Below are 72,089 nucleotides of genomic sequence, written 5' to 3'. Positions count from 1 at the left end.
CATACTTACCCAAAAATCCTAATAAATATAAAGTTCCACCAATCCATAGCCTCGGTGGTTTCATTCCGAATGCTGTTATATAAAATACTTGAGCAACTCCAAAAGCACCCATTCCAGCTTCAAATAAATCATAGTTCAGCAAAAAGTCTCCGAGTGACGAAAATAAAAGCCCATACATGATGCGTTTCCGATATTGTAGCCTACAAAAACGAATAGAACAATCGATTGAAGTTTAAAATGTAAAATATTACCGTGTGTTTAGACGCTGCACAATCTCAGCGATTACGCGTAATCTATAATTACGTATATTTTTTACGAAAAATTTCGCTCTAATCGCGATGGGTGTATAAATGCAATTTGTGTCGATTTAGTTTAAAATACCATAAAACAAATACATTATTATACAACACTTCCAAGCTATAGCTCAAAATACACAAACCGCTGCAAAAGGTAGCAGATTGCACCAAGATTATAATTACACAATTAAGATTACACTATAATCTTACGATTATAGGGTAGCCTAGCTATAACTGATTTTTGACAGTATCGTATAATATTTCTGTCAAAAAATTACATTTAATCGCTGATTTAACAGAGAGATTACGCATAATCGCTGAGATTACACAACGTCTAAGCCCGCGGTAAGAAATAATAATAGGAAGAATTGAAAATTACGCACATTGTGGCACTTTTTGAAGTTGTAAGCATAAGGAAGAACAATAAACTGAATATTGGCATGCATTTTAGCACAGTAGATGGGGTACTGCCTCGTTCAGTGTGTTGAATGAGCGAAAAATATAGTACTACCGTTGTTATGAACGGTATCAATTTTGAGATCGTTGAATTATCCTAAAAAACAGAAAAAAATAAAGTTCATACTTATATTTTATTAATATATTCTGCCTTGTATGGCATTATACACAAGTCTTCTCGTGCAATAGACAAGCCTCTACTCCTCGTGCGCAATAAAATATAGTTACTGGAAAAGGAGGGGGTTTTAAATGTAGCACAAGTTAATTGAAAAGCGTTCATGATACAAGTATCGAACAGCCAACGCTTTTTGTTTTAGCTTACGTTTATTTTAAAAGAAATTTAAGAATGCTTACTATTACCGTCTATGGTGAAAAATGAAATGAATTCTCAAAATCTACGTATTAAGCAATCAAATAATATAAAAAGGCTTCGCTATAAATTGCAAGAAATGTTCAATAATATATAATCTTAAAGATATAATGAAATAATATATAATCTTAAAGATATAATATATAATCTTAAAGAATAATGCTCCTGTACAGTCATTTCCCGAGTTACGCGAATTCGAGATAAGCGAATCTCAAGATTTTGACAGATCGTGTAATTTTGTATGTGAAATTGATTTTTTTTATTTGTCTTACCTCAAATTTATTTAACCACGATATATTTTAATGTTATTAACACAAACTTTGATAGAAATTTACTCTAATTGCCGATATAGTGATAATATCAATTTCCTATGTGCTTCGTAACGTGAAAAGAAAGAATCGATCACTGAATAATAAATATAAACGATATTATAAAGGGAAATTGAGTTATGTGAATTTCTCTGGCACGCATTATTCACATAACTCTCAAAAAGACTTAAGTCGTTTATCATATTCGAATATTTGAGTCGAAATCGACCCTTTAAAAATAAATATAAACGACATTATACAGGGAATTCGACTTATGCGAATATCTCTGGCACGCAATTTTCGCGTAACTCGCGAACTCGTTTACCATATTCGAATATTCTTCTAAACACTTATTGTGTTTTTTATTTTAATACGTACGAATTAAAAACAAAATAAAATAAAAAAAGTAAAATGTACTGATCTAGTATTGTTGATTATTTTGGTACATAACACAATATTCCTTTTATATGATTCATTATATAAATTAGATCGAAAAATTCAACGCATGAAATTAAATTAATTATTTTTCGATCTTCTAAACTTTTTTAGATTAACCCTATTCCTGGTAACCAGCTACCCGGGTAGCCAAACCGATTTTGATTGCTTAATTCTATAGTTCTAGGAATCCGATTGACTTCACATTTGTTTTGTGGGAGTAAATCAAGATTATCTATCTCTTGTTTTGTTTTAAAAATTTCTTGATTTCATTTTACCTATAGCATTATATTTTCAATACCGTTAATACGTTATTTGATATGCAACTATGCATAGCGTTTTAATTCAAGTTTAAAGTCCAGTAACTTTTTACTCATTTTCACTCAAATTCGGAAAAACTTATGTTAGACTCGTGATGCACAGCTGTAAGAACCATCAAAAGCTTTTTGTCATGGAAATTATGAGAAGTACTTAAACAATTATTATTGACGTTTTACAACTTGTTAGAAAAAATCATGTCAGCTTTAAACTCAATGAAAATAGATTTGAGTTGAGGCGACATATTAATAGCGGTGTAAACTAGAAGAGTTGATGGATTTTCATCACATTTTCATATTGGATTACGTTTTCTAAAGTTATAAGCACCCAAACTTTCTGTGTTCCCCTTGTAGCCGGTTACCTGGAATATGATATTTTTGTGGTTGCCATGGACAGGGTTAACACGTTCAGCGCCGCGTCTTCTAAATTTAGGTGATGCCAATAGTTACCGCTTGGCCATATCACCCAAAAATGGGAGATTTGCTATTCAAAAAGACAAGCAAATTTTGAGAGCGGCCCCGCGGTAACTATTACGATTTTTTAAACGGCGCTGAACGTGTTAAATAGATAATAATAGAGTTAATACGTAACTAAATACAGTAATGCTTTTCATGTCATTGCTGCCTTGCATTGGGGATGGATTAAACTTTGGAGTAAAATTTAAAGGGCATTGCTAGACGATAAGATTACAGCTAATACTTACTTTTTTGTCGATAGGACTTTGCGCCATAATTATTGTTATCGCACCGTAGCTGATTACTGCCCTGTATAGTTCCTTTTCATTCGTTTATGGATTATTTTCTTTACTAAAAAGCGATGAGGTCCTAAAATGAGAAAATGAAAAGAAATCAGTTCAAATAATACGATTCCATTTTACAACACTTATCCATTGTTCTGTGGCACTACAACTCCCTCAAAAGGGTTTTTGTGGCCTACCATATTTGGTTTCTTTGACTTTTCTCACGACTTAGCCGTAAAATTTTACGTTCTGGTGTACGGATGGGAAACACATGAAGGAAACAAAATTATTGATGCGTAAACGTGATATGCTACGCTTCATGTTGGGCTAATAAAATAAAGAGAGTACAAATAATTGACATCACTAACACCAATGCACGGTTTAATTGTTGCATTGCTTTACACATGTTATTACTTATAAGAGTATCAATCAATCGAGTATGCTAGCTTGCTGTTATGAAATTGTATTAACAAACTCTCAGTGTAGATCGTCAACACAATAGCCAATCTTTGCTTCAATTACCAATTGAAAGAAGTCGACCGATGACCAATTTCGTATACTCAACCGAATAACACTGCACTTAATTCAACACTTAGGATGAGTTTCTGCGATACGTCAACCTTCTGCTCGGTCAAAAATCGAATGCGAGTGGGTCTGATAACAGAGCGACATTATCACAATCTAGCAAACATTTTGAGGCCAGGATTTAGGGATCATATTCACTCAACGAGGATTAAATGTAATCAACATTTTTTACATGATTACTTTCAATCTCGAAACTTATTCACATTCACATTAAAACATCTTATAATCAATGATTTACGCAAATAATTAATTCACAAAAATACACAAGATAAACCTACACTTGAAAACATTTATTACACGGAGCTGTAACACCATAGCCTGCACCATTTTAATTGTATTAAGAATTGAATGAATTTTAAGAGAATTTTTCATACAAAGCGCATAAAGAATGGCAAACAAATCGATTCTATGTTTGTTTACATTTCTTTTGACAAAAATGCTTCGATTTTTTTGACATGTGTGTCATGATTCCCATGAGACAAATTTAGATTTTCCCGGAGCGCCCAGTCAGACAGCGCGCTCTTAAATTACCCATTCGAGCAATTTGCATCGTCAGCTTGTATTATTAGCTCGGTGCTTGTGGAGGCAGTGTTGTGGCGTTCTAGAATCCATGAAATAAAAAAGTGTTTTTCACGATTTTATGCTTTTAAAAGGGTTTTTTTTAACGTTAAACAACATTTACTCTACCCGCGGTGCATGCTTAGGTAAAGATTTTCCCTGAATTGACAGTTTAATTGCGCGGTAAATTAATCAGCATGCCTCAAAACCCATTGTAATCATAACACAACTGCACGAAAGGGTAAATTAAGGACTGCTAAATTTCCCTAAAATTTACATCATATTTATACTTCATATTGAAGAGTTGAAATATAGCCAGGGTTTAGGGGTCAGAAAAAAATTCGTAATTAAATTTTGTTGAAATAAGTGGAATTGGCTTATTTTTCATTCACCCTGTCCAAACAACTAATAATCATTCCATTTTATATGTTTTTTATTGCAATTCCTCTTATACGTGTGTTCGGAGGTACGCGGTTTTTGGAAATTTGACAGCTGAGTAGGTTATAGCACAAAATCTAAGCAGAAAGGTGAAAATTTGAAATAACCTTTTTAGTATTACAAAACCTTTCTTTAACTTATTTTAATGTAATCTTTCTATAAATCACTTGATTCACTGAATAAATTAAGTGCAGAGAAGGAAGCGCGGTTTACGTGGATTTTTTCCGGGTTAAAGCGATTTGTTATAGTAGCGCATTTTGGGGACTGCATGTATTTACCGCTTCAATATATGGTAAATTAAGGGAGCACTGAGCATGCACCACGGGTAGAGTAAATGTTATGAAGCAATTTAAAACAATTTCAAACGCATGAATAGCAAAAGAAACACTGTTTTTATACATTTTGGAACGCCATAACACTGCCTCCACAACACACGATCGAATAATACTGCCTGACTAAGCAAACTGCTCGAATGGGTAAATTAAGAGCGCGCTGTCTGACTGGGAAATTAACAACGCGCAGTCTGGCTGGGTTTGCCAGAAACTGCATTGCCTGTGCGTTTCGTTTGTTTGACATGACCGTAAATGCTGTTTACATAAAAACTTATACATGCGAATATCAGTATTGCACAATATTGGAAGAAGAAACAACGCCAAAACAATTGCAGGGACTGTTTGCGGCAAAAGAAAACTGTAATTCGTTGGCTTCATTATTGTTTAATAGCTAAACATTGATAAACCACTACGAATAGCATGTAACGATGGCGGTAATTTAAGTGAAACGGAGAAAGGTAAACTGATGAGCAAAGACCACTAGAAAAAAGATTGAAATGGCTCGTAAACCAGAAACACAAATACAAAATACTCCAGTAGATGTAATATCTGCTGTAAAGTTCTCACCAAAAATAAATAAGTTTCTGCTAGTTTCTTCGTGGGACACAACACTACGTCTTTATGACGTTGCTACTAATACCTTACGGCAAAAGTTCGTTCATTCTTCGCCGGTACTTGACTGTGCTTTTCTGGTAAGTACATCCCTGCTGATTTTGCGTACCAGCATTGCCCGTATTTACACCTCGATAATATTTCAGAATTCTACTAAAACAATCAGTGGCAACTTGGATAATGTTGTGAAATTGTATGACCTTAACGCGAACGTTGAAACTACACTGGGTAGTCACAATGCTGGAGTAAAATGCGTGGAATATTCGGCAAAACTTAATGCTATCCTTACCGGCAGCTGGGATCGAACGGTAAAGCTTTGGGATGTGCGTGAAAAAGAATGCATTGGCACGTACGAACAAAGTAATGGTAAGGTTTATTCGATGAGCAGCATCGATGAGAAGCTTGTGGTAGCTACTTCGGAGCGCAAGGTGCTGATATGGGATTTACGAAAGATGGATAACTATATTGAGCGACGCGAGTCATCACTGAAGTACCAGACTCGTGCAGTTCGGTGTTTCCCGAACAAGGAGGGTTATGTGATGAGCTCTATCGAAGGAAGAGTTGCAGTGGAATACTTTGATCCTAATCCTGAGGTGCAGAAGAAGAAGTTTGCTTTCAAGTGTCACCGTGCGAAGGAAAACGATGTAGAACTTATCTATCCGGTGAATGCCATCAGCTTCCACAGTATTTATAACACATTTGCCACTGGTGGGTCAGACGGTTATGTTAATATATGGGATGGATTCAACAAGAAACGATTGTGCCAGTTTCATCTATATGATAGTTCTATTTCAAGCTTGTGCTTTAGTGATGATGGCAGTACATTGGCAATTGCGTGTTCATATATGGATGAAGCAGAAAACCCTCCGCAGCCACCTCCACAACCGACTCTCTACGTTCGCTATGTGAATGAACAAGAAACTCGGCCCAAATAACTATAGTAAGAACGCAAAAGTTACGTTTCTTTATAATCATACTGTAATTATTTGTACGGATATTGGATCATCTTTATGAAAGTAGGGATAAATGTAATGTAATTGGCCGGCAATCGGTATATAATACGATACATGATAAAAAAATGCGATGTAGCGTTACGCCAGCGCAATGTGAAGGAGCAGAATCAACACTCATTAAAATTAGCTTGTTAGGTTCGATTTTATAAAAAGTAAATTGAGTCACTCCAATTTTCTCCTAATCAAAACAGCTTATTAATTTTTGCCAACTGCTAAAGTATAGTACATAGTAAGTTTTTTTAAAAATCTAAATTACTTATTTGTTATTTATTAATTAAAATTCAACAGACCGTGTGTGGCTCACTTGAAGCGAAGCAATATTACATACACAAAATTTATCAATTTTGTCACGTTCAGTTTTTAGTCAGTTTACTAGGTAGACGGTCGCACAGCACAAATAGAGTCTAAAAGCGTGGTGCGCGACATGTCAGGTTGATGACGATTATAAAAGACATTAAACTCACGACACTTACACGGCACGGCAATTTAAATGAATAAACGTATCAGAGGAGCCAAAGCGAGTGCGCCGTTCCTCAATAACGAGTAGCGATCTAGCCCGGAGCGATCTCGGCGGGATGTAAGTTGAGCTTAGATAGAAGCGCTGTGGCCGTTGCAGTTGCGTTGCTAAAGTAACTCGAGGTTGAGCAGCCTACAGCGTTCCTCGTAGTCCGCTGGCACTCTCCAGAACCTCAAAGCAAACAGTGTAAATTTGCGCTGGAACGACTCTAGACAGAGGGCGAGCAGCTGAAGGCCACCATACTACCGGAGCGTATTCCAGCACTGACCGCACTAAAGCGCAGTACATCGTCTTGATACAGACTAGATCAGTGATGTCGCGTGCCATTTGTTACTTCCTAAAATAAATTACTAATAGTACTCGTCAATTCGTAAAATAGATTAGATGTTTTGTACACGACATGTTTTAACTTTCTATTTGACTTAACTTCGAATTGAGTATGCCCGGGATTAATTGTTTCTAATAATATTTGTCAGTTTACACCGTTACGCACTAAATTATACGTACAGTCGATACCCGAGATACACGGAAAATTCGTTCTAGAGAAATCCGCGTATATCGAATATCCGCGTAGTTTCTTCTAAAACATCGTTTGTATGGATTAATGTTCAGGGATTGAATATTTATTTCTATGTTTGGAAGCCCATTCAAAATTGATATTTATGCTTTCATTATAAGAATGACAGTACAATGCTGCTGTAAACAATGTAAATAAATGATAAATAAATGTGACGAATTGTTTTAATTTGCAATTTATAACTTGCATTCTGCATACAAAACTCCGTGAAATGTCAAATTTTTAAAATCCGCTTATCTCCGAATCCGCGTATGTCGAGAACCACGTATCTCGGGTATTGACTGTTATTGGATCTAAACACCATATGAAGATCATAGAATTTTTGGTACTGCTATAATTTTGTATGCTGTTCGTTGTGTAATATATCATATATAATATAGCTTCGTTCGCATACTATTATGCATGCCGGGAACACACACGTAGATATTTTTCTTTATAAGATATCCAATTACTTCATATGCTATTGATCGTCCAGGCGATCATAAGAAATTCGGAAATTCTTCTCACTCGGAAACGTAGGAAAAATTGAGGCATTCCCTTGGGTAAGGGGACACTCAAAGCTTTTGTAATGAGAAGACGGTTTGGTTGAGTAGTATGTAGCTCAGAGGATCCAAACGGTTCTGTCGAGTATGTATACTCTGTTTTTAATTGTGGTTTAAACTCTATTTGTTAAACTATGTTTAGGAAAATCAGTACAATTGCTTATTATTTTCATTGCGATAATAATGTGTATTTGTATTTGTATTTTATTCCATTGTCTGCAAATCTTGCTACACAATTATTCTTAATAACTAACTTACTTCTAAATATATAAGGAAAAAAGAGGTCAAGGACAATCCAAAAGAGTAAAGGAGGAGGAGTGGAGATGAGGACGAAAAGCGGCAGAGGAAAGGGAAAAGTCAAATAGGTCTGAAGAGGAGTTAAAGGCACGAAGAGCGCGTAGTAGAGGGTCATTCGCGCCCGCAGCTGTGCGCCGTGTCCCGATGAAAAGGAGAGGACGAGGGCGATGTCAATACCCCGGGACATAAATGTAAACAGAGGAAAGAAGGATCCTCGGTGGAGTTGAAGAGAAGGAAAGCGACGGAACCCGCTCAACTCGAGTCGCAGCTGTGGTACCAGTCGGTGACCAGATCACCGAGGCTTACTGTAGTAAAGCGACCTTAGGCACTCGAGATCACGAAAATCCGAAGCCAAACGACATAACTTACCGAGAGTTCTACTAGCCCTCAAGACAACCAAAACACTTAGATCATTAACACACGGGGAACGGGGAAGAGCCACAGAAAATGTTATTAAACATGAAACCTGCGTACCTACGTTACGATTTGTTAAATAGGGGGGACTTTTTGTTACGTAACATGCCATAAGATTATAATTAGATTCCCGCTTCATAGTATATGTATGAAAAATTGACTTATTTTAGGGATTGGTATACAAATTCCATGTTATCTATCTACTTGTTGATTGTTTAAAGATCAAGTTTTTTTATATCTACTGATACCAACTCATTGATACTGATGTTTACTGTGATGGTGATTTTGAGTTCCAGTGTGTATTAGTGGATGCAGTTTATACCCATTGTAACATAAACCCTATATACCCATTGCACATCTTTAATTCGTCTCAGAATATAGTAAAAATTTTACAATCTACTGACATATATATCCAAATTAATGTTCAAAATTATAAAACATCAGTTCATTATTCAATATCATTTATCAATGATCAACTTTCAACAACTATAACATACTGCATCACGATCGGTACTTGTATGGCCGTGTTTGAAGTAAGCGTACCAGCTAAAATAGTTGAATTTAATGGTGCTGAATTTTACGATGCATATCTCAATTCAATGTAACCGGTTTTTTCCTAACCAAATGCAATTTTTGTTGACACTCTAAATTAATGATGTTCAATTGGGTGTTAAATGACAACAATGGGTTTGAGTTTTGAGTTTTCCGGCGTTTCGTAGTCTTGGCCTAGCAAGCCTCCTCTGCCCATGAGGACGACCTAAAACGGACGTTTTGGATAGTGTCGTCCGGTGTCATTCTCATGACGTGCCCAGCCCATCGGAGCTCAGGCTGGTCTAATCCGCTGTACGACGGTAGGTTCGCCGTACAACTCATAGAGCTCATCATTGTAGCGGCTCCATTGTCCTTCCACGCATACGGGGCCAAAAAACCTTCTGAGCATCATCCTCTCAAACGCGGCTAAGAGGGTTTTGTCAGTTTTGGATAAATTACATATCTCACAGGCGTATGTAATAACTAGAGCGATATAAGTTCTATATACTCCCAGCTTCGTTCAACTGAAAATTATTCACTAAATCAATTTTACCAACAAATGTATTTATACTTTCGCCATTTTTTTTTTAATCCTTTGAATCTGTGTTTTATAAATTATTTAATCAGCTGAAAAAGGTGAATGAATAATGAGAATTAACAGAAGACAACTAGGCAAAAGAAAGGTTGCTAGATAAATAAGAAAGGAATAGTACTGATAATTAATTTACGTACGAATTCTTTTACTTATTAGATTACATCAATTCGCCATAGTGCTATGTATCGTAAACTCTGAAACGAGCTTTTTAACCTTTTTAATTGGACGATTAGTGAATGAACCCTTCGTTTGGGATCTGTGGTGTTGAAGACTTGTATACGAAGCGTCTTCCGGAAATTAATATCTTTATCCAGAACCTATCCAACCTTGTTTAAGTTAACTTGATACATGCTAATGATACCAATTATATTGATGAAAGATACGGACAGCCTGAAAACAAACATGGCTAATGAAGTAGATAGATAGATTGAAAAATGTTCTAAAACTGCTTCAAATTATTAGCACCGATCAAGCAAGTTAGGTTGGCTTGAGTAGTAAATTTATTAGGCAGTTTGTTTCGTTTTGCATTTGCCGAAATACTTTGGAATTACTTAGAAAATTTCGTTTTTTTAAACAAAGCAGGAAGGGGGGGGGGGGGGTCAATGAAGTGGTACGTAATTAATGGAGGGGAGTTGCGTCCAGTGTTACGTTTTGTTACAATAGGGGGGGAGGGGGTCGAAAATTAACAATTTTTGCGTTACGTAATAATTGAATGAGCCCTAATGCTTACTTAGCTGCTTAATGCTTACAATGCTTTGCGTTCTTCAACGCCTCATATTGTTTATGTTTGCGTTTGCGTTCTTTCACAATTATAGATTTTCACAATTATGATGGATAGGATTTTTACAATTATGATGGAAAAAAGCTAAAATGCGACAAGTAACTATAAGCGACGTGCGCATGCGACGAGATTTTTATTCTTGATAAGCACAATCTATACATGATAAAATTGAAAACAATATTTATGAATAATCATTTAAATTGACTTAGCACAAAAAATACAGGTGGTAGAACACATTAAAATCATTTAGAAACTGGGCAAACTGCGAAGGTTTAAGCTACCTTGCCGAACACCGGCCCCAGATCAGACGAAATGAGAGTTAACATTAATCTTAACTTCACTTGCTGGCATTCATGGGGTTTAAAATATGACTTAAAATAAGGAAACGATAGGGCAAAGCAGGCGACAAAATCACAGAACTGTATTACAATATTCAGACTCGTAATATGGAATAAACTGGGTTGACGGCCGCCAAGGGCCCCGGGCCTTGGGGACGTCATAACAAAATTGAACAGTAAAATCATTGTTCAGGGCGCCTCAAGATTGATAATACAAAATAATACTCCTAACAAAAATATGTCTTTTCAAAGTAAAAAAAAGTTCTTAAAAAAATTCTCTATTCTCAAAAAAAAGTTTATTTTCTTCATCTCATATTGAAACATTCGTCGATTCGCTTTGTTGTTTTAAATTTTCTGAGCATTTTTTAAAAACGTTGTGATCATTGATGGCTGGAGGCAAGTCGCAATGGGGTATTTGCAAGGTTGTTTGAAATAAATTAGATAGTTTTTTAATTAGTTAGTTACCTTGTTTAGTACATAGCCTGAATTTGACTTAGATCTAGGAACTAGGATCTCATGCAGCAAGAATGATAATGAGCGCCAATGATGATAAGATTAGCGGTTCAACTAGCCAAAGACAGCCGCTCATTGAAAAATAAGACCAATCCTATAAAGATCACAATGGCACCAGGTGGTCTTGAAAGCAACGGGCTAAAAGCGCGCTTAGCAGAAACAATTGTGGTTGTCTGGTTTGTATTGGAGGAAATTCCCAATCGAAACCAATTAATGATACAGTGTTTGTAGCAATTTGCCTGATGAAGCAAATCAATTTTCAGTTTATTTGTCTTTTAATATCGTGTTGTCGAATTGTTCTCAGCAGTCGACAGGGTCGAACATTGATATGCGTGAAAGATGCATTGACGATATTTTCTCCGCAGTTAAGTTGTTTGTTACCAAATCTTGGCTCTGGTTTTTCGGTGTTATAACTCCAAGCCCTTAACTTATTTCCTTCTTCGATTTCTGATGGTTTAGATTTTCTCGTCTTATCTGCATACATATTACTTTTCATTTGATAAATCGCATCTGAGTCTTTTGTTTCTTCATCTTGTATCCATCCGGTTTTTATTCTCATGGATGGCAACAAATCTTTTAATGGTCTGCCTGTTAACTGCTCAAATGGAGGATTTCCTGTGACTGAATGAGGTGTGATATGATCGAAATCTTTAAGTGCTTCCCGCTAGTCCGACTTTGATGCTTTTGTATTTCATAGCTTCTTAATATCCCTCTATTATTCCTTTGTACAAGCCCAATCATTTGTGGCCTATAAATGTCTATAATGTATATAAATGTCTTCTATAATAATCCACCACTACTAAAATTGTGCCAACATCACCTGGCCCCTTGAGATATGCGTAATGCTTCTGAGCGCAGTTTAGGTGGGAGAATTATCCTATCAGCTCTTACTACAATTGCGTCTATCAAACCAAGTTCTTTAATAAACGCTTGAAAGTGAGCCTATTCCGGGGAGCACATCTGTTGTTGAATGGCGTTTACAACTTTGCTAAAAGTCTCGTTTTTGGTCGTTTGTAATCTAAACTCATCTAACGTGATCGCTGACGGCTCATCACCAATTGCGAACACGTAACGTTCAGAATCTCCATCAAACGGCTTATCGCCCGCTGATTGAGGGCATAGTCTGGATAAAATGTCTGAGATATTCGAAGAACCTGGGATGTATTTTACTCTGAAATTGTATGGCTGGGGCCTCAGTGCCCAACCTTACGCTCTGGATAACGCCCATTTACCCTCTCGATGCTTGCCCTCGAAGATATGTTCTAATGTTTTGTGATCTGTATATGTGATCCGTGATAGGTAGGTAGTAAATTGTATTCTGGATAAGTAAGGGTAAAAGCGTTCCACTGTCCATGATACTGCCAAAGCTTTACGTTGGGATTGAGGTTGTACCTTCTCTGGTTTCGTCAACTCTTTCGATGTAAAACTAATTATATGTTATTCTCCTTTTTATTCTCTTAGAGCTAAAACAGCTTCCAATCCAACTGAGGAAGCATCGACATACAACTCGGTATGTTCTTCCGGCTTGAAGAACCCCAACTTACAAACCGTATTGGAAAGTTTCAAACGAAGGTCGCCAAATGCATCTTTTTGTTCCTTTCCAAACACATCGACTTCTACCCTCATGAACTTGCAAAGCGAAAAACCGGCATACAAAGTTTACTAATCCTGTAAAACTTCGGACCTCCGCTTTAGTCTCTAGTTTTCTAAAATTCTTTATCGCCTTAACTAGTTTTTTCGGAAGGACCTATCCCTGCTGCACTATTATTGTTTCCAAGGATCTCAAGATCAGTAACTCCAATGACACGCTTGTCCTTATTCAAAGCAGCATTTTTTCTTTTAAGTCTTTTATACCTCATCAGCATTTTCATTGTCATGAATATATTTATTCCTCTAGGTTCTGGGTGCAGTTCCACTTGATGGAAAGTGCAAGTAATATCCAGCTTAGAGAATAAAACACATCCTGACAGTTTATTCAGCAACGTGTCAATAACGGCAATAGGAACTGTTCACGTTGAATTGCATGATTAGTATAATACATGTTTATACATATCCTTACATCATTTGTGCCCTTAGACCACCCACTATCATGAGTGGTCTAACGACCGGTTCAATGAAATCGGAATCAATTATTTGCCGAATTTTATTTTCCACTGTTTTTTCCAAGGTAAGAGGGATCCTAATATATGCTACTTTCCTTGGGGATATATCCTTGATAATGGATAATTGGATCATGACATTAGGAAATTTAGCAAATTGTGTCTTGTTTGCCTCTAAACGCTGCACATCTAAACACACTTTTAAAACTTTTAACTCCTCTGCCGTAGTTTTATCAAGAAGCGATTTTTTGCTCCGTTGATCTACAAGGAATTCTAAGTAACTACGTGAACTAAGTAACTTCTAAGTGTTTATAGAAGCTGACTGATACGTCGATCACTCGTTGGGGTTCATTGCTTGCATACGCTGTGATACGACGATGGCAATCAAAAGTTGTGTGATTCAACATAACTTTCACTTGCTTGAGTTTTTTCCCACACTTCATCAGTTACTGTGTTTACTGATGCACCTGAGTCTATAAAAAAGTTTACAGGAATTCTGCTCAAGCTGCATCTTATTATGCTATTGTTATCGTCAGCAATCTAAAGATAAGAACAAATTGTTTAACAAAACAATTAACAATTAAGTTTAACAAATTGTTTAAAATAACAACAAGTGTTTATTTGTGCATTACTTATGTCAAGAATATGGTTACAAAGGCAAGAGGAAAGGATTCTACGAGCCCTCATCGCCCTTAATCCTCAAAGATTCTTGTATCCTCAAATGGAAATATGATTATGAATCATATTTTTAATTATTCCTGTTTTAATTATATTTGCGTCTAAACTAAGAACTTTGATACCGATGAAGTTCTTCTTAAATTTAGGTTGCATAATCGAGTTGAATTTTATTCAAGCTACCGTAACTTTGCGTTGCCATGACGCGACAACGTGTTATCTCGGAATACTCCCCTTCCCGTATACAATGCTTTTAATTCGCTCATACCACCACCCCCTCATCCAAACTTTAAATTTTTAAAGTTCAAACTTTTTAAATTTTAGAGGCTCTATTTATCATTCCACCCAGGGGCCTCCAAGGGGATTGATCCGCCACTGCTACCCACTGCGTATAATCGATACACTCATCAATAAACTGAGTAGTAGTAGTAGTAGTAACTTATTTCCTATTTATTACATACAATTATAAACGAGACATATATTATTGGTTTTGGACTATTAGTCCTTTCCGCAATATCTTAGCGTTATTATTTTTTTTATTTCATGACGATGTTCATTTATTTGGGTTATGTACGGCAGGGAAAAAATTACAAAAAAAACCTGGTCACAGTGACTAAACTTAAGAGCAGAAGTCTATAAAAATTGGTCTAATGCTATTCTATTCTATTCTACTTAATCTAACTAACAATGTGGTATATTATTAATGCTTTAACCTGCTTACCAGTCTCCAATGGCTAGCCGCACACTTTTCCTTATATTTTTGTAATAGGTGTTCAGCATACAGTATGATTCTAATCATATTTGTCTTTATGTGTATGTCGCAAGTACTTTGTTTAATAATGTTATTTTTTTTAATTTTTAATGAATTTTGGACTACTTGTAGCATTTTTAGGAAAGTTTTAGCACTTTTTGTCCAATACGGGAGCGCATACAGTAATCGAATTGGTCGAATGATGGATTTGAAAAGTAGGAGCTTATTTAATTTTTCTTAATTTCGATTTTCGGTTTGTAAAGCAATGCAAGGATCTCGAGGCTTTATTGGCGTTCTGTATTCTGCAGTTAATATGTTTTTTTAGGGTTAATCGTTTATCTAGCAATACACCTAGATATTTAACTTCGTTTTGTCACTGAACTTGCTTCTTATTTATTTTTTATTTGTATCGCATTTTTCTTTTGCTTGTGCACCGTGAAAAGTATTTTGCTTCCGTTTTTTACGTTGATTTTGAGAGTTTTCCAGTGTTTACTATATTTCGAATATTTCGAATAGACTTATCGGTCTATAGTTTGTTGGGTCACTGGCGTATTTGTTAGGCTAAGGAATTGGGGTTATTTGGGCTTTTCACATAATTTAATTTCAACCACGCATTTAAGAAGAATGCTAAGTACATTATTAAGTTTTTTGGTAACTTTTTCAAGCTTCTGTTATTGATGTTATCAATCCCGACAGACTTTTTTGACTTAAGGTAGTTAAAAATTTGAGGTAAGTTAATTATTTGTTTTAGTTTGACAAGCTTTCCAACTGATCTAGATGACTGCGAATGAAAGTTGTAGAATCTATCGAATGTTTCCCTTACAATAGGTTCTTTAGGGCTTTTTGATGTTACCGTGGTTTTGTTTGCATTTTCAAAGTGATTTTTATTATTTTAAGATTTTCATTATCTTAACAAATCTACTCATACTATAAAAGTGCTTGGACCATGCTTTGTTCCGTGCTCAAGATATTTCGTTTTTAATTTCCAGGGCCAGATAGGTGTACGCAGATTTTAAGTTGTCACACCATCTGTTTCTTTACCATTTTCGTCTTAGTAGGTTTCTGTATTTGATCTTTGTTAGGGAAGCACTGGGGTAAACAGTTGGTATTGGTCATGTTTAGTAAATGGAATAAATTTACAAGTGAGCGTTATTTACAAGCATTGAAAAGTACGCAATCATACTGTCGATTTGTTCTATGTTAAGTAAGATAAACCTGAGTAAGATAAACTCAAGTCCAAATTTCCAAACTACTGGAAGGTGGTTTGAAGTAAATTCCTTCGTTATTTTGTATGGAGTTTTTATATCACGCAGACTGTTTGTAAGAACAATATCTATAATGGATGGACTGCGATTACTGTCACTGGGGTACTATGTAATATGTCACAAGGGTAATATGTTATGTGACATAACATTAGCCTATTACCATCCAGGTTCGCATTCGCATTTGACTACTTTCATGACTGCTTAAGGCTTAAATGCAATTTAAAAGACTCAGGTTTGGGATGAATTGCGCCCAGAGATTTATCAAAAGATTGTAATATTATAGATATACCGTGTCACAGTCGCCTTGTAATATATTTGCTGACGCGTTATATTAGAGATGCGTATTGATCACTTTGCGATGCGATAGTTCTTTCGGACGGACTACGGGACTTCCTTGTTGGTTATGACGACAGTTATCGCGTAAAGAAGTGACTTCGAGTCTGCGAGTCCGCTAGTGCCTGCGAGTGAATGGTCAGTCTTTATTTATATCATAATTTCGGGTATACATCGTGAGAACAATTTTGATGGAAATTTTCATTAACCTAGATACCGGACTAGTTGAAATTTGATGCTTTTGTTTGTCTGAATTATGATTGGTTGGTTTAATTATTTTCTTGAGTTCTAGTTCTTATTTATTGGGTGGCATAGTTCTGTTCCATATAAGCTATGTATGGATGGGTCGTTTCCTGTTGCTAACTTGAACCAAGTCAAGAGCAGGGGTGTAGGGTCTATTGCTATATTGCAAAAGTTGCAATTCAGGCGTGAAGCGCACCTGTCTTGCAATGAGGTCGCTGTGGGTTTTTTGACATAGCGTATGGATTGGCATTGCGTTCTTTGCGCGATCGATGCGATTATGGTGTATGTTTTTTATGTTTTACATATTGGATTTGAACCTGCAACTTGTGAGCGATTAATAATTGTTCTAATTGCGCCTGAGGCTTGTGCTATTTGCGTTACTTGTTTATTATTGCAGTTCTTGTTCTTGATTAAAATCTCAATAGAGGAGCATGGGGTGATTTTCAACATAAATAGATTTTGGAATGTGTTAAGACTGTATAGCAGATGTGCTACAAGATCATGTATAAAATGTACGATGTAGACGGGGTTATAATTTGTATTGACGACATCGCGATTTGGGGAGCAACGATTTTAGAGCATCATACACGACTAAACAAGGTACTCACTAAACTAAAAGAAAATAATTTATTGCTCAATAACGACAAATGGATATTCAACCTTCTGAAGCTCGAAATACTGGGATTTAAAATCAATGCGAAAGGCATAAGTCCTACAGAAGATAAAGCCTTGGTAATACAAGTCTTCAGGCTACCTGAGACGAAGGAGGAAGCTCGGAGCTTTTAAGAACTAGTCAACTTTGTTGGCCAGTTTATTCCCCATCTGTCATCAAAAAGAGCATGACATGATGCATTGCGATGCTTTATAAGACGAGAAGCGAAAACATTTGGGATAGATCAATAGAAAGCATTCAACGACCTTCGTAAAGAGTTAGCAAGCACCTTTCACCGGCTCGGGTTTTTTAGTCTGAAGGATGAGACAGAACTGTACGTGGACGCATCAACCGTTGGCCTTGGGGCGGTATTGACTCAAAAGAATAGTCAACTTCAAGCAAAAATCTTTGGGGGTATGTTTTGGTAAGTCCGATCTTTTTCGCTTACAAGGATCTACTGCCTTTTATTTCTGGTGCGGCTTTCGTCGTGCTCAGGTGAGACGTGGTCGTCCGTTTACACTTGCGGATCGTTTCCGGTACAAATCAAAAGCTTCAAAGGGTCTCACGAAAGCGGAAAGGGTTTATCTACAAACTCAGCGAGAATATTTGACAATCGTGTTGGCCGTAGAAAAATTCTGTTACTATCTTTTTAGTATAAGCTTAACACCACTGACTGACTACAAGATTTTGGAATACACATTTGTTGCAAACGTCAACGGCAGCAAGGAAAACTAGCTTGCTCAAGAGCGGAAGAAAGGGCATTGCGGCTACAACCATATGACTTTAAAATGGTACACTTCCGACAATATTTCGGACATTTTTTCAAGACTGTGTCTACCTTGCAATACATCATTTGACGAGGCTACTGAACATTTCACATGTGAGTTTCATATACACTAAACAACTAGCCATTACACAAGAGGAAATCAAACAGCAAACGGTTCGTGACAAGACATTGAAAGCGGTATTCTAAGACCTTTTTTTTTTGTTAACGGGGAGAGAACCTTCAAAAGGTACCCACCTAGAGGGGCATATTGCGGCTTGACACCGCCCCTCGAGATGGGTTATGTGGGATTCATCATGAAGCTTGACCCGTGAAGCGAGTCAAGCAGCCGATGCGACCGCACTAAACCACTCCTCGACCTGATCCGAACCCTGCCGATGCGCTGATGTGCGTAGTACTCCATGCGGGGTCGTGTGTGCGTAGCACCCTTGCTGTTGCGCACTGCTGCGTCGTCCTTCCTGGTTGTCCTCGCTGCTGCTGCCGCTTCGTGTCTTCCGTCTGCTGCTGCTGCTGCTGTTGTTCCGAATCCACCCGTCCGTGGCCGGCACTCTCGGGTGGGTCCTAGCTCCTGCTGCTGCTCTGGTTACTCGTCGCTACCGCTGCTGCTTCTGTTTTCCGTTGTCCTGGTGTTGTTGGTGGCGGGGAGCCGCTATTGCTGCCCCCGTTGATCCGCGTTCCTTCGTCGCTGCTGCCGTCGTCTTCTGGCCGTCGGGGGGCTCTCCTCATTCCACCTCACTTGGAGGCTTTTGAAGATTGTCCGTGCGGCCGTCCGGACTGCTTCCCATGTGCTGCGGCTGGCACACATTTCCGTGGCAAGGTTGTCCATCGTCAAGCGGGTGTGGCTCTGTTGCTGCATCTCGTGTTGTGCTCAGGCGAACCGTGGACAATGGAACATCACGTGGTCGACGTCTTCCACGTCATGCTCACACACCGGGCAGTTAGGCGAGCCCTCCAGGATACCTTTGTTGACGAAGTAGCTCCGCAGGAACCCGTGTCCCGTTAGGACTTGGGTAAGATAGAAATCTATTTCCCCGTGCTTGCGGCCAACCCATGAACTGATGTTCGGGATCAGCCTCCTTGTCTTCAAACCTGGCGAACTCTGCTGCTCTGCGCCGGCTGTCCACTGGCGTTGCCAGCGCTCCATGGTCTCTTCTCGCTGCCGCTTCCGTATGTCTGGTGCTGGACCTCCCCTCGCTGCCTTTTCGTCGTGGCAGCGGTTGTCCTCCTCTAGGAGGAGAACCAACGGGATGGTGCTTGCAACCACGCAGGCGGCGTCGTATGAAACCGTTTGGAATGCGCTGGCCACTCGAAGCACTCCGGTGCGATGCGAGGTATTCTAAGGCCTACTGTATGTAAGATTCTGTATCTGTTGAGCTACCAAGCATTCGCTAGCTAGTTTAAGCTAAAGAGCTAGGCGTAGTTAATGGTGTAGTTGTAAGAGGGGTTTGATCGAATTTAAAGAATTTTAGAAAGGAGGATGGGTGGTGGTCGAGGCCCCTCCAATGAGACAAAGAGCAAAACAAATTTTCGGTATAAACAAATTTTTTCACTAGAAGAAATTTTGTTCTAACAGCTTCTACGTATACATGACAATTACTTCACTAAATTCGTGATAGAGTGGGAGGGGGGGGGGGGGGGAGGGGGGGGGGTTAGCAAACAAAATTTTAAAGCATGCTATAACCCTCCCCTATAGCCAACAATTTCGCTCAGCGCATCCAAGGGCCACATCATACCGCCCAGGGCCCCCAAGCCAAGGGGAATGATCCGACCAAGACGATTCCAATTATCAAACCAAGACGAATTACAGGACAAAAATAATATAAAATTTTGTTATTTCCGATACACGACTTACCAAACTACCGAACTTTAAAGTATTTACATGTAATTTTGTTTAAAACAGTTTTTGCACGCATCTATAAAATGTTTATCAAACCTGGTCGAAATCGCCTTGAGTTGCCGGTTCACTCAGGCGAAAATGCTCTCGAATGTAAAGGGTTAAATGTCTGTGAAATGAGCAATTTCGGTTATTTTTAATTTTTTCATTTTGGCATAACAACGCACTAGGTCAAGTCTACCATTTCTGGCTTACTAGATCAGTTTGTACAAAGCAGTCAAACAGTCGAAGTCTTGCTATGGAGGAAAAGTACTTGTTCTGTTTGCATTTGTAACGAAGTGCCTGTAATCTACACACCCATCATTAGCGCAAACCCATCCCTAGTGAGGATGACGTTAAAGGAATACAACAAAACAGAGTGATAGAAAAGCCGCGAAGCGTGAAGGTTGGAGGTGGCAATCCGATTCCGCATGTGAAATAAAGAAGTGAAATAAAACCCAAACCCAAAAGTAAAGTAAAGTGCTACAGTCCAATTTTTTCCACACTTCCAAGCACTGATGAAATTTTGTAGCGGTACTAACGTGTGAGAGATACACTCGGGTACAGCTGGAATAAGGTGACTGTTTGGAGAAGGAAATGTCTTCAACCGAATGTGAATTGTATGCTAGAATTACCTTTACTACCTGTAAGATTGCCAGGCCGTTCTTGTTGAATAAAATAAAATAAAAAAAACGTGTGAGAGATTGTTTGTATTTTTTTCTTGAGATTGATTAATTTTTTTGAAGTTGCTAGGTCTAATTTCAATTCATATTAAAATAAAAACTAACGACTAAATATTTCTCGGTTTAATCATCCATTCATTTGTAACACAAAATGATTAATAGCCTTTTTTAGCTTACTTGATAATTAATGGTGAAAACCTTCCACATACCAGGGTTAAACGAAAAAAGCAACTTATTGGTTTATAAGCTAAACTACTTGCTGCTTATGTATCAAATTTGTGTCAACAAATATATGCTACGTCCTTCATTTTTTACAATGTACCATGTTGAGATTTTCTCCCGTTTATCTTAGGATAGCAATATCAATCATAGGATCCAGGTTTACTAAGTTGTGTCCAATGCCGCCGACCAAAAAAAAAAAACAAAAACAGTTCTGGAGGCTGTTCTGATTCAATACACTAGTGATTGCAAATTGTTTCTTAAAGCTTAAGTTGAGGAATGGTTATATTCACACCGTGCTTGGGGTTTCGTTTTCCCATGCCTTGTAGGTGATTTTTCCCTTGTTTTTTTGTGCATAGTTGGGAAGCATTCTGTAGGAAGTAAATCGACGGTGGTTTATGTTTCTTTATGTGAAAATGAATATATTTGTATGCAAATTTCATTTCTGAATAACCCTGAAATTGTTAGATATTGTAATATGATTTTTCTTCTCTACCTTTTACTCGTTTTCACTAGTAAAACCATCTTTAGTTGGTTGTTGTACAAAGTAACTTTTCGGTTGCCATAGGGCTTTTTAAATTTAGAAAAAAATGCATCATTGAATACAGGTTATACTGAATAAATATTTATACATTTACTATAAGGATAAGGCAAATTGCAAGGAGGAAATGCCTTGTACCATTTGTATTACACTCAACACAAGCGGTGTTGAAAATACGGCAAAGCCGTCATACTAGAAATTAATTAAATAAAAAAATAAATTAAGAAACAAATTACTATAAGTAGAATAATAACTAGAAGAACACTTTTTTGCATTAAAAGCTTCTGCTCAACAATGGCTTTGTACATTCAGAAACCGTATACACATCATTTGCTTAACTCGGTCAATTTTCAATATAGGAAAATGGATTATGCTATACATAGAACGGACAAGAAGAACGCCCAGAGACTGTATCGTTGGTTATATTATTGTTATTTTTTATTATACATAACGAACGGCAAGGTCTAAGTATTTTAGGTATTTTATTGATTTATAAATAAATTATTTATAAAAAAATGAAATAAAATTTAGTGTAATTATGAAGGAGGTTCTTACTTTTAATACCACGATATAGTTTACGCACAACCGAATTACTTCAGCAGCTGTTTGCAATTTTTCCAAACGTTTTGGGCTATAGCTGGCATTATAGATTGTTAGGTGAATATATATATTTTTGATTGTTTTTGTAACATTCGAACACTTCCCGAATGTAGAGACAGCTAAATATGGTCAATGTATTGTTGAACCTATCAGAAAATCACCCTGGACAGAACCCTGTTTGAAATCCATGTGATACAATATCTAATACCTAGGTTTCTATTCGGATGCTTTGAACAATTAAAGGGTGATAGAATGCACATACAGTGGATTGCCGATTATCCGGGTGCCATTTAACCGGGTGTCTTATTATTGGTGCAGCTTGAAAATGGCAGTTTCAAAGGAAATTTGATATATTTCGGGGCAACACCGTTGACGGAAAAATTTAAAGACACATTTGTATATGATAAAATGGGCTCAATTTAAAAAAAAAACAACTACAACTTCTTTGCTACAATAAAAAAAACACAGGAAAAACAAATGTTACTCTAAAAAAGGTCTTCCTATGACACATTATACGCTAATCTTATCATAAACAGGATACATGCATATTATCCGTGTTATCCGGCAATTGTCGAGTCACGATGAGCATGGATAATTGGCGCTCCACTTTAAATGGATTCATGTGGTATTTCTGTCAAACGGCACAATTTGAACAATCTTTCTGTCAAAAGAATGCGCTCCATATGTCAACAAGAATTTTAGTCTCTAGTAGTTTAGTTGGTGGATGCACCAACGCCATAACTCTATTACAATTCTTGCCTGATAAGCCTTCTGTGTTCATGTGGACGACCTGATAGGGATTTACGAGCAGAGTCGTCTTGTGTCATTCATTACGTGACCAGCTGACAGGAACCTGGTGAGTCTAATTCTTTGTATGATAGTGAGTTTATCCTACAGTTCGCAAAGTTTGTCATTGTAGCGGCTTCTTCATTATCCTCCCACAGGTCCAGTCCTCTCAAGGAGTGCACGTCTCAGAGGTGTATTTGAGTACTGGGTCTACAAAAGTTCTTTTTAGTCCCAACTTCGTTTGTCGCAAGAGGTGTTTTGAGTAGAGAAGTTTCCTCAGACTGTAGAAGGACCGGTTGACAGTTAACACTCTAGCGTGTGTCTCATCATTAATGTTCTTGTGGGTGCTGAACCTTGACTCAAGATAAATTAAATTTTGAACGGCTTCTAAGGTTCGATCACCAATCTGTGCGGCACTCCTGCGAAAGTTAGGATTTGTTAGCAGGGCCGCTGGTGATGCTTTAATCAGTTTAGTTTTTGTTTCGTTAATCTACATTCAGAGGTTTTTCGTCGCTTGCTCAACCATTTGGAAAACATCCGCTACTTAGGACTATCATGTTGCGTAAGAGAGGATTTTGATTTAAATCGTAAACACGCATATTTGTTTGAATAAATTATTTAATGTCTTTCCCGAATTAAAAAAAAATATATAAAAATCACTTCTATTGATGTTTACCCGTAGCTTGATATTTGCACATACTGGGGCACATCTCGAACGAGTATCGGTACAATGAAATAATAATGTGCCAAGATATTAAAAAAAAGCCTAGAAACAAAAATGTTTTAACAGTATTAGTTCGACATATAAAAAAGAAGCCGTATGAATAAGAGAGAAAACAAAGTAGGATAAGGATAAGGAAGCATTAGATTGGAGTATTGTCTCGCAAAAGCGGAACATGGGTCTAGTCCAACGATCAACTTCAATGCATTCGATGGTGAAGGTCTCATGGTTTCATGATTTTATTGTGTCTACGTTCTGTTGATGTCACTGTACTAGGGAAATCGCAGATCAAACCATTTATAGCTGTTGGCGCTTTTTGCTCTGCCGATGGGTTCTTTACATAGGTGAAAAAGGAACGTTGTTCATGTCTGAAAAGCATTATTCAGCGATGATGCACACTAGTGTTTGAATGTGTGGAAGACAATCAGGAGTATTGCGATATGGTAGCGAAAAGAGAAATTATGCTTCTAGCGTGGAGAAACTTACTAAAGCTGTTTGGTTTATTGTTTCAAGAGACCAAGAAACAGGGTTAACTTTTCATGGGAATCTTGCATGTAGTTGTGCCCATTGTAGTTCGAGATTTTCCTGGCGATGACAGCCGTGCAAGTAGGTTGCTAGTTTAAGCTCATTCTTTCTTAGTTGAAACATAAAAATAACTCAAAGTCATTATTAATCACTTTAACAGAACAACACAATTTAAATCAAATCAGAAAGTAAATCACTTGTTTGATGGTGTTAAAGAGAATTATATTGCAAAACTATAAAGGCTTCATAAAACAAACTATAATTTAACAAAAAAATATAACAAACAAACAATAATCGATCTTCATTAACTTATTCTTACTATAAGTACTTGCTAACAGATGTGGAGATGATAATGAAGGTCGTGCAATAATAATCATACGTTAACTCTGTACTCTGGCGGAGTGGTGTTATACACAAGGCGTATAAAGAAGCCATAATCCGAGAGTTGCAATTCTCGAGCAAACTTTACACTTGCGTTCTAGTTCCAATGTAAATTGTTTAATCATCTAAAAACTTATTCTTATCTACTAATTTTCGTATGATATATTAGTGCAACACTGCTTGTCTTAGCTAGGCCTTTATCTTTTTCGCGATGTTTCTCACTGAAATCGCAAGACATCTTTCCTTACACGTTGAGTTCCTGTAAAGTGTGTACTTGCGTTGATTCATTAGTCTTCTGTTGATTCTTTAGACACCATTGATGGCGTCTACACGCTGGATAACTGGATAAGTATATCGTTCGTTATCGATCAATTTAGCTGTATTTAGCTATAAAAAATTTCTCAAACAATTTTGGCTGGTTGGTTTGGATTTCTAAAATCTGTTGCATCGCAACAAATTTAAAAGGAAAGATTCAGTGCAAGAAAGATTTTAATACTTGTGACATACTGCCAACATTTTCACACCAAGTACCCCTTTTAAACAGTCATTTGCAAAACGTACGTATGGAAATGTTATGAAAATAATTCTTGTATTAAAACCTGGTGTAAGATGTACATTTCCCAAGATACGCGATACTCCAGTTACTCGAGTTCGAGATACGCGAATCTCAAAATTTTCAATTTTGGTGTAATTTGAATGGTATTGGTATTGAATGTTTTATTTGTCAAACATCAAATGTTCCCAAAAATACGTTACATTTTGGCATAATAAATAAAAATTTTGGTAACACTTTAACCTAATTGTCAAAATAAACGTAAAATATCAATTATTAATGCGCTTTCCACCGTGAAAAGGAGAAATCGATCTCTGAGTAATAAATATAAACAATATTACAAAAGGAATTCGAGTTACGCGAATTGCTCTGGCACGCATTATTCGCATAACTCGGGAAAATACTGTATAAAATAATAAATAAATGAATTAATGAAACAAATCATATAGTAAATGAACAGATAATTAAATAAATATATAAATAATTAAATAAAAAATTTGCAAATAAATAAATGGATAAATAAATCGGTACGAATAAATAATAAATAAACATAAAATACAAATAAATAAAACATGAAATTAATACAAGTGGTCGGTCGGCAGTGGTCGGCAAACTTATTGGAGCAAAGAGCTAAATAAAAATACACATGGAATGTTTTTCAAAAAGTCAATATCTGAACGAAAATGGAAGCGGTATCTTGTTGAAAAATAAGCTGGTGGTTGTGAAGGCTACGAATGATTTTCTGAGATGTCGTTGGAATATATCACTATGTATGAGTTTTACCAAAAATCTACATGACGCGTTTCTGCGACGCATCACTTTATGCACAGTGCATCAGTGTGTTAGCAGGTTGGTCTAAATTTACACAAAGGCTACTACCCATATTCGATATTAAATGCTTTCTATCATCAGGAAGCGGCCCGGGGGCATGACGGTAGCGGCGCCGGTCTTTATACGACCGGACCGGACCACAATCCCATCTGGAGCAATCCCCCGTAGCAAGGACTGACTATTCTACTATTTATTTATATTAAGATTTATATAATAACTATATATGCTATTATTACACTAAACTATACTATTGTTTATATTTCAATGTTTATTATTACAATTTATTTCGACGAAGAGCCACAAGAAAAGTGCCACAAAAACTGGTTAAGCTTGGTTAAGCACTTTGTCGTCCACTGAACTAGTAGGTCATTGTGCCAAGAACTAGAAAACGAAAAAAGAATCATCATGAACTATTCAGAAAACACGAGTCTAATTTCGTATTTCCTCGACTATTCGTACAGTGCATATATGTTCGGAAGAAAAACGTAAAAATTCATGCAATATTTCGGACGAGCTTTATTGTTATAGAAATGAATGTTGGTGACGAAGTTTCCGTGTAACAGTATTTGACGTTCGCCACCGAAGTTCTATTGAAACTGAGCAAGCGCAATACGGTATCAGCAAACTGTTCATTACAATGTTCTTCGTAGAATGAATTGCCGCGAAGTGTTATTTGCGAGTTTTCTTTACGGAAGCAATTCTAATAAAACAATCACTATGCTTCACTGATGTATTTTATACATGGCTTTACTCGTTTGCTTAGTGGTTGAATGTTTATCATTTTTTCTGGGGTCATCTGGGTAATTCTAAACGATTCGGGAAATGGATTTGCAAAAAATTGCAACCAAGTTTTCGCGCCCTTGTTTATAAATGTACGTATTCGTTTTTATAGATTTACAGATCGTGAAAACTCGTTGGTGGTATTTAGCAAATATATTTCTAAGTTACGATCTCGAGCAGTGTGTAAACAATTTTTTATTTAAAATTTTCGAACCCCAGCTTGTTAATGATGATAACTGTATAAAATTTGTCCGTACAATTATGTTGGATATGAATATCTAAATGAATTGAATGAATATAGAACTGAATATACTGGATATATATATAACTGAAAAGGGCGGTTTAATAACGATTTAATTACAATTTAAGTACAGAAATTATTAAACTGTTTTTTCTGCTTCCATATCGACCGATATCTGAACTGTCCTTTGTACTTTAAGCTTACAACCATCAAACGTGGAGTAATAGGAGAAGGCCAAGAATGCTTAGTCGATTTTCATATTTTCATCTCATAGATCTTTCATATTGCAAGGACAGCAAAGAATTTTTAATTCGAATGTTTTTTTCTTACTTTATTGATCTATTGTTTTTGAAATTTTTCTTAGCCTGTTTAACTGTTGAAGGCAAATAAGAAGGACGATAACACTGGCTCCAGGAATAATATTGCGTTAAATGCTACTGCGGTCGTATTTCTACAACAATTATCTCAAAACAGCATAACACTTCAATGATGAACACTGTACGCAGCCGTCGCAGCCTTGTGGTAATACGGAATCTCTATGTCCCAATTAAAAGATGCTAAAGATTCGCTGATAATTCATCCAAAAATTAAGGCTTTGTAGAGAGAGTATTTAAGTTCACGGCTTGGAAAGCAATTTGGGTTTTAAAGTATTTTTAATATCGATTTTTGTTTACAAAATTTAAGTAGACTATCCAAAATTTTATGTGTGCATTAGTTGTGATTTGAATCCCAGCAGGACTCGTTGGTAGTTAATTTTACAAGTTTGAATTAATTGGGATTAATTTATTAACTTTTTTCCATTGTGACGGTTATACGGTCAGATTACTAACGATTATTTGATTGATTTTTTTACCTTGTAAACAGTATCAAAGACATGGGGTGGAAGGATCAAATTTTCCTTCTTCAAAAGCCCAACATTATTTCATTTCTTACGGTGTACAACTAGACGTGTAAAAGTGCATGTTTTGCAAACAGCCTATGTCAACGCTTGGTAAAATCAAATTTAGACCGTTACATAAACTTCAAGCATTGAATGTTATGTATGTTACAGCAGCATAGAAACAGAATTTCTACTTTTCCATCTGCCAGCAAATAAGCAATGTAAAGCAATCGTCCCATATTCACTAACTTCCTTTTTCGTATCACCCTTTTTGCAATTCCTACCATACTCCGCTTACCACTCCACGTAAAATAAAATCGTTACGCTCGACGGGAAACGGTTGAAACTAAAAAAAGGTAAAAATAAATATCGCAAGGTGTTAATACCTTTGATGATTGCTTAACGATTTTGTCCCACAGCTTCACAGCATACGTAGGATGAAGACGTAAACAAACGTTTTGAGTATAAATATATGCCCCAAAAAAATCGCCAACATCAACAAAATGGAAACATGGAAACATGTTTGAATTGTTTTTTTTTTGTGGTTTGATAACAGTTAATTTTTTTGGGAATAATTTTGGGTTTAAGTACAAAAGTAGAAAAATGGAGCAGAAAATTATCCATATTTCTGTAATAATGTTAAATATGGCATTTTGTAAACTGTTAGCATTATTTATGAATAATTGAATCATGGTTAATCATAAATTTTGTAATGATGCTTTAGCGTTATTAGCTATTGGTGGTTTATTGAAGTTTTCACATTTTCATACCCTGCACAATAGTTAATTCACAATGATCGCGATCATATTTAATATTTGTCGTTTAAAATGTAATTTATGTTTACATTATGGTTATGGTTATCGTATGGTTATTACATATATCATTTATGGGGCGACTTTGGCTATCTAGCTATGGGTAAATAAAGCCAAAGAAAGTCAGAAATGATAGGTTTCGATAGGTAACAGGTTATATTTATTGTATTTATATATATTTAATACAAAAACAACAGATCGGCAACACAGCAATAAAGTCTTAGATAATTTTCATATCAAGATATCTCACTATCTCAGAAATCTCACCATTTCCGTGTCACTAATGGTTATGCTGTGGTTAACTTACCTAAATTAAATTGAATGTCTTTCGACCTTAACGCGAACTTAATTTGTCATCTTTATTCGCGATTAAGTGAGTGACCAATTTCTTAATTAATTCCAGGGAAATTGAAATAAAAGATAATGCTAAAAAATAAAGGCATTCTATGCAGTAGTAATATAAATTTGAGACTTCAGTTGATTATAATAAGACAGTATAATATTATGTAATTATTCTATTTCAAAACAAATGGTAGCAATTGTAAAACTCTCAGTATCAGATATGATCCAAATAATGCTACACCAAACTAGCAACTTAGCTAGTAACTTAGTAACTAACCCGTTTTTAATACTAACCAGATTGAGAAAACAACCCTTTTTATTGCTCTGTACGCTATCTTTACGGTCTTTTTTCTTTCATCAAAGGGAGTTCTGAGTTTATGCAAATAAGTTTTTTATATTCTTAATGACAATGATACGAAAGTTATATAAAACCTATAACAAAAAAAGTAACAAAGACAATTATATCGTTTCAATAGTTTATTGTTGGTACAAGTCTACTTACATCTAGTTTATATCATGACGAAAATGATAACTTTCCTGTCTGGTTGTTCAACAAACATAATCTATACATATAAACGATATATCTAGATATGCTTTCTAGCTTGTAAGCATAGTAAACATTCGATTCACAATCTATTTGAAGCAGATTTACGCAGTTATACAAGTGAATGTCGTAAAACAACTTCTTCGCTCATACATATCTATTGATCTAATGAGAAGTTGGTTAATTTGAACGCATGTTGATGTACCAAATTATAATGATGTATTTACAGTATCAAATGGATTCTTCAGTTTGCTTTTTTGTCCACTCTGATCCGCCATCTTCTAACATCCAATAAATGAAAATTATATTTATGTTTATTCCAATAATTTGATTATCCTCGCTATTAGCTATAGGCTTGAAGAAGTGGCTATTATTGTATGTTATTGTTTGAATAACTCGTTTATTGTACGACCTGCGCTTACCTGTTTTTTTTTTAATAATGCTGTACTTATAGCTCGTACATAATGCTGGCATTAAAGTTGATTACTACTGAATATGTAGTTAAACATACGATTTATGTGTAAAAGAGGATTTTGTAGTAAATCTGTAGAGAAAAACTCGTAGGCTTGAAAATATGAGTATCTTAAACGGCTAACTTAATAGGGCTATTTTGCCTTGAAAATAAAATATTACGTTCGAATACATGTTCCAAACATGGTACAAAATCTAGACATGTTTTTGTTTTGAGTTTGTGTTATTGTAACTTATATTTACATAGAACGCTTACAACATTTCTTTATTAATAACCAGACCTGTGTAATCACGGCATTGGTGTGGTCCGAGATTTCGAAAATAACCGTTTTGAACTGGTCCAAAGTAAGGTATTTGAATTGGTAGAGATTCGACATCTGATAGAACCAAACAAGAAGTCGCTAGGGTTTAAAACTGAGGAGCTGCGAGTTATCGAAGAACCACATATTGCTCATCTCGCTAGATGATTCGGTGACTGAAGCGAAAAACCTACTCCAAAATCTGAGTTGATGTTGTTTTCTTCAATTAAACTAGCGAATTGATGATGCACTTTAGAATTGCAAGAAGTTCATATAGCGTCCAGGAATGTTGTTTCAGATCTTAAGCGCCGTTCACAAGACAGTTAAAACACGCGTGATCGAGCGCGAACCCCATCAATGAAACACGACGCTGAACTCGAGCCGTTACACGTAAAACTTTAAAATTGAATGTCTTTTTGATGCGTGATCCAAATTGGATGAAATATTCTAGTGGAAATTATAATATTTTTTTAAATTCCTAAGTCTATTAAGTATTTTCTTCAACCCGTTTAAAATGGGTATAACACTTGTTATATGGTTGATCGTTTTTATCCAATAAACATCGTACAAATCATCATTATATCCAATAGAAAGAATAAAAATAAATAAAATTATACGTTTGGTGGCAACAAACAACAACCAAACAACTATTTCCAAGTATTAAAATCGAAAATCTAAAATTTCGAACAAAAATTTCTCATTGTATTTGGAGACAAACAAACAAAAGCCAATGAAAACAAAAAAAAAACATAAACCATCGGGCAAAATCCACCAGTTTCAAACACAGCCCGATAATTTGAGTTATTCACTTGTATCGTTGAACGATTCGGAGCCCAACCGGCCCGTTTGCCAGCGTTCGCGCTTCGGTTGCACGTGTTTCTACTCACGTCTGAACGGCGCTACACCCGGTTAATTTACACCTCGTATAGCTAGTGCAACAGTTTCTCCTAAAAACATAATTCAACTTTACTCCAGCAAGTCAAGAGAGAATTTCGTGTTCTTTTTCTCCAAACGAAAAACAACTTATGAATTATTAAATTCATAATTTTTTTAAAGTGTATATAATTAGCTACTACTGAGACCAATATCAATACAGAATAATTACATGGTGCATACCTACTTGATGATGCTAATGTATATTTGAACTTATTGAACGCTGCGTAATTGCAATGTCATGCAATTTGTTGGTTAATATGTATACTTCGTCACATTGCATATCAACTATTTTAAAAGAGTGAATACTGGATTGATGCAATATGAATGCATAAAGCAACAGTGGTTCTATGGCATGTGATTGAATAACAGCATTATGGGATATTTTCCCATGTCAACTCAGCAAAACACATGCAATCTGTTTGTAATGTCTATTAACTAGAACAATGCAAAAAGGTTCTAATTCGTCACCTTGTTCTCAATTATGTCGAACAAATCATGTTGATCATAGACAATGACGAGCTATATTCGTACGTCAAAGTTCGAGAGTTGAACTGTAACATCATTTGATCGATAAATGAATGATTTAAACAAACAGCATCTTGGATAGGTTTTGGTTGATAGAGCAAAAGAAATTGAGAAATCTACTTAGAACGCCTTTAGAACAACAAACTTAACAAATTGTTGTATTGATTTTTTATTAATGTTGGACACACATGTAAATGTGAAATTTCTTTTCAGCTATTCTTTAAATGAAATGTGTCTGAACCTATGTGAAATCTGCAACAGTATGATATAAAAAAAACCAAAACTAAAATAATCTAATGTATTATTACGTTTATGTAATATTAGTTGCGGTGTAATTTATATATACAAGGTATTATATCATATTAGTATTACTATATTGGTACCGATGACATTTTACATGTCTTCTGAATAATATGTTTTTCTAACAAGGGCATGGAAGACATAAGGATAAAATATACCTTTAAAAATATAGATATGAAGATGTACACACATATACGTAATTATTCTTACTCAAATATATGTTTGATAGAGCGGCAGAATGTATGATGACAAAAAGTATAGTTTAGGCATTCATGAATAAATTGTTATTATTGGAATTGAAAATTGAAGAAAAAAAAGAATATCGTTATTTAAAAGCTATTCAATTCAAATTTGTAAACATAATATTTGAATGTCGAGTAAACTTTGAGCGATTCGAATGTAATCATATTGCATTTATAACTACATTAATTATTGTAATCTGTTTTGAATAGTGTATGCTACGAGCAAAACCATGTAATATTTGTTAGCTATTTATGTAGCAATTTGGAAATTTTAATTCTAAACGACATTTATTGAAGGGTATGCAAGGATTTACATGAATATTTAAGCAAGATGACTGATACGTCAAGGTATTGTACGACTTTGTTATTTTGTAAGACCGCCCTGCTTTATACATCAAAAGCTTAGCCATCAAGAAGATCTTTTTTTTATTCTGAATCAATATAGCAGGGTACAATTAGCTTGTGACCAGTGTATAGTTGCTCAATAGACAAAAGAGCAAGCGTTGTCTCATGAATAAAAGAATCTCCAAGTAAAGGTACTTCACTTTTGTTCTGCACCTTTGTTGTAAGGGCTTTCGGCAGTGCTCAAGAACATTGTTTCCTGTGCCGTGATATAATGCTTCCTTGGGTGGCTATTACGGTTGTGTTTTATATGGCATGCAATTTATTGTTGGCTTTGCCTTAAAATCCCGCTTTTAGCCATTTCAATAAACATAAATGGTATTCAATTTCCAATTTGCATGAACAGATTTACCATGCCCATTGTGCATGTTATACTGTAGACTCGACATTTTCACGAAAATCGTTGAATATAGTTAATCTCCTGTGTGTTTTTATTGCTTTTTATAGATTCTCGTAATAATATGATAATGACTTAATATGCCACCTAATTACAAAACTAAAAAAAACTTGACCTTTCATCACTAGATGTGCCTTTATCGTGATTACTGTTTGTCTACGTTCTGTCAAACATTTAATAGTGCATAGGTTCAAATGCATCCAAATGTATTACGAAAGTGATCAGACTTTTTTTTAATTCGGATTGACTTTCTGACAATATTTTATCAATACGCTCTACAGAGTATAAACAATAAGAATGTAAGGGTGGTGTAAGAGTATAACAATAAATCAACATTTGGTGTAAAGGTTTTTGGTGCTTAGGTACCGATGTTTTTTTTGTACATTTATACAGTAATATTTACAAGAAATACTCGGCTAGTATTTGTAACATATATTAAGGACGTTAGATGGTCATTGTTGGGCGTTACACGCATATGGCTTTATTTAGAGGCAGAATTATGACTTATGCCTTTTATATGATAAATGAAAAACAACATACAGTGAAGTTCCCTAAGGTAGTATCTCTCAAAGATAGCAAGTCTCTCTAAGACGACCTTAATTTTCAATACATTTACGCCTGGCAAAGCTACAAAATCTCCCTGACATAGCACATACTGTTTGTACACCAATGTCTCCCTAAGGTAGCCGTGTTTTGGTGTTTACCAATGACAGCTCGTGATGGTTACATTTACTAAGTATGGTTAAAGACTTTTGCCATACATACAGGGTTTTGGGATGATAGATAAAGACAAGCGTCTATCATCACAAGCGCATGACATGCCATTTCAACGGCCTTACTAGTCACCCCAACTGCAGCAGGAATACTGTAATGAAACCACATGATATCACATTCGCATCGCAGCTTACCACAACACTAATACAACGGTAGAAGTGAAGTCTAGTTAGTAACATTTACGGTACTTTTCGGTACGGTAAATGGCATGTGCTGCGCTTGTGGTGCTAGGCACTTGCGTTGTTTTATCATATTAAAAAACCTGTAAATATTTCTTAGGATCAAAACAAAGATCGATTCATTGTCAAAATCCTTCTCAAAGTGCGTTTATAATGCTTGGAACGTACTTCGATGATAATCGTACGAGTTTTGTGGTAAGCCGTGCTGACATTGTTATATCAAGTGCTTGCATTATGCATGTATGCCTGTTGAGGTTGTGGTGTCTAGTAAGGCCATTCAAATGTCATTTGCTGCGCTTGTGGTGATAGGCGCTTGCGTTGTTTTATGATCTGAAAAACCATGTAATGTTTTATAGTTTTCCCGGAAACCTTATTTATTCATTAAGTTAACTGTACTTTTCAGCTCAACTTAAACAAATGGGAAATTAAACTAAAGTATTAAGAAACATAAATACTTAATTCATAATTGGGTTTTGTTAAGATTTGTCTCATATTTAAGGAGGCACCCGGTTCAATTCAGGCCTTGGGTCATCGAAAATTCGGCTCCGTTCCGTGGACGACACTTGCCGTTGTACTCTACGATTAGCGGTTCGAAGTCCGAAGTTTGTGGAGGAGCTGCTGCGTGACTGGGCGGTGTCGCAGCCTAGATGTTGTCCGATCGAGGTAATCGATACTGGTCTTGGCATAGACATTACGCAGAGACTGATATTACCACTTCCTGGCGTGGCTGACGAGTTGGTAACAATAGGTGATGCTACAGTGGTGGGAGCGCATTGTTGACTGCTTCGCTGATGCAAAGTACCTCCAGCGTCCGAAAAACCATCGCAGTTTCGTCCTACCAGACGCGACCGATGCCGGTTGTAGTGATTGTTGCAATAATGGCGATGTTGACGATAGTGGTGATGATGATGCCCGGATCGATTTTGTTGCCCAAGCACCTGACGATTGTTACGACGCTGATAGCTATTATCATATATACTACAGTTCTGTAACGATAAAAGAGAAAAGGGCCTGAATATTCTGCATGCAAATTGATGGGACGCTATGAAGCATAAACAAACAAATAATAGGAATGCGCGTCTCGCAAGGGTAATTGAGAAGCGTGCGTAAGTAGCTGAAAAAATGGTCACAAAATGTAAACATTAAATGTTGCTACTTACAGACGACGACGAGGCTATGATTGCAGCCTTTTGGCACTGTGGAAGGAAGACAAGCAATAAAGAAGCGTGAGATTGGCAATAAATAAATAAAATGTTCCGTGATAAAGCGTTACCCGTGAAGTGCTGGTTTAATTTTAATTGTTATTAACAAACATATGAGTTGGACAATAAATCGTAACTAATTGTACATTATTTACTATGCGAGTCAGTGTCGTTTGGCCTTGTAACGTAATTATTTGTAAAACGATTTTTTAAAACTAACTCTACTATTGACGTTCCCAATACACACATATCAAGTTATTTTTCTGCAAATAAAAAATTTAGATCAGAAATTTACACAACATAAATTATCTCCAAAAGATGTGCAGAAGATTTAAGATATAAAGGAGGCTCGTGCGGAGTCAAAAATAAGTCGCAGTCCATTGTAAGTTAGTCGCAGTCTAAGACAACTTATTCGCAGTCCAACATACCAAGGTCGTAATTATAATCGACAAAAAAATTGTAAACGGAAACGAAGTACGTAGTCAAAAATGTAAAGTCAAAAGTTGCAATATAGTGAAAATATCAGTCATATGCAGTGTCAACATGAGAGTGTGTGCCAACCGGGATGAAGCAGCGCCGTAGTGTAGGCTTCATCGCCACTCACAGGTGACAGGAACTGCCATCTGGTGTCAAGTGCGTTCGGTTGACACACTCGCGATAGAGACTCGGACTTTTCAGCACCACACCGAACGAGCGGACGTTGAGCGGGTTTCCATCCTTAAGTTATTTTAATTCGTATTGTATTTTGTATATTTTTTTGTATATTCAGTTTGTAATAAGTTGTATTGTGTAAAAAATACAACAATCAGAAACCAATGCAGCCTATACATTCTGATATGATAACGGAGAACAAAATCACGCTCCGCTACAAAACCTTAACACAATATTATTTAACTTTACTTGCGCAGTGGCATTATGATCGTGTGTTCGATGCGTATATATAAGCTTCTCACCTTCAAAATTCGAAAAAAAACAATGGTATTTAGCTTGTAATTATCTAATACAATTTAAATTAATCTAACTTAAATATTTAGAACAGTTCACGCTAAGTGAAGGAAAAATTAGAAAGCTATAAAACTATAAACTTTACAGTCCTTATTATCCCTAACGTGACCATTGGTGTTCCTATTTTGGGTGATTATCGCGTTGTGCTCCATAAAGATCAACTGTATTTTGTATATATTCAGATAAGCATTGTACATTAGTTCTATTATGAATATCTTTTGTACTTTGCCTTGGTGGTAGGTTTAGAATGTGCTTCAAGCATTTATTTTGGAATACAGACCGTCATAGTTCCAAAGATACAATATATTTATTGGTTTAAATAGGTAGAATAATTTGGATTATTTCATCACGTTAAAACAGTAACCATGATTAAATTAGCTAATCTTAATCTATAAGGATGAGTTTTTCATACGTTCTTCGAATTTTGTTTTCAATATGTTTCCATATTTTCATTAGAATGAGAAGTTATTTTTATATTTGCATTATAAATGAGCAAATTTTGGCTCAAGATGGAAATAGAGAAAAAAACAGGTAGTTGCATTAATAAAACAAATTGTTTGCTTAATGCGTAAATTTAGCATTCCTTAGCGTTTAGGATTAAAAGTGACGCTCTATCAAACCAGAACCTTTATAAAAATCTATTAAATCATTCATGTCAGCATTTGGCTCAGATTGTTCGTGGCCTTGGCAATCTGCTCCCGTTCTGTAATGCCTCAAAATTTATATTGTAGATACTTGAAAGGTTAGTTCAAGTATTTTCTATTAATCCCAATGGTACATATTGGAAGGGTAGGCTGTCTTCGTTTATCTTTACACAATCTATGTTGTCCTATGACGTTGGTGTGAAACCCAGGTCAGATCAAAAGACCACATCTTCATTCGTATTATACATCTTCCGTGGACGTAAAACCCGTGAGGGAATAAAACTTCATGGGAGCAAGTCGTATCCATCCACCCCTATTTAGTGTTAGACATATAGGAAAGAATATTTCTTTTTCAGTGTTCATCTATCACAGAAGGGCCTGCTTTGTTGGGGAATTCATCAGCACTCTTCATCTTGGAGGAAAATGTAAAATAAGCGGTTTTTGAACCAGTTCTAACTATCCATTGTCAAGTAGGTCTTGGACATTACTAAACTGTCAAGATTGTGGTAATAAAAAATGTAGAGGTAAGAAATGAAGAAACTACCAAGTCTAGATTTTTGTGTATATGCTACCCTTATCAGCATCGTATCGATGTATCAGGACGTTAATTCTTCAATTAACGTAAAAAGACGACGTACTGATTAGTACGAATATTATATGATAATAACATGTTAGTACATGAAGCTTGATTTTTTCTAAAATAACTGCTACAGCCCTACCTGCCTACCTGTCCACTCCCTGGCTGTAAGCGATATAGGGTTTTATGAACAGTCATGGAGCAGAAGGCGCGCTTTCCTACAACATCTGATTATTAGCATTTTGTTAGTTTTAGCTAACAAATATCTTGAATCAAAAATAAAACTGTAGCGAATGTAAGAGCTGTTTGATAAAGAATAAATTAAATAAATGACGAAATGTGTGTTGCAATCATAAATGCACACGTAACGGGAACGTTGTCGAGCTATGCTTTTTGGCTAAGCAACACTCAAGAGTTAACGAAAACCAATTGTTCTTCTGAAGGGGATGTAAAGAAAACAGAGTAGAAAAAAGTTCTCTGGTCGAAGTACATAAACATTGACTGTCGTTTACATTCGACATGTAGTCATAGCCAGCAGAGTGAAAATGAAATTTGCTAGGGGCGAAATTTTCATAACAAAATTGGGTGTACATTTATGCCTGCTCCCTTTTTCCATCCATATATTTCTTTTCCTCTCTGTATGTATGCATATTTATGGCAGTTTCCGGCTTATGTACCATGTACCATGTATCTACGTAGAAACTCCAGTTACCGTAGTATGCCGTCAGATTTTATGTTAAAGTGCGTCGAAGGAGCTGAGGCAAAAAATAAAATGAAAGGCATTGGACTGCAACAATCAATAAAAAAACACAGATTTAGGCACAACATTTGAATGATGAGTGCCATCTAGAAAAAAAAAGTGGATTATAGCGCGGTGAACGTCTAACCAGAAATCGTTCGCATCTTCTCTGCAATTAAGTAACCTTAGTCACAAGGATTGAATTTTCGTTTCTACATTTTCTCACACTCACCCACATCCTGATGAATAAAAAATCTCTCAGGCAAACGCTGTACAGGCAGTACGCTATTAAAGCGGACCGCTATTACCCCGGAAAAAAAATCCACGTATCTCGAAATTTTGCGTAAGTCGAATCCTGGTGCAATTTCTGTTATACTTCAAAGGCGCAGAGTAGACTTCCTGCTCTGTACTTAATTTATTAAAAAATTATGCGACTTCTTGAAAGAATACATTAAAATCGAATGTTTTATATAAGAAAGAAAGGTATGTTCGACCAATTTTTTACCTTTTTGTTTATATTTTGTGCTATAAACTAACTCAGATGTCAAATTTCCAAAAACTGTGTATCTCCGAATCTGCGTATGAGACGGGGGGAAGGTTCTTTAGATTGCTAGGTGCCAGGCCAGGCGAACAACAATTAGCATGTGCACATAGTTATAGAAAGAGCACTGATATTATTTTGCCCAACGTCACATGACTTAGAGCGACCACACTTTAGACGCACGGCCTGTACTTGGTACCTTTTTCTATATAATTTTTATGTGAATACGATGTTCTATTTCACGGCTTTCGTCAGTGCTTCCTACAAAGGCATGATGAATCAGCCAAATGGCGTTCTCAGCTCAGTCTACCACAACATTAACACGGGCTGCTCTGTTTAACAATGAGGCATAACGTCGGGCCCTCAAATCTTCCCATAAAGTCAATAACAATAATCAGTAAAAGTTCATGTTCTTCCTGGGGGGAAGCCCGCCAGAACATGAATCAGACAAAATTTCGAAAAGGAGACAAAAGCATTCTTAAAAAAAAAGCGGTGATATTGTATTTTTGCAGCATTATGAAGAAGCAATAATTTCGCACGAAGAAGCATGTTGCAGATGTGAAACCATGTGCAGTATTGAATAACAGCAATTGAATGGAAATATTTTCAAAACAAACTGTGCATCATTGATAACTCCACGAGCTCAGCTGCGTAGTACAGGCGCTATAAAAAGAGTACACAATTGAACAATTTAGTAATAGATTCTTCGCAAGAGCAGGACTGGCCGTTTGATTGCGTAGATACTGGCGAAAATATGTCGAGTAGCCTAGCAGCGGTAGATATATTTGTAAACGAAAAGGTCTACACACCTAACCCAAAAAATAAATCGAGCGTATTTTGGTCCTCAATGGTCCGGCAAATGAGCACCACTACGTTTGGCATGCTGAAGAACATGATGAAATAGTTAATTCGTTTGTTATGGAGTTTATCTTTAGGAAACAATCATCGGCAAAACCGTATGGTATGCTTTGGTCTTGCTGTAATGTGTCAGTCACTGCTGAGATTGCTGGCCTTTTCTGCCTTGTAAAGCATTCTTTTATTTTTGCAGCTTTATCTCTGATCTTTATGTTTCAGCCACTATTTATGCACACAATTGCGACGTTGCCTAAGTGTACTTTTGTGCTGCAGAAGGGGGAAAAAGCTACTACGAGCACAAAGCGAAACAAACAAAGATTACCTTCCCTCTTTAAGCATAACCGAAAATAAAGTGGTGGTTTGATCTGATGGTAGAGTGAAGTAAAGAAAAACTACTGCAAGGGATAAATGTGAAGAGCGTAAGAAGGATACGAAATGCTGAACCTAAAAAGAATTAACTGTGAGCGGAAAGTATAGCTAAAATCTGTGAAAACAAAACAAACATAGGCCCGATAACTTCACGCTCGAGACATTGGGTCCGTTCCTCTGCCAGTTCTAGAAGAAATGGCCGGTCATAAGTTTTATGTCTGCATCAGTTAATTCGATTTATAAATAAATATTTTCCCACTCACTCTTGCCACCACACTGATATTGTTTGTCATTTCAGGTTCCGTTCTCTAGCCAGATTAACAGTTCTACGATACGAAACCGACGATGCTCGAAAGGGGGTTTTAGCCTTTCTTCCTTTAATACTTTTTTTTTTCATAATATGATTTTGCAGTAATGCTCTTTGATTGAATTTGTCCTTCGTTGCTTCCTTTCGAACTTCATCCACGTCAGGGTACGATCTGAGCAACGAAATCAAACGCATTGATTGCGTTAAAACATCCTTAAGCGCAGTCATGCTAAACCACGGCCATTCCCGGAGCCGCAATCGAAAAATTCTAGTCTGTTGCCATGTCCAACATCCGTCAATCGCTACGCTGATCCGGTTTGCAGCAAATTGATGGCTAACCAACACAAGAGGCAAACCGGTAAAGCGTGTCCATCAGTTTACCGTCATCAAGGTTGTAAATGAAATCCACATCCTCCGGTACAATCATTTCTTCCCACTAAAACGCCCATTTGGTATCAATCGTCCTGCAAACAGAAATTATGATACCGTAAAACTCTGGCATCTAGGCAAAATTAAAAGAGAAAAATTTCATCCATCCAGAAAATACCTTTGACAAAGCAACACACGTTGTTTCCACACGTGTTTAGGTTTATCTCAGCACTGACAAGAGAAGGTGGATTGTTCTCCTGGTCTCATGTTTTAATTAACGATAAATTCACTGGATAATGGTTCATCATAAAAATGAAGGAAATAAATGAATCATGAATTAACCGCTAAATTATTGAAACGAATACTATATTAAAAAAATGTAGTGTCACGTTTTCTGGAAATAAATATAAAATAAATGTTTATATGCAACTCACTATTAAATTTTCGTGTATGTGAGTTGCATTTTCTTAATGACTGCAATTTTGGTTAATTAAAAAAAATTATATTCAAACTTGACAGCTGTTTATAAATAGTGTTTACGTTCAAATTTCATCGCAAATAAATAAAAAAATTCAAAAAAACTAATTACTAAACAAAACGTAAAGAAACAGATTTAGATAGTACATACTTAAAATGTAAAAATAAACCAAACGATGAATTCTACGTTACGGCGAATAATCTCTTAGCTTGACATTGATTGAGTCTGAGATGCATATGTACAGCTGCCGTTATTGCATCTGCTATGACACCTTTTTTTTATTTTTAAATGGCGCACACGAGTTGCAGCTGGGTAGCACTGCGAATGTTTGATAGTTCAGTAAACAGCTCGAAATGGGATGCTTCTCATACAATTTTAACGAATGAAGGTGCATGTTGCTGCACTGTATGGTGCGAACGGTGCTTGATGTTTTGCTCAGTGAAATGAAAACACCTTGCATTTTGCGGCAGTGGGCTGTTGTAGGTGTGCTCAGTTATTCATCGGTTAGGATGGAAAAAGACGAAGCATTGGCTACGCTACGGACAAGTGGGCAAGAAATAGGCATACGGGGAGGAAGTAGTGATACAGAGCATTATATAAGCAGAGCCGTTACAGTTGCGATGAAACGTAGAAAACATTCATACTAGTGAGATTAATGTTTACGTACCTTCTAGGTTTTAAAATTAATACTTTTCTACCGACAATTGGCTGCATCCGGTCCGCTTGCTTTAAGCAGGTCAACTCCTCGTTATTCTAATTACACCATCAGCAGACATATATTTCACAACAACCCTTATAGCCATATGGACTAGAGTTCGTTTGATCGTGCGGCAATAATATTTCTTTTCATTTTGGTCAACCATTGTGTGCTGAGTAACTGGGTGCAAACTGATTTAGCATAGGGACAGGTTTTTCACAACCAATATGTTATGGTGACGAAGATACCAAAAACCTTTTTTTGCAGCAGGGGAATGCAGCATAATTGTTCTTTTTTCGTGCTACAGTGACTGTTGGTAACACATCTGTTAAACGACATTGCAGTCTTCACCCACTTATTTCACAACTTATAGCTACCGATACTGGATGAATTGTGCTCAGCGAGGTGTAGCTGTTTTCCAGAAATTCAATTCACTAATTCCGGGGCAAACAGTTTGCTTAGGCTACGACAAATTTTTTGATTTTCAATAAAGTTTTCATTTTGAAGATGACTTTGATTTAACTCTTTATCGTCGCTTACGACCCCACCGGTGGAGACGTTGAGTGATACACAAAAATATATGCGTTTGAACTATGTTGAGCGAAGGCCCATACGGCCTCGTAATCGATTTGACGGAAACTAAATGTACGTCTGTTCGCATGAGTTTTGCCGCACTTGCTGTATCCCGTGCAGCGAGCAGGTTGAGTAGCACCGTCTCGAGGCAAATCTCTGAAAGAAAAAAGTGACAGTCGATATCGTTTGGCTAAACTTCCATGTGTATTATCAGTTCATCAGTATTCTGAACAAGTTAGATTAGGTAGAGGTAGATTCAGGTATAGGGCAAGCTTTTCATTCGGGAAGAATCAGGCAGGATGCAATGGTGATCTGAAAGAGTAGGACGATCTCACATAAAGGTACCAACAAGTAAACATGTAGAGTGGTATGTAGTTAAGAACGACATAAAGATAGCGAAACGACTCACACACAAGAATTTCTCTTGCCACAGCTTAAAACAGAATCAACAGTTATGGAACATCAACAGTTAAAGAGAAGAAAGGAATATTACAGCCTCTACCCAGAATGCAAAACATAAATCGATAATGTAATGTTAGGACTGTATTAATACATGTGGGAATGAACAAGGAAGCACCCATGGAAGAGTGGAAGAGTAATGGAAGGAGAGAAACAGAAATAGATAGAGAGAGTAAGAGATAAGGAGAAAGGTTAATAAGTGACGCGCGGTGTCACGAAGGGAGGATTCGCGAACTGACGATCAAAGTGGAAAGAACTCTGTATACGAATTATCATTTTTGCAATCATTCTTAATAAATCAATTTCTCACACATTATTCCCTACATGGGGGCTCGTCCGGGAAGTGAGTGATTTTTAAAGGACAAGTTTGCGTAAAAGTGATTTGGTGAAAACGACGAAATAAACTAAAGACGGCAATATGACGACGGTTGCAGAGTTATGCGAAAATTTTACCAAGATCGGTTTAGTGCGCGAATGCGAAAAGCTTGGTTTGCCAACATCAGGCGGAAAGACGGATTTGGCCGAAAAAATCATCAACCATCGGAGTAAGGCGAGCTCCAATGATGGAATTAGTGATGTGCTTCGAGGCAAAGACGATGATGATCGTTGCTCAAAAGACGACGATGTTAGTGAGAAAGACGACTCGCAACATAACAACGAGCAACGTGGTGACGCTATTGGCCCAAGCGACGACGACGATGATGATGACGACGACGACGGCATTGATGACGATGATGAAGATGATGATTCGGATGTGATGTACCATACGGCGATTAAAGCTACATCTACACCCAAATCGTCACAACGACGGCTAAAAGTGTACTCCTTCAGAGACATGGAGGAAAGCATTGAATCCTTCGGTGCCGAGGAAGGAGAAGACGTGCGAATGTGGCTAATGCAGCTGAAGAGCATTTGCGAAGCAGCACGATGGGACGACGAACAAAAGCTGATCATGTGCCGTAAAAAACTGACCGGCACCGCTAGACGCTTCGTATTTTCACTTCGGAGCAATTTTAGCAGTTTCGGGAAGTTAGAAAAGGCACTGATAAAGGAATTCGCCCCACGCATATGCGCAAGCGATGTGCATCGTGCGTTAACAACACGGAAGAAGAAGACGACCGAATCAATTCGGGATTACATATACGAAATGCAACGGCTGGCGCTTCCGATCGCGTTGGATGAGCCAAGTCTGTGTGTGTATATTGTGAGTGGAGTTACAGACGACGAGTATCATCAGTCTATACTGCTAGAGGCGCAAACCATCGAGCGGCTCAAAAAGAAGTTGTTGAACTTTGAAAAAGTTACGAAGACCGAAAAAAGCAAGACGAAACGTGTAGAAGTTGGTAACAAGCAGGATAAATCACGCTTAGCCGAAAAGTGGAACAACGTGAACAGTAAGCAGAATTGTTTCAACTGTGGTAATAGGTCACACATTTCATCGGAATGCCCACAAAAGAACGAAGGACCGAAATGTTTCTCATGCAATATGTTCGGTCACCGGGCACGCGAGTGTAACAAAGGCGTTAACAAAAGTGAAAAACGAAATGTGTTGATGTGTGGACAAAACAATCGAGGGCATTGTATGCGCTCCCCTCAAAATTCCTTCAGACGAGAAGACGAAATTATGACGAAACCAACGGGCTCGAAGAAAACAATGATCACTGCGCAAATAGGATCGATCGACATAGAAACTCTATTCGATACCGGTAGTTCCTTGAATCTAATGGCATTTAACACGTACGACAAAATCGGGCGACCACGCTTAGACACCACGACAGTGACGTTCAGAGGATTTGGTGGAAAAGAAATTGCGGCGCAAGGAGTGTGTAAAGTGGATATGTGCATCGATCACGAACTATACCGGGAAGTGGATTTCTACGTGGTGACAAACGATAGCATGCCTTTTGAAGCTGTGCTAGGAACGGCGTCTTTAGAACATTTTGATGCTAAAGTGACCAGGAACGGTGTTCGAGTATTAAAGCGGGCAGAGAATATTGTCCCAGGCTTGGAAATGACGTCGGAGAATTTTATCTTCAATATTGATATTGAAAAGGAAGAAATTGAATCTCCCCCAAAGTACAAAAACGTTATCGCAGGGTGGATACAGAATTACGATCCGAAAGAGTGTGCGCGTAGTGAAAACGAGTTACACATTCAAGTGAGTGATGATATTCCGGTGCGTACGCATCCAAGACGGCTTGCCCCACTGGAAAGAAAAGCAGTACAGACGCAAGTAGAAGAGTGGCTTCGAGATGGTGTGATTCGTCCATCGAATAGTCCGTACGCTAGTGCGATTGTGGTTGTACCGAAGAAAGACGGATCGCGTAGAGTATGTGTAGATTATCGGGAAATCAATCGGAAGATCATACGTGATTCGTACCCGATGCCAATCGTGGAGGATCAAATCGATCAGTTAGAAAGTGCACGAGTTTATTCGACGTTAGACCTTAAAAATTCATACTTCCATGTGCCTATAGCTGAAGATAGTCGCAAGTACACGTCGTTTGTTACGCAAGAAGGACAGTATGAGTTCTGCAAAGCTCCATTTGGATTGTGTCTTAGTGGTAGTGCGTTTGGCAGATTCATAAATTCAGTATTGCGTGAACTAATTAACGATGGAACTGTGTTAGCATTCGTCGATGATATAATAGTGCCAGCGAAGGATGAAGAAGCAGGTCTGAGATCATTAAAACGTTTGTTGAATGTTGCGGAGAAAGTAGGACTGCGTTTTAATTGGAAGAAGTGTACATTCCTACAAAGGCGGATTGAGTATCTCGGATACACAATTTATGAAGGACGCATAGAACCATCGCAGTTAAAAGTAGAGAAGGTGAAAAGATTTCCGATGCCATCTACGACGAAACAAATGCAACGCTTTTACGGATTGGCCAGTTACTTTCGGAAATTTGTGGTGAATTTTGCGGGAGTGATGCGTCCATTATCAGTGTTGCTAAAGAAAGAAGAAAAGTTTGAAGTAACCGATGATGTGAAGAAGGCGTTCGATCATATAAAGACGGTTTTGAGTCAGTATCCAGTGCTTCGGATTTTCAAATCAGGACTTGAGACGGAAATTCATACTGACGCAAGCAAGGAAGCGTTGGCTGGCATTTTGATGCAGCGAGCGGAGGACGACGGAAAGTTTCACCCTTGCTATTATTACAGCCGGTTAACGAACCAGGCAGAGAAGAATTATCATTCTTTCGACCTAGAATCTTTGGCGGTCGTAGAATCTGTAAAGAAGTTCCGGTGTTATCTGCTTGGAGAACGATTTAAGATTGTGACTGACTGCATCGCGTTTAAACAGTCCTTGGCAAAGAAGAACCCGAACGCGAGGACCAGCAGATGGCTGGATGTGCTAGCTGAATTCGAGTATGTGGTGGAACATCGTTCAGCAGACAGGATGAAGCATGTGGATGCCTTGTCTCGGGCGAACGTGATGGTGGTAACATCAGCGGTGTGTGCGCGGATAACAGCAGCGCAGCATGATGATTCTGCGATAGCAGAGATTATGCGCAGAATCGAGCATCAGGGAGACTTTGATGGATTTACGATTGTTGATGGTATTCTCCACAAAGGCAGCGCGGGAGCAGAAAAGTTGTATGTACCGAGCAAAATGGTAAGTGAAGTAGTAAGACGCGCACACGAGCAGGGACATTTCGGCGTAAGAAAAACGAAAGAAAGAATTGTAACTGATTATTTCATTCCTCATATTGACGAAAGGATAGAAGAATGTATCGCCTCTTGCGTTAAATGCATTGTAGGAGAAAGGAAGCGAGGTAAGGCAGAAGGGGAACTTCATCCCATCCCAAAAGGAAGCGTACCTTTGGATACGTTTCATGTCGATCATTTGGGACCTATGCCCTCAACTCGGAAATCGTATAATTACATTTTCACAGTAGTAGATGCGTTCACCAAATTTGTTTGGTTATTTCCTGTGAAATCTACGACGACAGAAGAAGTAGTTAAAAAATTAAAGATAATTGCGAATACGTTTGGACATCCTCGAAGAATTGTGTCCGATAGAGGTACTGCGTTCACCTCTAAAATGTTTGAGAATTATTGTGCGGAAAATAATGTAGAATCTCATAAAATTGTAACGGGTGTACCAAGAGGAAACGGACAAGTCGAACGAATTCATGGCGTAATAATTCCGATATTGACAAAATTATCAATAGAAAAACCAGACGAGTGGTTTAAGCACGTCGATAGGGTGCAAACGGTCATCAACAACAGTTGGCAAAGAGCGATTGGAATGACTCCATTCGAGTTGTTCGTTGGAGTAAAGATGAGAACGAAGGATGATCTCAGGTTGGCACAAATCTTGAAGGAAGAGATACAGAATATGTTTAATGATGGTCGAGACGAATTACGAAAACATGCACGTGAAAATATCGGTAGGATTCAAGAGGAAAACAGAAAATATTATGATCTTCGCCGGAAGAAAACACAACAGTATAAGGTTGGTAATTTAGTGGCTCTACCGTTTACTCAGTTTAGGACAGGAGCAAAGGTGAAGAAACGGTTTTTGGGTCCATATGAAATTCGAAAAGTACTGCCGAATGATAGGTATGAAGTTCGTAAAATCGACGAAGAAGAGGAAGGGCCCGTCCAGACTACCACGGCAGGAGATATGTTAAAAAGTTGGTCACATTCGAATTGAATGTTATCAGGAAAGGCCGTGTGGGAATGAACAAGGAAGCACCCATGGAAGAGTGGAAGAGTAATGGAAGGAGAGAAACAGAAATAGATAGAGAGAGTAAGAGATAAGGAGAAAGGTTAATAAGTGACGCGCGGTGTCACGAAGGGAGGATTCGCGAACTGACGATCAAAGTGGAAAGAACTCTGTATACGAATTATCATTTTTGCAATCATTCTTAATAAATCAATTTCTCACACATTATTCCCTACATACATAGATTAAACATTTTTAATTTATGTTATAGTAAGTTTTTTGCTGCTCTTTATGCTCATGAACCTTTTTGTATTTTTTTGTAATTTTTGTATAGACACTATTTAAAACTTGTTTCCATGTAATCTGCTATTTAACCAGCTATTGTAAAAATAGACTTAACATTGTTATTAATGGTGAAGTAATCGGAATTAATATACTCCTCCTTACCGGTACAAAAACCTCAAGAGGTCTAGGCCTGCCATTTCTGGCTTTCTTTGACTCAATTTACCCGTATCTAGATAGTCGGTTCTGCGGAGATGTTCATCTGTTCACCGGGCTGCCCCATGTAACTTGAAGGTATGTTGCATACAATTTTAACCTCTTGTTATCAGCTTTATCGAAAAATTCAAGAATTTTAAACAATGAAAGTTTAAGGTAAAGTTGCAAGGAGTGTAGGTGTATTTCTGGTGTATTGTAAATTTATAATTTAACACATGAAACTTGTGAGATTGACTTGCTCATTTTGAACATGCATTTAACGGCGTATGGTAGCAGAACTTCAGAAACAGATCAAAATGAATCGACCGAATATGCTCGATTGGAAATGAATCATAAATCGGTTGATTTGACAATTGACAATTAAATTACGTTTTGGCTTTGCGTAACCAAAAAAAAAAACAGTGACACTACATCGAATTCTTCCATTGGAAAACCGAGGCTCCAACACGGAGCCGGTTTTACGATCGATTTTCTTTGAAAGTTTCCTTTTTTATGTTTGTTTCTGTATAGTGCGGGTGAAAAAATATGTATTTTGAGAGGGGACAGTGTTTAACCGATCGAAAACGCATTTTCCATCACAACGAACAGCTATACTTCTTGAACGAGAAGTTTTCGAGGTCTCTGTAGCGGTGGCTGCAGCTGGCAATGATATGAATTAGCATAATATTAAATTCCAACTGAGCATGGCTGGTCGACCATACGCATCTGCAGGGCTATAAGTACATAGACTAAAAAAAACGTTTGTGACATTGAGCATGTGGTGTCGCCATGATTTTTATTGTTTAGTTTCTAGTTCCGAAATGTGAACGTGCAGTGAATATTGAATAAAATATTCGGCACTAAGCCTTTCTTTTGTCATCACATTTGTTACACAAACTCTTTATGTTATAGACATATTCTGTACTCTAGATGGTATGTACGTAAGCTAAATGCATTTGTTCATAGACTGTAGTTTTTTTTTCGATAACTATCCCTTTGGGTGCATCGATTGCACAACTTATGTCTGCTTTTGCTTGGAAAATGTCTTGAATAATACATTGATAATTCATGATTCAGTGATGTTCATTTGAGTAAATTCCAAATTTTCCGACTAGAATGTTTTGGGAATGTTTTGGATCCATAAAAACGTGTGTTTTCATCTGAAAAGCATTTCTTTAGAAGAAACGGTCAGGCCATATTGTTATTTGAAAAGCATTAAGACATTAAAAAAACAATCATGATCATGAATTCAGGAAAAACTTGTCCGTAATAATCGAAATGATACGGTATTAATATATCCGACCTGCCCTTTCTTCATTAGTTTTCACTAGTTTTGAATTATGTATTGATGTACTTATACTTAATACTCAATACTTAAAAATACTTTATTTTTTAAATTAAATTAGAACAAACTCATATGATTGGTCGCCTCCGTTCCATCCTTCATTTACTATTCTTTTAGCTGAAACCCGTTTGTTTTGTTTTCATTTTGGCATTACCGGTGTACAGCTTTTTTTGTTAGGGGGATGGGAGAAGGGCGAGTGAGGGATAGGGAGGGAAGGGAGGGGAGGGGGGTGTTAAGGGTTTAACAAACGGTACTTATCTTAGAGTTTAAACCTAAACCTAAGAACCACACTTAGCAAGGATGGAAGTGAAGTAGATTGCGTAGAATGTAATACGAGGGAACGTACAGTCGCGGTTTTAATGGAAAGCTTACTAAGTGGTACCGGAAACGGGCCCCGAGCTGATAAGAAATACAGAACTCATTATGTTATGTTTTTTCATAACAATATTTAATAGAATACTTCTTATTAGTAAGGCATTTTTTTGTTTCGTTAGAACGGCCTGGCCGTATCGACTTGGGCATTATTAGAGAATAACTGCGATTAAGGAACAACTTGATTGCTAATTACAAAAAGTTAGCGAGTTTCGCGCTAGTTGCACTGTTTTTTTTTTGTTTCGTTAGAATGGCCTGGCCGTATCGCCATTTGCATTGTTTAATAATCAACCATTTTGTAGCGGATTCGTCTCCGTTGTCATCTGTCAGAATGTAGAGTGGCCGCTTTGGTGTTGTATTGCAAGTAACTAAAACTTTTATTTTCACCTCACAACTTGTACCCTTTTAGTCTTTGTACTTTGTTGCCGTATACAAACTTTTGCTGATTATAATGAGGAACAAGGTATGTTGGACTGCGACTAAATTATGTTGGACTGAGCCTCATTTTTAGCTCTACGCTAGCCTCGCTTTTATCGTCCAGATGGGCGTATTTCCTCTCCTGTTCTGTTATGCAAAAATATAATTAACTGTAACTTTCTAATGGGTACGAGATTTTTCACGGGTGCGTTTTTACATATTTCTATGATGGTAACAATTCCTATTCTTTTCCTGCGCAATTGGATGAACTCTCTCCAAATTTCATTATTCACATGATTAATTCCGCTATAAAAATATTACCTTATTTCCAGTTAGCCTTAATAAGCGAATTATTTTTACCACGTAATCGCCGCAAGTCAGTCCTTGCTACAAGAGATTGGCCCGGATGGGATTTTGGACCAGTCCTGTCATGTGAAGATCGATGCCACTACCAATAGATCACCTCCGCCCCTATCTACGGGTAAATAAAATTAAAAAGGCTGATATGACAGACCCCACGCTCTTCGTATGCAGGAGACACCAAAGAAAAAGGAGAAGATTGTTCCAAGATTTTAAAAGAGTATTGTGATTCGCGTTAAATTTATTTATATGTTTTGAAATTAGTATATTATTTGACCGCTTTATTCCTATAGATAGTAACAAAGTGCGCAAAGTAAGTAGGTGGGCTTATCCCTAACGATTTACCATTTGCTCTTTAGGAAAACGACAAAATGTTGCGAAATGTTGCTAAACAATACAACATCAGCAAAGCACCCGTGGGAAAAATCGTACAGAAGCAAAATAAAGTTTGGATGAGTGCCGGATCGGCCAGGCAGGGGCAGGTACGCAAGAGGGCCTCGAAATCGGACAGAATGATCGTTGGAGAGGTGAAAAAGAATCCGAAGCTAACAGTACGCCAGATCCAGGAAACCCTTCGGCTTTCTGACAGTACTATTCGTCGCCGGATCAAAGCGCAAGGTTTCGACAATAAGGCTAATAAAGAGAAAACGCTACCATTTTTGCAAAAGACCATGCGGAAAAGCTAATAGAATTTTGGAAAACAGTTTTGTGGACTGAGGAATCCAAATTTGAACACAGCGGGACCGTGTTCGGTGCAGACCGATTGATTAATTGCAAGACCGCCACATACAAGGAACAGTAAAGCATGGTGGTGGCAGCGTGATAGTCTGGGGGTGTTTTTCGTGGGATATATAGTCATAATCGATGGAATTATGATTTTTATATGAACATTCTACAGGAAATCCTGAAAGTGTCCCTCATCAAGACGGACATTGATGCGAAATTAATCTTCCAGCTGGATATATCCCAAACACCGCGAAAAGGCTTTCGTCCGTTTATGAAAGATTTAACCGATGGAATGGCCTCCGCAAAGTGCAGACCTCAGCTTTATCGAGAATTTGTGGACGATTCTCAAAGCAAGGTTTGATAATACAGGTGTGAATAATAAAAAAAAACATATATTAAAGCCCTCAAACACGCCTGGGAGAATTTCGACAAAAAACATCTAAAAAAACAGTTGAAAGCATGCCGAACAGCCTAGGGCAGGTTCTGCAATCCAAAGGGGGCCATATAAAATATTAATAATTTTTTATTGATAAAATATATATATTTTATAACCTTACATCAAGTGAGCCTGAGGTTAGTCATAAAGTGACTAAGATAAACAAACACCACATTGAAATAAGTTTAAAGAGACAAAGGCATTAGTCAACAATGTTTTAATAATTATTTTTATTTATGTTTTGTATCAAAGGTTTTCATACCCCTAAAGTAGTCTCTTAAATTGCGACCTGTAAGCTAGACCACGCATTTCTACATATACAAAAAAGCTAGCATTCTGACGACTTCTCTGTTCTCTTCTTTCCAACAAGCTAATCCGCTTCATTATTCGTCGGGTGATGAATGCAAACTTTAACTGGATTTGAACGATGGAAACGGATACATGCAGGTCAAGTATAAGTGCATTCGCATTCGTGAATATTCGAAATGAGGTGACAGCATGAAGTGGTGCGATAGTGGTCGCGGAAAAATAATCTCACCCATTAAATCTTTCAAAACCCCGCTCATCAGGCGAAAGAAGCTTAGTAATGTGGTACCTAACCGACGGAAGCATCATGAGATCGTGAAACTGCTTCCTTTGCCACTCTGAAGCTTCATTCACATCCTGTCACGGCAATGCTAATGCTCTTGAGCTTAAGGTAATGTACATAGGGGAATATTAATTCCACAACAAACTGAAACCTTTCAGCATTTGCGTCAATGACGCTCGTTCCCAGTTTTATGCTTCTCTCATCTTCTCTTGGTTCGTTTACTTCCGCTATGATGCAGTCAGATACTTCATGCCTTTGAGGCACAAACGGAATCCAGCGAAAAAAGAGAAGATGAACTAAGGCGAAGGAGGGTGAAAATTTAGAGACGGAACGAGTGCGGTCTGCAGAAGGATGTATATTTTTAGATAAGAAGAATATACACTAAGGATCTGTGAGGATGCATCGATGCACCGGTGCGCCGATGCGATTGCTTCTAACCATTTCTGCTTTTACTTGCCTCTGTTCATAACAGGGAGTAGTTAGTCCTAGTATGTACCTACTATATGAAAATAGAAAACGCTGTGATGGTCTGAGCAATGTCTCGTTTTTTTATTGAAGAGCAGCACCTATGGTTTTGCTGTGCGTATAGACCAAGAGCCGGAAAATTGTATAACCTTTTTTTGCACGAATACATGAAACAATGATTGTTTCGCCTTTTAACGTTTGTTAATTACTGCACTTAAAGTTTGACGAACTGTATAAATACAGTTTCAACTATAACGTCTTTGTTAATTTTAATAATAATAAGTTTGTATCAACATTGCTTACACTATTATTATTCTTGTATTTATGTTAATTATATATTATATTTGAAATATAATTACGGAAAGTGTTGCAGCAGGGTAATGTGCAAAGTACGTCAAAATGGTTACATAATATTTAGCAACGAACTAACGAGCAACGCTATAACATGAAGTTGTTTCGTGGGACATTTTTTATTTTATTCTGAGTAATATGATGATGATAAAGCGCGAAACAAAGAATTGGTCTAGATTGCAAGAATAACGAATTGCGATTTGTTCAGTACATCAGACATTTGTAGCGTTTACTGCATGCATTACATGTAACGATATTTTGTTTCTCTTTTCCGTGTTTGTTTTCCTACAGCCATCAACTGCCGTCGGTCGAGACGTCCACATTGTATCTGCTAGAGAAACAAAACCCCACACCGGCTGCTAATGCATAGCGTAGATTGATTGCCCTCGGGCTCCTCAATATGTTCACAGCTAGAGATCCTGGACCATATATTTGTGAAATACTCTAGAGTAGGGTTCAGCTATGAGTAGCCATCAGGTCAATTTCGAACCGCCAGTTAATTTAATCTGGCCCAAGCGTAAATTTTCAATGCCTCACAAAGAAAGAGTTCGTGACCGCGATACTTGATAAGACTTCGTTTTTGTCGATACCAAAGGTGTTATATCGGTATATATTTTTTCCATTTCGTTCAATCGTATTTACTAACAACCAATCGAGTTTTATTCCAAGCTTGGTCGAAATTCATGCTTCTTAGCATACCAACGAGTTTCATATTTTAAGTTCCTAAAGATTTTCAGTGACACGATGTTGGAGCCAACAATTTTTTTCTAACAGCCTTGCTATGAAGTTAATAGTCTTAGTTAACGAAAATAATATATGGACCAATATGAACTGACCATTCAGCATTGATAAATTAAAACTTTTTTTAAATGATTTTACTATAATTGATAAATAATGTGTCGCCTTTTGATTTTTTTACCAACTATGACTCCATGGGAGCGTTCCATCTCCAGCTTAAATGTATCATTCCTGAAGTAATAACAGGTAATAGTAGTTATCATTAATAATCATGCATGTATCCTTCTTTATGGATCGTTATCGATAACAACATTGCTTAATTGCTTTTTGTATAATCGGTATGTTATCCTTTGATGTATGTCATATTGTATTTATTAGAAAACTGGTTGAAGAGTTAGCTTTAAAAAAAATTACCCTTGAAATGTCTTATTATGATCTATCTTTTCAGAATAAATATGTCCAAAATCCATTGGGTTAAGTTTGTTTAAACGCACAGCCAATTTTGCATAATAACGTTAAAAGTTGTAATGTATTATGAAATACACGCACGAATAATGTACATGAATCGATGATCTCAATTAAGACATTAAACCAACATGTTCGATAATTAAAAAATTAAAAAAAAAAAATACCCAACCGTGACAGGAACCGAATTTTGTATTTGGTTAGGGCTGATCAATATTCCGCTGCAAAAACAAAATCTATCGAACGTAAATAAATGAGCTGCACAAACATTACATGGTCTCTTGAGATACAGTAACAAGGTAAAACGGCCCTACTTTGTCCAGGTCATACCCACGTTAGATTGACAATTTCCAGAAGGTACATAGCATTGACGATGGAATGAGATAACGTAAAATTTTCTGATGAGATAAAGTTTGATTTTAGAGATTCTTGAATAATTGTATATGTGGCTGGCACGATTGTGAATTTACTAATGTCAATGCGTTTAAACGAATATTCCTCAATTTTTTAATAGACATAGCAATAATAATTATCTATGGACGCGCCTAGCATTTGGTTGAAATAAGCGTTGATCTAAAAAAAATTGCATTGCATGTTTTTAGATTTTCTCATTTTTTAAATAAAATGATAGTATACATGTAGAGGAAAAAGTGTATTGCAAAAAATAAGAATTTTATTTGAATTCCACAGTGCACAACCGTACAACCGGCTACATCTAATCCGCAACTGTCCTTCACCATTCCCGAAACGTATGTATGATCACGCAATACAGGGTGGTTCAATTCAATACCCATCCTACACGGCCTTTCCTGAAGTTACATCTGAACTGGATGCACCCATGTTGTGATGGCGTGGTTGTCCGAGAAGGTCCCTCACCGTCATCGTCAAATTTCCACAAACACAAGCGATCATGTTCCTTAATCTCTTCTACAGCATATGGACCATAGAACCGCTGCCAAAATTTTCTATCCTGGTCCAAACTGCTTCATTGGGAGCGCCACTAAGTTGTCAACTCTGTATTTCCGTAGGTTGTATCCTCGTCGATTTTCGTCTTCGGTCATCTTGAAACGACTGACGTAATTCTGTTTCAAGCATGGAGCGGACTGTGTTTCCATCTGCGTCCTTCATCTTAACTCCGACAAGCAATTCAAACGGACTGGTCCGTATTGCTCTCTGCCAATTGCTGTTGATCGGCTTCTACACTTCATTTACATGCTTATACCACTCTTCCGGTTTATCATTAGATAGCTTGGTCAAAACCGGAAAAATGGTGCGATGGACTCGTTCTATTTGCCTCTTGGAATACTCGTCACAATTTTATGAAGCTCTATGTCACGCTCTTCACAATAATTCGCAAACATTGATGATGTTAATGCTGCTCCTTTATCGTTAATAATTCGTCGCGGATTATCAAACACATCGGAAAGTATTAGCAGCTTCTTCATTACTTCGTCGCTCGCCGTTGACTTGATGAGAAAAAACCACGTAAATTTGCTGAATGCGTTGGCCTGCGTAAGTATGTAATTGTAGGATTTCTTCGTGGATGGTATAGGCCCAAGATGATCGATATGAAGTGTATCGAGAGGAACCTTGCCCTTCGAAATAGATTGTACAAATCCTTCCACCGTTCCTTTCTTCCTTTCACAGAGTATACACTTCACACAAGAGGAAATACAACTTTTGATTTTCGCATCAACTCCTTGAATATATTAATCACTCACTAAACGTTCTTTGGTTTTCTTGATGCCAAAGTGTCCTTGGTCGTGTGCGTTCTGTATAATTTCTGCTTCCATCGTGATTGGCACACACAAATTAGATGAAACCTTTACAAAACACACCATTTTTTTACGAAGTACATCAACATCAACATTATCCCCACTGCACAGCTTTTCAACAATTTTCGCCAACTTCGGATCACAATGCGGCTCCTTCCGTACACGCTGACATATTCCAGTTGTTTTTGACATCACACCAGCTCGAGACAAAGCGTCTACGTGCTGATCTTTTCTACACCTCGATGCTCCACTTCGAAATCAAACTCGCAAACGGGAAACTCTGCTAGAATCACCATCCAACGACTAATCCGCGCATTTGGTATTTTCTTAGCCATGGATTGCTTGAATGCGAATCAATCGGTCACTACTTTTAACTTTTGCCCCAACGAATAGCAACGAAACTTCTTTAACGACTCTACCACTGCCATGTCTATAGTACCAAGGAATGATATTTCTCTTCCGCTTGGTTCGTCAATCTCCTGTAGCATTAACAGGGTTGATACATCCCACCATCAGTAGAGCGTTGCTTCAACACTCCTGTCAGTGCATCTGTATTTGCAATTATTTGCAACACCGGATAGTTCTACAATAACTTGTTAGTCCTAAAAATCGCTGTAACTGTTTTACCGGCAAGTTGTCGTCCGAACAGCTTGCTTCCTTCGTTGGGTAAGCTTTTGGAGAGGATAATTCTTGAGGGCTGTGCGTCAGAGCTTAATATCATACGTTTGGAACAATTTGGTGTCCGTGCGGGACACTCTGCTGTCCATCAGCTCAGCTTAAGGCTTAGACATTGTGTGGGAAATAACAAAGCCAATTTAAAGTCCACTGCCATCGCTCTATTGGATGTCGAACAGGGTTTCGACAGCGTATGGCGCTGAGATCTGGCACACAAGTTGGTTGAATTTGGTCTTCCTATCTACATTGTGAAGATCATTTGTAGCTATCTTAAACAGAGGACGTTCAGGGTGGCCTTGCACTCTGTCCTAGCCAACAATACCACTGCTCCAGCGGGTGTCCCTCAATGAAGCTTTCTTTCTTAGTTGTACGTTCTGTACACGACGAACTTGCCAACTCTTCCAAGTGATGGTCAGTTGTTTCTGTTCGTAGATGACACAGCCATCGCAGTGAGGAGAAGGATTGTGATAGCGTTGAGCAGTCTGCAATGTTGCTTAGATGCTCTTCTCAGATATGCAACAGACTGGAAAATATAGCCAGAAGGTGGTGGAGAAGATCTCTCATACCACCTTGAAATGTTGTCGTTAACGTCAATCGTTGACGACTGTCTCATGGTCGTCCTCGGTAACTCCTAGGGTTAACAATAGTTTTCAAACTGATTTTCAGAAAACATGTGAAAACCATTTTAAAGCGAAGGCATCGTCTTTTGAAATGTCTCTTTTTACTAACCAGCTGAAGGTTCCGATTATCCCTAGGGAATCCCTAGGGAGTACCAGCGTTACGGTTTGTTACATAGGGGGGAGGGGGGTTTACTTTTTGTTAAGTAACATATAATAAGATGATAATTAGATTCTTACTTCATAGTCTATGTTATGTAAGGGATTTTTATAAAAATTCCATGTTATCTATCTACTTGTCGATTGTTCAAAGGTCAAGTTTCTTGATTTCTTCTGATACTCACTGATTGATAACTTCTGATGTCCACTCAGATGGTGATTTTGGATTCCGGTGTGTGGTAATGGTTCCAATTTGCATTTATTGTCACATAACAAGCACTCATAAAACTTACAATTAGATTGAAGAGCTCTATTAGCTCTAATACACAGTCTCAGATAGATGCATCCAAGTTATCCACTATCTTAACAAACTTCATACAATCATACATCAATCATTAATCATTAATTAATGTAAGAACAAATATTAACTTCCTTGTGGTTCTGTGTACAGCGATCGACACGCAGTATTGATGGGCATGGTTTTCCTAAACACAGTGAACTTTTTTATTTCAAATAATATTGAAGAGGTTTCTGTGAAAAATGACGATGTCCCGTCGACGAATAACGGATTCACCGCATTGATTGTGCCGTGGAAGGAGCGTTGGACGTTCCAGGTAAATTTGAGAAAGAGGTATTGTCCATAGTAGGTGATTATGAGAGCGCAAAGCAAGATGATACAAGGTTTTTGAGATGATAGAACAACGGTGATTATTTGAAATGAAAATAGCGAAAAGTGGCAATTGCCAGACATACAACTGTCCAGAAACTGGTCGAGACATAATCTTCCACTGTACAAAGTACAAATCTCAACGTGACGTTAATACATGCATATCCTGGGATAAACTATATCTCTCACAATGTGAACTGACCTGATAAACTCTGTATCTTTGTGGTCAACCGGGGCATGTAGCTACTGATTGTACAGAGAAGACAAACGGTGTAAAAATGAGTGAGAAAAGAAATGATCAGCCTTCACGTGTACAAATTTGCTGACGAACAGCAACGAAGCAACGGTAATTATAGGATTTGGCGATTGTGTTCTGCATGCTTTGTTCAACAGTGGCAGCGCATATAATATCATTTCCAATACAGCATTCCAGCGAATCGGTACTTCACGACTAGAAAACACGGCTATGACGTTCAATGGATTTGGTGGCACAAATACACACACAAAAGCGATGGTCCGTTTTCCTGTATGAACGCAGCCGAGTGTAGCTTTTTTCGTAGTACAGGACGTAACCATGGCTTATGACGCTTTGCAGGAAGAAAAACGCTGCAGTTTTTTCTCGTCGAAGTAACGAATGGTGTGAATACGATTCCACGGATAACTGAAACGGACTTTGTGCCGGAAAGCAACATGTTTTTAGCAGAAGTGTTTCTAAGTGCTACCGATCTGGGAATGATAGTGTCGAGAGAGTTTGAAGATCAGGGAAAAAGGACGATCGAGAGGCGCAGGGCATCGGAGTAGAAGAAACAACAAAGCCTATTGCAATGAAGATTACCTCTAATGAGGGAGCGTTTCCTTTTCGTCAATTTGTAAGATGTTTACATTCACGATATTGTTATTCATGGTGTGAGTCCGAAAGAGTGTTTAGAAAGAATGGCAAAAGTTTTCATCGAACTTCGGTATACAGTTTACAAGTTATGTCTAAACTACAAAGTTGGTCTGATATTGGCCGAAAACATACACTAAGTCAGTTTTATATGCATTTTGACGTTTCCAGGCTTAAGTGCTGCTCCCCATACAAATGACCAGCCAAGTTAAGCCTAGGAAAACAGGATTAGATTGGTTTCCTAATGAAATGTTTGGTCAGCTGCTCAGCAAATGTGAAAACAAAGCATTATGCTTGCTGGTCTGAAAGAGGATAGGCCATGTTTCCCGTATGTCAAAAATGTAAGCAAGCATGTTTTTTTTGAAAACTCCAGAAAAAGAATTATTGAACCTGATTTTTTTACCATAATCATACTTTTAATTTGTTTTAAATTAACTGAATTTAAAGTTTACTTCCTAAACCTTAATCAATTTTACTCTTGTTTGGTTCCGAATGATCCCTTTTTCTGGATGTGAAAATGCTATGTCCTTTGCGAATCTGTTCAGAATGAAACAGACCGGTGCCTGGATCATTTGACAGATTCAGGTTGAAAACTTTCGCACTCACGGTTTGATCTACCCTATTGTCGGATATCGTATGATATTTCATGGTACAATTCTGACAAGCCGCGGTTTTCATTACACTTGTTCAAAATTTTTGCTGCTTAATGCTGAAGTCCGATAAAAAAGAAGTGGCTCTTCGGTGATCGATCGTGATTGATCACGATCGCTATCGCCCTCTGTCGGAACTAACCGCTTCTTCCCTGATGATCAGGGGTGTCATACTGCATTGATATTCTCAAGCCCAGCGCAGGAAACGCGTTTGTGATTTGTTTATTCAATGGTAATTTCCCGCGTGCTTTTGGGGCATAACATTGACATATAAAAACATATAGGACATATACATATCAACCTTTGAGACAAACTCTGTTTATACGACCAACTTGATTGTGTCGTCTTGATTGATTGATTGACTTGATTGTGTATCCCGAGGTTATTCAGAAAGTTTTTTTCTAGAATAAACGTAGGCTAAAAATTAAGGATTTTCTGCTCCATTGTTAAACCACGAACACTTTTCTGTTAGCGTTCGTCGAATTTTTAGCAGACGCCTATTTGAGCAGATTGATTTTATTGGTTTAATTGTAGTGTAGTTAACGAGCCAACAGTTCGTGAGTTGGTATGCGTTAAATGAATTGTGTCCTTCCGCTCGTTACTCGCTATTCTTTACAGGCGATATCGATTCCAATTTTTCTAATATCACTTCCGTCCTGTATAATAAAATCGGTTGCATCTGATATGTTTTGTGGGGTTATCAGGAGGCATTTATGTCTTTAAATCAATTACTCTTTCATATCTTAAAATTAAGACACGCCGAGAAGTAGCTGGTGGTCAACTTGAAACACTCGATAAATTCATGGAAATCAAGGTATACTTGTCACATTCGATTTAACTAATCACCCGGCCGAATTGTGGATTATTTGATTTCATTAGTTCGTTTGGTTCATTTATTGATTTAGGGTAACTTTGAGTAACAAAATCTATCTCATGTGTTAGATCTGACATTGGAGAATTAGTTTTTCAGAGCATAAGCTAATCATATTTAACAACTCATTGTCAAAATACAAGATTTGTATAAATTTTAGATCCATCATCAGATTTACAGCTCAGGATTTAGACAATGGTTAGACGTACAATCAACACTAAATACCCCTTGTCTATATTTTTCCACCGTATTCTAATCGAGTCAAAGCCAACCTAGTTACTTCACGAGAAGTTTAGCTTCACCGTGTCATTCATCATTGCCATTTACCATGGCTGATCGTGGTTACGCTGCTATTCGAAATGAGGGAATCATACAACCCACATAAGGTTTCGTAAAACCACAGAGTCGTCAGTCACTTTTGTTTTGGCATTAACCAAGGTGTGGGGTAGGATGAAAACTTTTTCCATTTCGAAAACTTCAATCACACACCGAAATGTTTCGTCGTAGATTTTTCCCTGCTACCTTTTCGTTCAAAATATTACTCACTCTTTTACGCACCCATTCATCATCGCATCACAAACATACACGAAAGTTGATTGTGTAAAAGATGAGTTTCGCGTAAAAACAAACATAGTGGGTTCATTAGTTTTGGTAGTAGTTGTTCGAAAACGATTCGTCATGGGGGTTTAAAAATATATAATCAAGTTATGAGAAATTGATAGCATGCCTTAAACAGGTTGGCATTGTTCGAAAGAATTAAAAGAAAATGGTAGAACAAGATGATTCCTTAAATGTTTTTCGATATGTTTTTTTTTTATTTCTTCAAGAACGGCCTAGTATTCCTCTCTCGATATATACTTTTTCTACATTTTTTCAATTCGTAACTCGACAGTATAGCTATGTTGTGGCTCGGTATGTAAGAAATACATATATTTTATAAAGTGGCACAGTTTATGAAAATTATAGTTAGCACCATCTGCAAAGCGGTATCGAAGTTTATAGTAACGGTGATGGAAAAGTGTTTGTGATTAATTTTTAGTTTGCAACTGTCAATGAAGTGAAATTAAATCTGGCAACATGGTAAGCATGCTAGCGACCGAAGCATGGTAAACCACGATTTGGTAGACGTACAGCTGCGCACCGTCCTTACTATAGCACTGCTCCATGACCTAGCGGTTTTTGCAGAGAATGTTATTGTTGATGTGGTTGGTTAAGGGTTTTGCTATACGGAGGGGTTACACATTTTTCAAAACTAATTAGAAATAGCGCTGAAGAACACCGGTGATTCACTGCAAAATTTAATTGTTTTATCTGAGCTTGGTTTATCTATGGTAATAAAACAAATACTACATCACGGAAATTTATTGGAATTATTGCTGTATCGTCTATTCAAAAATAAATAGACGATTCATGCGGTTTAATAATAGTGCTGGGTTTGTATTATAGTTCTTATTTAGCTCGATGATTTCAATTTTGTAATAAATTGTTTATTCCAATGACTTCTGCATGTCTATTGAATTATGACTAGCCTAATAGCCCGTTATGTGTACGGGATTCACGATCTGTTGGAGGTGGTACAAAATGTCATGTGTTTTTGTATTAATAAATATACTAACGTATGCATTTGAAAAATGGACAAAATTCACCGAATTTTCGTGCGAGTTCCTTGCTACCTAGAGCCTAGCCTTGTCACCTAGCGACAGTCAAAACTTGACAACGTTATTATTTATCTTATAACGGCCAATACCAAAACAGTAAAGCAATTACTATTAAGGATATTTTAAAATTGCATGCGTCGCACTGAACCGAAGAATCTTTAGAAAGAAATATCTCTTCTCATTCGCCCAATATGGTTGCTCTAGAATCTTGTATGTCTTATTCTAGCTTAAGAAAGATCAGAGTAGCAAAGAGTAGCCTTCTAATGATCGCAACAGTACAGAACATTGCGATAGCAAACATCACTGTACAGTTCAGCAGATCCCGAAGATTAAGATCGAAGGCAAAGTGATCTCTGCATTCTCCCTGGAAGTTGTTGCAACCATTTTAACAGTGAAGATATTCCTGAACAAAATGGACTTTGTCAAACATTGCAACAAATAAACTATGAACAAACCCAATAAAAATTTATACACGCGAAAAGTTTCAATTTCAGATTGGATAACATGAAACACCATGGAATGTTATAAAGTCGAGTACACAAAAACATACATAAAAATATTAAATATATTTAAAAAATGCTGATATCTTCTCAAATTAAATGAAAACTAATGCCTGCTTTTGTGTTCCCCAGTTTTGTTTAGTTATCTTCCCCATACAAAATTTATGGGGGGTATGCGGGTATGCCGAGCATAGAGATAATGGGTATAAACAGAAAATCGCGAAACAATCATATTTCTTCCAGTTTCCGTTAGTATTTTCTGAAAGAGAATTTAATTTCTTAAAGATACATAAAAAATAGTATAGTTGCCATATTTCAGCTATTATCATCATTAAGTTACCTAAGATTGAAAATGAAAATCATTCCCGATTATCGGTTGTTATTGGCTAACAAATGCTATCATTTTGGCATGATCGCCCTATAAGTCTTCACAGCATTAAAATTTCAATTATCAATTATCTTGAAGAGTTTTCATTTTGTAGTCGTTCAAAATTTTCTATCTTTTTAATGTATTGGAAACGGTACTATTTGATCCTTTTGCAATAAAATTTGTATTTCCTTACCAATTGAATAAAATATATCGCCACTATAACCACAATGGCTTTGTCATTATGTATGAATGGCTGATGTCTGAAATCAAAATAGGCACATTAATGTCATGTTAAGCTACGTCCAAACTTTTCTGTAACTTTCTCTTTTGGACATGTTCATTAGACAGAACCTAGTTGTATCATAAATGTTTTCGTAAAAAGAGTTCATTTTAAAATCTCGATCATACATGTGGGAATGGGATTTGACAGGCCTGGTTAAAAAGGTTAAAAGGCGCAAAGGCGCTATCCAAACGGCGAACGGAGAAGACTCTAATGAAAAAATCGAATTCTTATTACACCTAAAGCCTCTTATTCTTCTCTACATAAATTCCCATAAAAGATCCCATAGAAACGCGAAATGAACAAGAAGCACTTAAAACATATGACAAATTTCCCTTTATCAACACGGGTTGTTAATTAGTTCACATGTATGAAATTTAACTTAATTTAAATGTATGAAATAAAACACATTGAAGTTGGCGAAAGATTTAATATTACCATCATAATATTTAATGTTTATTTTCCGCGCTTGTTGTACTGTAAAACTGTACATATTTTTTATTATAATGTCAAAGTAGTTAAGCAATACGTCCAAGAAATATTTATTGTAAAAAGCAAAGTAATTAAGTTCATTAACCATTAACTGACCGAAAAGAAAGCACAGCTAGATTCATTTCCGGATCGTTTTTTCGCATCATAAGCTCAGACGTATTCCGTTAATGGCTAATGGAAGCGGATGCCTTTAAATTGCTTTTCATTTATTTATTCATTTTTCAGCGGAGTTTAAAAATCTATTCCATTCAATCGCTTCCAGCAACAGGCAATTGACAAAACAGGCGTTATATTAATGCGAAATTAATTACACTTCGATTGCTTCGCGAACGAATCTCCAAAACATCAGGGGCCAAACGAACAGGGGTAACTTTTTGAAATATTTCAGCAACAAACACCTTTGGGTCCAGTGAGAGATATTTCAATTACTGTTTTCTATCATCCAGTACTCGGACGTAAAACATTGCGAATGTGCTGTTTGTATTTGTAGCTCTGTCTATGCAAAACTATCCTAAAAACAACAATTTGAAATATAAAAGCAATAGCTTCCACAACAATCGTTAGTTAATATCGATTATTATTGCATAACACTTCGATTATTTCGTTGTTTTTCTCCTTTTTGTTTTACTTTGCCCTTAAAATCAAAATACGAATTACGGACAAAATAAAATGCTGCCCGTAATTCGATTCAGAACGTATATAACGAATTTTATGATTTTATGAGTTTTATAAAAGCCCCATTTTTATCAGCAATAATCGTAAGACACACGTTTTTCGTAGCTTTCGATAATGTTGTGAATGTTATAACAGACCTCAGGATCTTCACAATAGACGTTGTCTGAACAAAATAGAATACCAACTGCTAACCATCCATCATTGGGTTCAATATGATATTTGACAAGGCGCTCCATTCTGTTTTTAAGACATTTTTAAGATATTTTTTTAATTTTACTAGTAGTAGTAATAATTGATAATACGGCGGAAGCCGTCATAATAGAATTATAAATATAATAGTTGTATTATATACAGGGTCCTTCGTGATAATTAAAATTACCGACAAATATGTGGGTTTTTATATTAAGGAGCTAACGGAAACTGGTGGAACTGGTCATACCGTCGGACGCCACTAAGTCGATCATCATCACTGCCAAACTATTTTTATGAAATTTAATTTCACTTTCTCGGCAACATCCTCATGATTTTTTTTTTTGTAAAACGGAATAATACAGTGATACTGAATTACTCTAACGACTGAAACGAATAACTAACGAATAAAACAGTTGTTTTATTTTACACCAAGTTATTTATCCTGCGTCTAGAAGGTGAATGAAAGATTTCTTTTATGATTTCAATATTTTTTTTTAATTAAGGCTTTTTGACAAGTTTTCTGGTTTTTCATGTCAACCTACTAATAGGCTGAAAACATCCCTTATTATCTTTTCAGTGTTAATAAAGGTGACCAAACTGAATCTTACTCGCTCGGAAATCCCCTGTAGAGAATTCTGGTCGTGCGACAAACTTAGAACGACACCTTTGAAATATGTTTTAACCAATGTTATAACAAAAAAGGAAATCTCAATTTAAACTAAAAACATATGCATGAATGAACCACTTGTCAATCAACGTATGTCAATATTGACATATAACATATAACATATGTCAATAGAAGTTGAGCTAACATAAAAGTGAAAGTGCAGTGAAAATATTCGCAGATAAATTTAAAGTAAGAATATGCGCTTTAGTATTTTTCTTTTTTTAGAACGTGGAGCCGTTGAAAAGTAATAACGTTGTTTAGTTTATAAATGTTTAGCTATAATGTCAAATAAATTGAAAAAAGGAAAAAATACTATTTGCTTGCTATATTGTCACCCAATTTTTACTATTGTTTGTTGTGGTATGCTGAAACAATGTTCAATTGATTTGTAATGTAGAATGACTTGAAAAGTTTCGTACTTGATCTACTACAATATATGACGAAGTTGTGGCGTTAGCATCTACTAGGTAATTATATGAAAAGAAAGTTATTCGAAACATCTTAGGCCATGTAAAACAAAAAAAAAATAGAGCAAACATTTTCTGTGCTGAGAATTAATTTAACTGTTAACTTAAATTGGCGTTTACACGGCGACAATGTGGAAAATATATAAATAATCAATTATGGGAATAAATAAGTATTCAACACTACTGGTACAATAGAATTTTCCGAAGTGATTAGTGTTATTCGACAATCCATGAAAATATACATACACACGCATATACATCATGTTCGGGATCGTACGAGGTATAGTGAAACGAAAGGAAGCTGTGTAAGATGATTGAATGATTGAAAAGAGAAATTGTTAAAAAAAGGTCGATAGAACACATTCAAATTGACAAAAAACTTTCTAAGCAATATATGTATACGAATCGATATGTGGACGTTAACATACACACAAGAAAATGCTCTATGTACGATATGTTTGGGCGGTGAAAAATGTTCGTTATTATTTACCTGTGATGCTTTAGAGCGCATCGTAGGCTGGTACTTGCGTCTTATCTTCCTTGGGCAGCACACGCATAGGATCCGCACGAAAGCTCTGAAAAGAAAAGCCAGATGGAAAAAATACTTCATATATTATCTATCGTAGCTCACAGTTGTTGTTACATTGCAGCAGCAACTGTGGACGGTGAAAGTTAGAATCGAAGTAGGCGAGATTCGATTCATTCGTCCAATGTTCTTTGTGCTGTGTACCGGGTGCAAAGTGTTAGCTATTGGCTGATATTGTTGCATTCGCATCTGTGTTAAATTTTGTATACTGTTTTCATAACGTTTGAATTCAGCAAGGATTGTTTCTCTAAAGTAGATTCTGTAGGATATATTTTTGAAAGGACAACAGGATATACAAACATATTTAATTGGTTTAGTATTTTTCTAAACTAAACATTGCATTGTTGTAGTTCTATCAACCTATCCAATACTTCATTAGGTTTCATGCAATGATTGTTATTGTAAACACCTATAAGATGAACAGTTTAAAATAAAAAATAAACAACATACAACCTTTTTCGAACGGGTAAGTATATGATTTTTAAGAATGATCACAATAATTTATAATACGGCGTTTTTTAAACAATGTTTATTACTCTACTTAGAACCGCATCATATGATACGATTTCTATTCGATTGTTCTGTACTCCTGGAATCGTAATGCTCAAAACCACTGAAACTGCAAACGAATAGATGTAAATTATGATAATTTACAACTGTCGAATTTTATTACTATCTTTTATATCTATTTGGTGGTTTGGATTGCCGGCGCCTGTAAGCTTTCAGTCTCTATTTATAGAATCTCATTTGTTTCGGTACCGAGTGTTGTAAGGTTGGTTTATACTTTTCACTCCTGACCAGACAGAGACCCGGAAGTTTTTAAGCCATCGTTGGATGACTGATGCTATCCCGAATAAAATGCATTGCTCCAGGCAGTGGGCATCCAAGACATAAATCAGCGCTAAGTCATTCATGCGTGTAATGCGTGTTCCATGCTTCATAGGAAATTGTCATAAACTGATGCAATATATTTTTTTATTTTGCTGCTACAGCTTAAAGGACCATTTTCAAACGCCGGAGCGTAAATGTGTCTGGTCCGATACGTACGTACTGCGAAACGAAATTTCGAACATAAATCCAATTTGAATAAGCAGTGATGATAACGAGTTTTAATTTTGGCTTGCAATGGATCATGGCAATGGCGGTACTATGATTAAATTGAAGAACTCTAACTAGTTTAAATAAAATGCGATTCCTAACTTAATAAAAAATGAGTGGAAGTGGTCGATTGTACAGGAAAGGAATGAGACTTGAAGATGTGTACGAGTTTACAGCTATCTGCACATCGGTATTCAATAAGGTATTTGATATGCTGCTAATTTTTGGAATGATTTTCTCTTTTTCTTTTTTTTGTTTGTTTTCAATCCAAGTGCTAGATTTTGATTTTGATATAAATGTTGGCTTTTGGCAGGAACATGTCCTTTTAATTATTGCTTTGACGATAGTGTTAAATTTCTACTATTAACTTGGGCTGTAACCATTCTTATTTCTTCCTTATGTTCACGCAAATGATTTGGCATAGCGCTCCGAGTTTTCTATAATTGATTTACAGTTCCTGTGGCGGTGTCCAATCTCCAGTTATTTTATTTTGATTTTTTTCCTGCATGCAGCTTCACATCTCATTAGCATAAATTCTATTTATATTCTACAGTGATCGTAGATTGAATCTTTTTTCTATTATCATTCTTCTTTACTTGCTTATTTTTGCTAATATTGTACAGAGGTAGTTGCTAACAAATCGAAATAACGGTTTAACAGCAACAAAGATTAACAGCGGATTAATTGTTACAATGTGTAATCAAAGTGAAATATTATTAAAATGTTTGATTATTCATGTACAAATCCGAATGATCGAACTGAAGTGTAGATCTTGGTATCAACAATCTTTAGATAATATACTAAAAATGTCACTTGCAATATATTTCACATCCCATTATTTATGATTATACGATACAAATCTTCAACTGCAAATCTTACCCATACCATCACATACTACTGTAGGATTAAAATCAGATTCGCTTATGTTTCTTGTTCAAACGATAGAAATCTTTTATGATAATGTTTACCTTTTTCTGGCTACTGAGATTGGGCATCGTACCTTCAGTACAACTGAATTACAAAGCGGTTGTCAAAAGATTGCAAACGAAAGAGTTTTGTTGTCCACCAAAGTGGGCCAATCTTTTCTGCTTAAAAAAGATTTGCCATCTCCGTTCGAATACACCAACACATGCAAAGAATGATTTGCAGAGAGTGAAAAATCGAGCAGCCTATTGAATAGTGCTAGTGTTAATTTCGGTTTTCGTTTTCGTGAATTTTAATGGTTTTGGGTTAAACGGTACAAGAACCAGCGTAGAAAATAATTATATATATAATTGCAATGGTACTAACCTTCGGAAATCCCGACTCCAACAAGCGTAAATGACTGGATTCATGCTGGAATTTATCCACCCTAACCAGGTCACCACAGCTGACACGATTTCTTCGTGCGCAATACAATGCATACAGAAGCCGGATAGCAAATTGACGACGAAAAATGGCAACCAGCAGACAATAAACACCCCCATAACGATGCCTAGTGTTTTAGCTGCCTTTTTTTCTTTCGCAAACTTGGCCAGTTTGCGTGACAGGGAGAAGTTTTTTCCCATATGCGTTCGATGCCGTCCTCCCAATCCGTTGTTCTGTAATGCTGATAATGGTTCATCGTCTGGATCTTCTGGTGTAGAGTTAGCGGTATGTTGCTGATGCTGGCTGTTGACGGGAGATTGTGGCTGAGTAGATAAAGGTTGGTGTGCAGGGGGTTGTAATTGATCCTGCTGCTGTTGTTGCTGTTGCTGTAGTTGATCGGAGGCAGCCAGTCGGGGATGATTAAGGCGTTCACGCGTGGTGCCACCACGATGTATTCGTAAGGTAAGCTGCAGCTCCCCCGATGCCATCAACACCTGTTTAGTGCCGAGCTTGAGTGAGCGCGTTTGAATAGCGGCCGCTCGGTATATTCGACAATAAGTAAATACCATCACCAGCAATGGCAGGTAAAATGAGATGGTCGATGAAAATACAAGGTATCCGAGGTGTTCTGTGAACGTGCACTTGAACGGTGGCATATCCGCTTCACGAACTGCCCTCCACCATAGTATAGCCGGGAAGCTAATGGCACTTGAGCAGATCCAAACTGCTGCTATCAGGGCTACTGCTTTTCGACGCGTCATTTTCATAGGGTAGGAAAATGGATCTGTTATTGCCCAGTATCGGTCGAGCGAAATGACGCACAAATTTAGAATGGAAGCAGTGCTGAACAAAACATCAAGCGACCGCCAAATATCACACCAATCTGTTCCAAAGAACCAAGTATTTTCTAATACCTCGTACAGCGCAGAAAAAGGCATCACTACTAACCCGACCAAACAGTCGGCTACGGCAAGACTGGTTACAAAATAGTTGGTTGCTGTATGGAGATACCGTTCGCGAATTACGGCTAGTATCACAAGTGAGTTGCCAAATACGGTAGCAAACGAGAACAGAAACAAGAATGCCAGCAGACCAGCTTTGTCATTCGGTAGTGACTCTAGGTAGTTTGTGAAATCTGGAGCAATTGTGCAACAGTTTACATCGAACGTCACCAAACCAGCTCCATCAGATTCATTGTAGTAGGTTTGATTCGTAAGTGATATCAATTGCGAAAACTCCCAGAGCACCTCGCTTGCATTATTCATTATTCAAAACTGCTCTATCCAGTCTGGTAGGTGATACTGATCTGTCGTGATCTTTTATCGCAATGAAGAAAAGAAGATGATGAGAGCGAAAAAAAACATGAAAGTAGAAAAAGGAGGTTGAAATGAAATTTAAACCGCTGTAAAACATGTTTATTATTCACTAACCAAAAGAACGATCTCTTCCCCTATCTCTTTTTACTGCGCTTTAAACATTTGAAGAAGTCTCACGGAATTCTACTGCGAATAATTGAATCAATTGTATGATTCCGTCTTGTAGATGTATCGTAATACACCAGACATAAATAAATCACATGTTGGTTAGCGTTTATCATGATTTGGCGTTTTAAATTTTTCATTTAAGATTGCGCACATTAAAACAAACACACTCACACACACGCGCCCGTATAGTTGTTTCAATTGAGGGAAATTCCCGAGTCTTTTATAAGTTGTTACTAATATTTAAAAATAAATAAAACAAAAGTAGCATCATTGAACAAGATAAACGTATACCCATGTGTATCGACCACTGGGGGGTTGAGATAATAATGGGCCTACATCGTTTCCTTTCGATGGCTGGGATGCGATTCATGATAACAATCACGAAGCAATAGTTATCTTTTTTTAGCTGTGCATTATTCTCTGCGCACACACCAGATGCATATCACGTATTTAGCGTTAGTGCACGATATCCAGGAACCGTGGTGATGCTATTGTACACTAAAAAAAACTAAAAACCATAATGAGATGGGTGATTGATGACTTCCGAAACGCTACCAAGGGTCGATAGTCAATTAAGCAGATGAAATTAGCTTCCTTTGTTTATTCAATCTAGCGAATCACCGATACAAATTCTGAAAAAGGGAAACCAAACAATCGAGAATTATGTTAAAAATCAAGCGTTTTTGCGTAAAACACCAAGTTATATGAACAATGAAACTAATTTAATAATTCATATTTTATCTGATTAATCCTATGGTGGAAATAAATAACTCATACTTTATCAAATTATTGATGAAATGTATTTATAAACAATAAATCGTAGTCTCAACTGCAATTTGAAGTACTACAAGTATTTTTTTATTTACAAACAAATAATCAATGTAAGGACAACGACAAATACAAATTAAAAATGTACACAGCTAAATATTTCGTATTTACTACGGGACAACTGTCAAACAACACGATTAAAATAGAGATTTAGAGTATATATTATATACAAAGGAAACTTTTAACTCGAAACTTAAGACGTGTTACTAACCTATAAACGAAAAAAGCTGTCTAATCTATAAACTAAAATCTTAACTATAAGATTTTGCCTCAAAAACTCCAAACACGTTCACTCTAAAGTGGCCCTAATTAGTGAAAAACTTTTGCTGTTGAAACACTAATACCATCAACTAGTAGCACTGTAGTTAGTTCTGGGTCCTTTCATATCATTTAATTTCATTTATTACGTTAGTTTATCCTTGGCTATACTATGTGCCTTAATTCTAGTCTTATAATAATATTTCAGCCTTTTACTATCCTGAACCTAAACGGAACGCAGAAAAACTAACAGAATAAAATAGATAAGTGAAGGAAGTGGATGACAAATGGGATCGAAAAGGAAGCAAGGATATTGGTGAGGCAGGATACTGCTTGCAGGCGTTCTGGTTTTTTCTTATGCTACAATAAAATAGCAAACTGCTCCTTTTCGTGTCTTTTCTGTGCTGTAGATCGTTGTTTGTATTTCACGTGACTTTTTGTCTTGTAAAACCCAA

General features: G+C 36.9%; 3 protein-coding genes across 5 annotated transcripts in view; 1 reads left to right on the top strand and 2 right to left on the bottom strand.

The window, feature by feature from the left end:
- Positions 1-3,911, bottom strand: part of LOC128307110 (lysoplasmalogenase-like protein TMEM86A) — a 6,909-nt gene extending 2,998 nt beyond the window's left edge. The window contains exons 1-5 of one of the 3 annotated variants that reach the window (XM_053044839.1): positions 3,786-3,851; positions 3,120-3,171; positions 2,887-3,007; positions 680-849; positions 10-200 (exon numbers count right to left, since the gene is read on the bottom strand). In XM_053044839.1, the coding sequence (XP_052900799.1) occupies positions 10-200; positions 680-849; positions 2,887-2,913 (388 nt within the window). In that variant the 5' untranslated portion in view covers positions 2,914-3,007; positions 3,120-3,171; positions 3,786-3,851. The other 2 variants (XM_053044838.1, XM_053044837.1) reach the window with 2 other exon arrangements.
- Positions 3,912-5,151: 1,240 nt separating this feature from the next.
- On the top strand, positions 5,152-7,704 carry LOC128306852 (mitotic checkpoint protein BUB3). The gene is made up of 2 exons (XM_053044479.1): positions 5,152-5,527; positions 5,594-7,704. Exons 1-2 carry the CDS (start codon positions 5,333-5,335, stop codon positions 6,380-6,382), a joined length of 984 nt encoding a protein of 327 aa, XP_052900439.1. The 5' UTR covers positions 5,152-5,332; the 3' UTR covers positions 6,383-7,704.
- Positions 7,705-34,698: 26,994 nt separating this feature from the next.
- LOC128306932 (dopamine receptor 2) lies at positions 34,699-70,329 on the bottom strand. Its single transcript, XM_053044605.1, has 4 exons — positions 69,008-70,329; positions 66,524-66,608; positions 35,365-35,400; positions 34,699-35,190 (listed from the first exon to the last, which is right to left on the bottom strand). The coding sequence occupies exons 1-4, from the start codon at positions 70,327-70,329 to the stop codon at positions 34,699-34,701; spliced, it is 1,935 nt and encodes a 644-aa protein (XP_052900565.1).
- Between the last annotated feature and the right edge of the window lie 1,760 nt (positions 70,330-72,089).

This window comes from Anopheles moucheti, chromosome X (genome assembly GCF_943734755.1).
Source record: "Anopheles moucheti chromosome X, idAnoMoucSN_F20_07, whole genome shotgun sequence".
Lineage (NCBI taxonomy): Eukaryota > Metazoa > Arthropoda > Insecta > Diptera > Culicidae > Anopheles > Anopheles moucheti.
Note: the sequence above shows the minus strand (reverse complement) of the source record. Positions and strands in the feature narration are given on the sequence as shown.

What these genes read in the sequence shown, in the direction of transcription:
- LOC128306852 (XM_053044479.1), top strand. Translation starts at nt 5,333, where the DNA reads ATGGCTCGTAAACCAGAAACACAAATACAAAATACTCCAGTAGATGTA. An exon ending in TACTTGACTGTGCTTTTCTG is followed by an intron (nt 5,528 to 5,593) that starts GTAAGTACATCC and finishes ATAATATTTCAG; the next exon opens with AATTCTACTAAAACAATCAG.
- LOC128306932 (XM_053044605.1), bottom strand. Translation starts at nt 70,329, where the DNA reads ATGAATAATGCAAGCGAGGTGCTCTGGGAGTTTTCGCAATTGATATCA. An exon ending in TGGAGTCGGGATTTCCGAAG is followed by an intron (nt 66,609 to 69,007) that starts GTTAGTACCATT and finishes TTTTCTTTTCAG; the next exon opens with AGCTTTCGTGCGGATCCTAT. An exon ending in TGCGCTCTAAAGCATCACAG is followed by an intron (nt 35,401 to 66,523) that starts GTAAATAATAAC and finishes TTCCTTCCACAG; the next exon opens with TGCCAAAAGGCTGCAATCAT.